The 72,089-nt window shown below is 45.8% G+C and overlaps 1 protein-coding gene and 2 long non-coding RNA genes across 4 annotated transcripts; all 3 read right to left on the bottom strand.

The window, feature by feature from the left end:
• Positions 1-35,711: 35,711 nt before the first annotated feature.
• LOC141577408 (uncharacterized) lies at positions 35,712-47,437 on the bottom strand. Its single transcript, XM_074361451.1, has 4 exons — positions 47,417-47,437; positions 42,369-42,852; positions 36,127-36,270; positions 35,712-36,022 (listed from the first exon to the last, which is right to left on the bottom strand). Exons 1-4 carry the CDS (start codon positions 47,435-47,437, stop codon positions 35,907-35,909), a joined length of 765 nt encoding a protein of 254 aa, XP_074217552.1. The 3' UTR covers positions 35,712-35,906.
• Positions 47,438-53,698: 6,261 nt separating this feature from the next.
• On the bottom strand, positions 53,699-57,166 carry LOC141577354 (uncharacterized). Its single transcript, XR_012506227.1, has 3 exons — positions 56,314-57,166; positions 55,552-55,661; positions 53,699-54,157 (listed from the first exon to the last, which is right to left on the bottom strand). It is a non-coding gene; the product is annotated as an uncharacterized LOC141577354 (long non-coding RNA).
• A 1,680-nt stretch (positions 57,167-58,846) lies between these two features.
• Positions 58,847-70,898, bottom strand: LOC141577353 (uncharacterized). Of its 2 annotated transcripts, none has more exons than XR_012506226.1 (5): positions 70,769-70,898; positions 62,344-62,430; positions 61,846-61,996; positions 60,671-60,794; positions 58,847-58,947 (listed from the first exon to the last, which is right to left on the bottom strand). It is a non-coding gene; the product is annotated as an uncharacterized LOC141577353 (long non-coding RNA). The 2 variants fall into 2 exon arrangements; XR_012506225.1 differs by lacking the exon at positions 70,769-70,898 and adding an exon at positions 64,970-65,095.
• Between the last annotated feature and the right edge of the window lie 1,191 nt (positions 70,899-72,089).

Below are 72,089 nucleotides of genomic sequence, written 5' to 3'. Positions count from 1 at the left end.
GGAGTAAAGACAGCCTCTTCAGCAAATGGTGTAGGGATAACTGGACAGCTGCATGTAAATGAATGAAGTTAGACTACTCCCTCACAGCATACACAAAAATAAATTCAAAATGGCTTAAAGACTTAAACATGTAGACAAGACACTATAAACCTCTTAGAAGAAAACATAGGCAAAATATCTGACATACATCTCAGCAATGTTCTCCTAGAGCAGTCTACTCAAGCAATAGAAATACAAGCAAAAATATACAAGTGGGATGTAATTAAACTTACAAGGTTTTGCACAGCAAAGGAAACAGTAAGCAAAACTAAAAGACAACCTATGGAATGGGAGAAAATAGTTGCAATAAATGAGACTGACAAGGGCTTAATTCCCAGAATATATAACACCTTTTACACTTGATAAGAAAGAAAAACAAACAATTCAATCCAAAAATGGGCAGAAGGCCTAAAGAAGCTTTTCTCCAATGAAGACATACAAATGGCCAATAGGCACATGAAAAAATGCTCAATATCATTATCAGAGAAATGCAAATCAAAACTGCAATCAAATATCACATCTCACCAGTCAGAATAGCCATCATTCAGAAGTTCACAAACAATAAATGCTGGAGAGGCTGTGGAGAATAGGGAACCCTCCTACACTGTGGTTGCAGTTTGGTGGAGCCATTGTGGAAAACAGTACAGAGGTTCCTCAAAAGACAAAACATTGACCTCCCATATGACCCAGCAATCCCACTCCTGGGCATATATCCAGAAGGAACCGTAATTCAAAAAGATACCTACACCCCAATATTCAGAGCAGCACTATTTACAATAGCAAGACATGGAAACAACCTAAATGTCCACTGACAGATGACTGGATAAAGAGGTTGTAGTATATTTGTACAATAGACTACTATTCAGCCATAAAAAAATAATAAAATAATGCCATTTGTAGAAACATGAATGGACGTGGAGAATGTCATTCTAAGTGAAGTAAGCCAGAAAGAGAAAGAAAAATACCATATGAGATCGCTCACATGTGGAATCTAAAAAAACAAACAAACAAAAAGATAAACTTATCTACAGAACAGAAACAGACACACAGACATAGAAACCAAACTATGGTTACCAGAGGGGAGAGGGTGTGGGAAGAAATAAATTGGTAGTTCAAGATTTGCAGATACTGAGTATGTATAGAGTAAACAGCAAGTTTATACTGTATAGCACAGGAGAATATATTTAATAACTTATAGTAACTTATGTTGAAAAAGAATATGAAAATGAATACATGTATGTTCCTATATAAATGAAATGTTGTGCTGTACACAAGAAACTGATGCAAAATTATAAACTGACGCAACATTATAAACTGACTAGAATTCAATGAAAATATTTTTAAATAGAGAAAAAACGAAAAAAAAAGAAAAAGGATATTATAAAACCAAAACAATAAAGTACTGACTGAGGCTACAACATGGATGAACCTTGAAAGTTTATACGAAAATAAGCCAGACACAAAAGGGCAAACAGTGCCCTTTTAGGTGAACTGTATCTAAGCCTTTATTGTACTATTCCAGTAAATTTTCTGGAAGTTTGAACTCTCAAAATCAAAATAAAATGTATTATTCATTAAAAACCTAAAATGATTCCTCACAGGAGGGCTTTAATTATTAAATGCAGAAATGCATGTAAAGCTCCTGGAACAACACTTTGCACGTCCACACACAGTCACTGCTGTCACTGCCACTCAGAGGGTGGTGCCAGCGCTGATGAGGGCTGCCTCCAATTGCTCCCCTGCAGACAGTAGTGAGGGCCTGGGCTCTGACAGGAAGGGTGACCGGGAACATGGGTTAGACAGAGCCACGCCCCAGACTTTGTATTACCCAACTTTCTTATACAAACTGCTCCATGTAACATAAACACGCTACAGGGATGTATCTTACGACACAGGGAATATAGCCAATGTTTTACAATAACTATAAATGGAGCATAACAATAAAAATTGTGCAACTATTGTACACCTGAAACTTATATCATATTGTAAATCAGCTATACTTTTATAAAATGTTAAAAAATAATTTTAAAATGTTATCACTTCAGTATTCAATTCGGTTTTTAAGTAACTAATAAACAGCTTAGAATGTATAAAACATTTAAGTGTGATAAGTTTGTTTACATATTTATTTACTTTCAGCCTCCTGCTAAAAGAGAAATTAAACAATTTTTAACACAGCTTAACAACCATAACAACAAAAAGACAAAAGTTAGAGTGAAAAGAAAATGGAGATTCAATACTTAAATGAAACCAGGGGGAAGTAAACTCATAAAAACGAATGCCATGAAGTCAGGGTAAGTGTTAAAGGCCGACTAGAAATTCAGCCGTAAGATTCTTGGCAGCTAAAGCAAAAAGTAAAAGATGATGGGGCGGGTGGTAGAGCTCAGTGGTAGAGCGTGTTCTTAGCGTGCACGGGGTCCCGGGTTCAACCGCCAGGGCCTCCTCTAACAGATAAATACACCTAATTACCTACCCCCCCAAAAGAGCCCCAATGAAAAGAAAAAGAGATATTTCTTTCCTAAGAAAACCTGATGTTAAATTTAGATTAAATACTTGAAAAAAAAAAGAAAGAAAAATAGAAAAAGATGAGTGACACAAGCGATAATGCCCGTGAGATAAATCTGCGGTGGCTGCTGGCACGTCCCCATGTCCCACGTGGGAAAATCTGAAACATCCTTCTCACCACTCAGAGTCATCCTCAGCCCACCCCACCCCTCTCCCTGTTAAATGCAGGAGCACAGGCAGGGCCCGGCCTTTGCTCTCTCTGTGTCAACACAGTGAGACAGGATGGAAGGGGCCAGAGCACAGCCATTCAATGCAGGCCACAGCAATTAACATCAAAATGGTGAAGGATTCAACCCCCAGTAGGCCTTGAGGCTCAGGATGAAGAGATTTTACTTCTAGCAGATCTTGAGCTTCATTATACACCCGTTGTAATAGTAACATGGTGAATAACACGCCCCAAGGCACCATGGCCATCCCAAGGCTAGCCACAAAAGGTCACAGTGTGGGAAATGGCCAACTCCCTGGGAATCCCAGCCCCTTGCCCTTAGGGTGCTCCTTCTAATTATTAGCATATAAAACAACCAAGCCCAAGAAAACCAGCAACACAGCGCCACCTCGCGGTCATCACTCTCTCTCCCTCTTCGGAGAAGGCCCACACTTTGTCTGTGGAGTGTGTAACTACTTTTAATATGAGCACCCAACCCCCACACCTCGTGGCATTTCTCCTGCCTTCCAATGTGTCTCTGTGAATAAATCTACCTTTACTCAACAGTGGCTTGCTCTTGAAATCTTTCCTGCATGAAGCCAAGGACCCACGTCTGGTGGGGCACATTCCAGGGGCTCAACCAAAGCCTGGGACACAGCCCTTCCCATGCCCCACTTATGTTTTCTTGTATCAACAGGACTGGAATGTGAAGGGAGTTCTGAGGCCCCAGCTAAGGGACAGAAGTAGCCCCCAGGACCAAAATGGCGGGCAGCCCCTCCCCCAGCAGGGGCCCTGAGGTCAGCCCGGTTCTCTGTGGTTCTCTGTTGTGCTGACTCCCCAGCCAGAGAGCGTTCTCCTAGGCCTGTCCCCACAAAACCCTTTTCTCCAAAATGCAAGCACATCATTTCACAGTCCTCTTATTCAACCAGGAAATTTTCAGCCCACTTTTTCCTTCCCTAGTAAAGAATCTATCTGTCCTCCCTCCCATCCCACCACTTCTTTCTTTCCGAGAACTCTGTACTCCCCATACACCATCCTGAACGCAGGTGCCTTGCTGGCTGGGACCGAGATGTTTCAGTCTCACACAGCCTGCATCCTTTCACTTTCCCCTTTCTACCTTAAAAAGCCTTTCCTGTGTCTCCCACCCCTCTGATTCTGAACTTCACAAAGTGCTGAGGTTGCATGCAGTCACTGTGTGCAAACCTCCCAGGTTTTGACTAGGTTTCCTTCACAAGATCTTCATTTAGGAGCTTCATCAAGAAGTTTAAAGAGTCTTTTCTTACATCGGAGTGGAGGAGCCTGCATAAAATTTAAATGGCCTTGAAGAGAGAGTTAACCAGGCACAGAGAGGTCATAGGTCTTAGTCAAAAGTGTCACGAGGCAAAATGTTCTTCGAAGGCTCAGAGTGGCTTCTGAACACGGAGTCGGGAGGGAGGAGGTGCCAGGCTGTGAGTGGGATGAGTGACACTGGGTACGCTACCCCAGCTGGGGAAGTATTGGATTTTGTTCTAGTTTTCCAAAGAATTTCTTACCACCTTTTCTCTTATTGTTACATACCATTTCCTACGGATTAAGAAAATCAATGTCAGTCATTTGGGCCACTTGGTAGAAGCTACACGATGCCATTCACAGGGCTGGGATGTAACAGCCACACCAGTCTAGGTTGAAAGACCAGTGGGGGTATTTCCAAGGTAATCACGGGCATGCAGCAAACTCCCCAGCTTCAATTACCTCATCTCAAAAGTGGGGCCAATAAAACTACCAAGCAAAGTGCGTGATGATTATGGCCGACATCTGTTTACTAGGTAAGTGCCCGTGACAGCTGACACTGGATTAAGAATGAATATGATCAACGAGGCACAGTCAGCCTGGTTACATGCACCCTGCCTTCATGCCTTGGTGCAGGAGCGGAGTTTGTTTAGCTGAAATGAACGCCCCCAGAGCAGCCCGGAAGGGAAAGCTCCCAGCTCTGCACGGCGAGGCGTGTTCCTTTCCTTCTCTGAGCTGATAACAGTTTACAGTCGTCTGTTTTTACATTTATCCCTTTAGTACCTGCCTCCCCTCCGGAGTTTTTGCTTAAGCAGAACAGGTCCAGGTTTGTGTTGCTGCCTGCCGGATATTCTGGGCTGGGAGACAGGCGACTCCACGTCTGGCTCTGGTGCTGAACGGAGAGGGCAGAAAGCCCAGGGGCCCATGCTGAACAGAGGCCCCTGCACCCAAAATTATGGTCTGACTTTGGGCAAATTACACCGTCTTCTTTACCCTAAGATTCCTCATCTGTTCATGAAAATAACTGCCCATGGCACGTAGAGTTTCAAGGATTAAAGGAAATCACCAAATTCACAACCTATTCAAGGGGCTACCAGTACGTCCTCAACAGGCACATGCTACCTTTACGGCTGTAACACACGCTAAGCGGGGCGGAAGGACACAGTGAACACTGCTAAGTGCCTGTTAAGTGTTTCATGTGTGTTATAATACTGTTTAAACTTACAACAAACCCAGGAAGAAACGAATATTATAATGCATATTTCACAGATTCACCAACAGTTTAATGGAGGTTACACTCTAGTCCAAGGTCCTTTGGTGAGGAAATGGCGATTTAAACCTGAATCTGAGCCCAGGCCTGGGCTACACCTCTCTCCAATCCACCTCACCACTTGCCTATGAAATCCACCTGTCCAATACACGTTTGCACAGGTCAGCTCTTAAATGCAAAGTGTGCCACCGTTTGTCAATGTTTGTTAATTACCATAAAGTGCTCTCAGAAACCGCTACAGAAAAGACAGGTTGACCCACATCCCTGCCAACAAAGAAGAGATATTCAGCCTTGCGTTCTCCTGTAATGTGCAGAAACCCTTCCCTACACCACCAAATTCAAATGTATGCTTCCTCCATGTTTATGTTTGCACACGGCTTATTAAAGTAGAAGGTACCTGCAGTAATTCCATCTCGTTTCCTTTGCAAGTTTCCAGATTATCCACAATCAGTCTGTGAATGAAAATACTACAATGTGAATTAAAATACTACAACCATGTCAGTAAACAAAGAATGCTGAAACCAAGTCATCAAGGCTGCCGCCACCCCCCAGTGCGGACAGACCTGAAGCCCAGCCTCTACAGCCACTCACAATGCTGCCCTCTGAACAGACTGAGAATAAGAAGACAGGATAATTGCCCTAGATAGCTAGGTGCTTGTCTAAAGAATGAATCCAGTGAGGTCAAATGATACATACAAAGGCACTAAATTCTTTAACTTGAGATGCCTGGATTTCTTTAGATAACAAGCAATCTTTTATTGTTCCAACTCCCTGGTCTTTGTTGTAAAGCTCCTATATAATCCTAGTTCCTCCCCTACTTCTTGGGAGCAGTCCCTCAGACAGATTTGAAGGCTGTCATCCCGCCTCGAGTCCTCCCGCCTAATAAAGTGTAAATCTAAACTTTCAGGCTACACATTTCTCTCAGTCTACAAGTCCCAGAATAGACACAACTCATCAATTCTGTAATGGAACACACTGGATCAGGAACCAAAAGCGTGTTCTAGTCCAGAAAAACTACGGGTCCCTCTTTCTTTCTGTCATTATACAATCCCACCAGAACTCATTAATTTGCTGTCTGCTCATCTGGCAACCAAACTCAGAGAAGAGTCAACTCAGCAGAGTGCTCTACTCGGGAGAACACCCCGCAGCAGCACTGCAGGCTACCTGCCCTCCCGCACGCTCTGCCGACCCCTAGTGTCCTCCGTGGAGACCAGGCCAACAGAGGTGTTCCCAACAGCTGCAAAGTCCCACAGATTAAATAAAAGCATTATATTTTCTACGATATGTTATATATATTACCATCTCTGAAAACAGCTTTGCCAGAAGCCCAAATTTTCCACATTAATCTGCATAGGCAATTCTGGCCCCCAAGGGAAAACAAGTCTTATGACGATGCTAAGGCCTCCAAAGTCCTCTCCAGGACCATCAACCAAACTGCCTGCAGGCCTGCAGCTGCAGGCGGCTAAATGTCTGTTTTTAAAGCAACCCCTTCCTGCCCTCGGGCGCTACAAAGTCCCTCTATGCCCTCCCATCTCAGGGTAAGAGCAGCCACTGCAGAAACTTGCAGGGCAGCACTGACAGGACTGGACACAGAGGATAAGAGCTAAACTAAGCCTTCTGATGACACGAGCTTGTCACTGTGTCATTTTACAGATGAAGGTATATATAGAGAGGTGGGGTAATCTTGCTCAAAGTCACACAGCTAATAAGTGGCAAAGTCTATAACTCAGCTCCACCCTCTGGCGTGACGCTCCAGCTGGGACACCCACAGGGTTCTCTCGTGCCTGCCTGACCAGTCCTTTACTGTCACTCATAACCCACCACAGTGTCTGACCCTAGCCTGACTTTTCAGCCTCTTCTCCCTCTAGTTTCTCAGGAACAAGGCTGCTCTGGCCACTGTGTGACTTCCGGCTCCCCAAACCCTCAGTGCTCAGGGTGGTCTTGCCTGTGCAACCAGCACCCTGCTCAGAGGCTCTTCCTCCCCTGCAGGAGGATGTTTCCACTCTCCGCAGGGACACCCCCTCAGGGAAGCGCTCTTCTCCCCCTCAGCACGGCAGGTGTCCCAGGCCACATCCCGAGCTGCCCAATTAGGACTGCCTGTGCCCAGGTCTGCTAGTCAGACCAGCAGCCTCAGAGCGAGGGATTATGCCCGGGTCTCCCTGCAAACCTACTGCCCGCCTCACAGCCCCCAGCCAGTAGGTCACCTGGAAGTCACAGCAAGTGCCCCACCCAATCCCGAAATCTCTTCATTTGCCAGCACCGCTGATGACTGGTCTCCAAAGTTTGGTCAGTTTCACACAAAACAGCAGCTTCCACTGAAGCTGAGGGTTTTCACTTCTGCTCCCCATCCTTAATGGAAACGTCAATGGAAACCAAAAGACCTTTTCTCAACCCTTTTCTGATGACACATTCCCATCCACAATACTCACATGCTCAAGAGCTTTGGGTCCACGTGATTTTGTTTCCCTTATGCTAAGTGGCTCAAAACACTGCAGGATTCTTTCTCTTTTGAGAGTATTTGTTTGTACTGAGTTTATTGACTTTAATCTCTTTTTGTCTCTCTCTTTAGTGTCCCTAGCAGTTGCCACTTCTTACTCCCTTCAGCAGCCTCCCTCCCATCATCTAGTCTAGGAAATCATCTGTGATGAGGGGCCCGGGGGCAGTAACAGAAGATGGAACAAAGGTACAGAGAGGCTACATAATTTGCCCGAGAAGATCAGCTTCAAGCCCCAAAACTGTGTGTCACGTCCCTCTGTTTAACACTTATGCTAAACTAGTTAACTTTTTATAGATTATGGTTATAAACAGATGAGGTATCAAAATACATAGAAGGACACACATCAACTCTAAGATGTTTATTAACTCCACTATTTTGTTTCTATTTATTTTATTTCTATTAAAAAATATTAGGAACCTCTGCAGTCAATATAACAAAATTTTAATGGGTGTTAAATCCAGAATATAGAGGCGTAAGTGTATCATTACTCATAAGTATTTGTATGCTCACAAGACAAAATGACTTGAACGTCTCTCTCCCCTCCCCCTACTCGCTACTGGCTCTCACCTGAGCTCCCAGACCACACATTTAACAGCCTTTCACTTTATCCACAGCTGAACTCATCAGGGTTCCCCCAAAGCTCCCTCTGCAGCTTTCCCTCCTCAGAGCACAGCAGGACCATCATTTACCTCATTAATCCACCCAGAAACCTGGGCCTTACTCCATCCTACCTTCACAGACATCATTCATCCTTTCCTTTTTACCATCTAAACATGCCTAAAATCTGTTCGTTTTTTCCCGGTGACTGTCCCACTGACTGTCCCACCGCTCAGGTAGAAGCCACCAACACTGCCCACCTGGACTCACGAGTCTCCCAAGTGGCCTTCCAGCTGCTCTCCCCTACTTGAGACAAATTAGATTTTGTCACTCCCGTTCTTTTATGACTCTTTTCAAACCTAGTGTTCTTAGAAGAAACTCCAAGTTCTTCACATGGTGAAGGTGTTTGCCATGAAACTGTCAGCTCAGGGAGGGCAGGACCCCCCTCCTCCTTGGCCCTCCTCTTTCCCTAAGCCCAGCCCTCTCCCTCGGCCCCGCCCTCTGGCACAGCGCTGGCTCAGGAGGACCTGCTGAGCTACACCAGCCTGTATTCTAACCCTGGTGTTCAATTCTTAGCAAATTGCTTCACTTATCCATACAAATCCAAGGTAGATTAGAAAGATTTTAGATGTTGAGCTAGACTATTGATCTGGGGATTTTGCACTAGCAACCTGCAAGTACATGTTCTAATGATTCTGTCTTCTTAAAACCACACCCAGATTTAAGTAGTATTTGTGGAATGTCTTCGGAGTAAAAGGGACTGTACTTTTACAGACTTTATGTTGTATAACATGAACAACCCGGACAGGGTCACAAATGGAACTGCCTCACAAGTGACAGAAGACAGGTGAGAGGCACAAAGCAACAGGTCGCAAAGACGGTAAGAGCAAATTTGTTTTGCCAACCCCCCCAAAAATGCCTGAAAGAACCAAAAATTCTGAATTTTGAAAGTAAAAGATTATCATATAGTGAAATAAAATAAATAATCCTCTTCATCAGGGTTTCAAGATCTGACTCCAGATTTTTTAGCAGGCCGTACTGAATCCTAGCACAGAAAAATCAGATGGACTAGTGGTGAGTAAGTTCCAGGAAAACTGCAGTAATTCCTCCACTTGTGTAAGGACATACACTCACCTGCCGAAGGTGAATGTAGACTGCATTCTGGAGAAATTCGGAAGCTTCCAGGCTCCGCTTCTGGATGCCGAGGACACGCACAGCTTGGAAGCATGCTTCTAACTCAGTCACCGGAATTCTTACACTGCAGGGGGAAAAGGAGGCCCTCAGTCGATAGCAGAGATGTTCCTGTCGTGTATCACAGGCCGTGCCTCAGGGACTCAGTGCCCTGCAGCAGCCCGGCCCCAGGCGAGGACCCACAGCGTGGCCCACCCAAGCAGGAGGTGCACTGTGCTTGAGAAAGCCCATCCCCGATGGGGGCAAGAGTGGCTGGTGGGGTTGAGTGAACATATAAATGCCCACAGAAATATGCCTGCATTCATTCAAGTGATACAAGCAACAGTAGCAGGCTATTTAACAAAATTTCAAATTTCAGTGGAAATTTTGCCATTCCTTTCCGCTTGTCCCCTGCACTCTGAAACAGGCTTAGGCTCTCTCACACCTGCAGCTCTGAAGCAATAGTTGTGAAGTCATTTTACTTTGCTGCAAGTGTCCTCGGTCCCCTTTTAACTGTGTCTGTCCTCTCTTAACACAGTCGGATATCTTCCTGGATCTCTACCTGAGTTCCTTTCTCCTCCTCCTCAGATCCTGAGATAAAGGACAAGTGAAGGCACATGACCAGAAAAGGCACTGTGGACTTGACTGAAATCCACAGTGACCCCCTAGGTGAGTGCTGCCCACCCCTTACATTCGATTTTCAAGGTTCTGCACAGGGTGACATCCAGCCCAGAGAGGTGGCCCAGGCCCATTGGAAGCTATGTGGTTGGGCACGGGGACAGGTGCAGGAGCTGGTTCCAAGGTCAGGCCCCTCCCCACCTCTGCTCCCCTCTCTCCCGAGGCCCCGCTGCCAAGCACTCAGGCTCCGTGATCTTATGTCCTTCTCTTCTACTCTACTCCAAACCCTTTTCCTTTTCCTTTTTTCCCTAATTATCCCCAGCTGGAGTGATTTTTCAATCGCAGTATCTGAAAAAATTTCCTGCAGCCGAAAATGAGGTCTCAAGAAGTCAAAGCACATATGCTACTTCCTGAAGAGTGCCGCTGGCTAGGGGGACCCTCACCAACACTCACGTGGCATCAGACATGTTTCAGGGTCGGCCACCCCCAACAAGAGTGTGCTGTGACCCCTATGCCCGCACAGCATCTCTGCTCACAAAAATATAGTTGGCCCACTTATCGGTTATTAAGAAGCAAAAATACAAAATTGCTCATGTTTCTTACTAAAATTATCTATGAAGCAGAAAAGGGAATTGTAATAGAAAAGAACAATTTTGACCCCATGTTAGGTCTGTTCCTTTGGCTTTAAACCTGTGCCCTGTTTTCTAGGCTCAGACTTCCTAGCTCTGCACCATTTGTAAAAGAAAGTTGCCTTTAGACTGAAATATCCAGGACAGCCTATTCTCCTGGCCGTGATCTTGAAGGATGCTAATTCATCTGCACTTATGTAGAGATGGCAAGTTGCAAAATAGAGAATAACCTTTGTTATTTTTTTTGGAGTTTTCACAGGGGCAACATGATTTGATCCGCATGGACAGCTGCAAGAACAGCGGATTCAAAGGACAAGCAATTCATACAGCAAGAAGTTTCCAACAACCAATCAAAACCCCGCCCCTTTTTAGTATAAAAGAAGACTCAATTCTGACTTGTGGAAGATGATTCTCCAGGACATCAGTCTGCCATCTTCTGGATCTGCCAGCTTTGCAAATAAAGTCACTATTCCTTGCTCCAACACCTCATCTCCCGGTTTATTGGCCTGTCATTTGGTGAGCAGAATGAGTTTGGACTCGGTAACAAAATGACTGCATTGGAGGTAGTATGTCTCCACTGTTTCCTCGTTTCCAATATGTAACATGCACATTACTTATGATCTAGTGCAAATAATTCATCAAAGACAACCACAAAAAGAAACTACTCACCCAGCTATCAACACTGAACACAAAACCTGTCAATTTTATATGCTGTTTAAGAACACAACCGAAAAACCTAACATAGGGAGTTGATTCCACGGAAATAAAATTATTTCTACTCCTTCAAAACTTTTTCTTTTCTTTTCTATTTTATTTTGTTTTGCTTATTGAAAAGAAAATAAAAGTCAGATAATTTTATTTCACGTATTTTTGTTATAGCTACATACTTTAAATACTACAGAGACTTAAATTGCAATAAAAAATTGTTCATATATTAGTATAAAGATATATACACAATCAATGGGGATTAGGAATGGAGTGGACATTTACTAAAAATCCACTGCAATCCAGTCTTTTACAAGCATATGCTGGAATATAAGCTCTATTATCCAGGGGTCCTCACCCACATTCTCACTGCTGAGTCCCTTAGTAATCAACTAATAAGGCACCAGCATAGAACCATGTGATCTGTATTTTAGGAATAAATGAAGGAATTGATTCATTCAATTCTAAAACAAAAACCCTAAAATAAATACTGAACTTATTTACAGACAAAGAAAATTGGTCCCTCACAAAGTAAAGTTACTTCCTCAAGGTCACAAAGCTAATAAATGGTAAAGGCAAGATTTGAACTAATCTGCCTGATTCTAAAAACTAAGGTGGAAATCCCATTAGATTGGGGAGGGTCCAGCTGGGCAGCCTATCACCCTATATTTGTTCAGATCTAGCCTTAGACAGCCTGAGACAGCACTCCATTCCTATGGAACTCGAGGGCAAACGATAACATTAAAGATTTTATATCCAGCAATTTCTTAAGTCTCATGTATATAAAGTGTCAGCAGGTCAGCAGAAAATCTCTGGGAACCATTAGTGGGTCCAGACCTTTTTGCTGATTAGAAACTCAATCTATCAGGACATAGTGACCTTCCCATGAGAGGCCACATGGACATAAACTAAAGGCAGCTGAACAATGAAAACTAGCAAGACCCTGGAACTCAAGCAAGAATTATCCCTGCCATCCCCCACCCAGTTGCCTCTTCATCCACGTGGACACGAAGACAGAAGACCCGGGTTCTTGTCCAAGTTACACTATCATGGATTCTCACCCATAAAAAGTTACAACTCTATGCTGTCATAAATCCTTTCCAACTCAAATATGATGGCACCAATATCTCAGCAGAATATCTATGTCTCCACTTCCCCTCTTCTAATAGGAGAATATTTCTATGGACACAAAGCAGAAATCCAATTTAAAAAACCATGCATGAAGCCAGGTGAATTTCTGCTTAAGAGACTTTCCTCTCACGCTCAGTGAATGAAAACTCAGAAAAAGTGGTCCTTCTCCTTCAGCAAACGGGAGGCATCCTGATTGTGTGTGTGTGTGTGTGTGTATAAATCAAATATAATCGTCTGGGATGTGTACAGATTTTTTTTAATGTCACTGTAATTTCATGGGGATGAGCCAACATTTAAAGTAATTTGAATCTAGTGTTCTCAGACAGTCTCAGTCTCTTTTGGTGGAGGAGGTGAAAGGGGAGAGTAAAGGAGGAAAGAGGTAAATGAAACAAAGAATTAAGAATACTGCTAGGGAAAGGCAAACGTTAATTTTGTTCCTCATTGCATCACAACAAATTAGGGACTGGCTTTCCCCCGATGTCTTATCGAGCACTGAGTTGCAGAAGAAGAGGCGACAACCCATTTCTCACTGAGATTGTGGCTGTACGTGGCATCTTATACACACAAATCATTTACACTGATCAAACACTCTAGCAGCAGGCCGTAATTCTCCTGTTTTGAGAGACAAGAAAACAGGAGTTCAAAGAGGATGTATAACTTGACAAAAGTCAGAGGACCAGTAAACTAAAGAGGATGAATTCAAACTCAGATCTGAATGCAGAGTCTGCTCTTCCCACTCCCAGGACTGGAAAATCCTTAACACACAGGCTCCCCAGCTCCCCTGCAGTGTTCCTGGCGCCAAGCATTTCCCATGGTAATGTTAGCCAGTTCTCACAGACACAGCGTTCTGTGCAGCCAATGACCTCCATCGGACCTTGATCATCTACCTGCCACGCCCAACAGGCTTCACCATACAGGCAGGAAAGCTGGCTTTCAAGTGCATACAAAGCCACCCCCGGTCTAACCTGGGCTCTTCTGCGGCTTCTCCAGCCTCAAGGCAGCCATGAAACTGCTCACAGTCTGTACATGAGCCACACTACCTCTCTCCATCTGTCTCCCCACCTATACTACTACTTAGCTATGACCATTTTGAGAATCTTGGAAACAAATTTTTAAAAACAGAAAAGAAAGGATTCTGGAACAAGTGCTTAATACTTACAATTTTAAATGACAAGTTACAAATTGAGTATTGACAAACCGAATCTTCCTTTCTAAATGTCAGTTTTAAGCATTTAAATATATAATAGCAAAAAATTCTCACAAAATTAACAAAAACATAAACAATAAACTGGAATAAATTCAAAAATAATGCCCATGTTCTAAATGGAGAAACTTCAGGACTATACTGAGTGTTAAAGTAAGAGGTATGAATGTAGAGACATAAACATATTGCATGGAGGAAAGCAGTTTTGTAAAGATGTAAGTTCTCCTAAGAATAATTCAAAACTTACTAAAAACTCCCATGAAAATTCCAATCTGATGTTTTTTAACTTGAACAAAATATTTTGGAACTCTTCAGGAATAATAAAGTCATAATACTAGACAAGAAAATTTGGGATGGAAGAAAAGAATCAAAAAAAATCAGACTGCCAGTGATTAAATAAATTTTTACAATATGTAAGATATGGTGCTGGAGTAAGGAAGGGAGATTGACAGAAAGGAACCATGAGTTCAAAAAGAGACTCTAGTGTATGTAAATATTTTGTACAGGTGGGATTTCAAATCAAAGAGAAAAGTATGAATTCAATAATTGTCCTGGGACAATCAGAATCACCTAGAAAGAATAAATTCTATTCCTGTCATAATGACCACAAGATAAATTGCACATAGTGATGTAAATATTAAAAAGTACTAATAACAGCAAATACAACCCTTTGCTCTTATTAACTCAACTTCTCCTCACTATAACAAGTACTATTACAATCACCACCTTAGAGATTAAAAAAACCTACAGAAGAGATTTATTCCATTATAAGGAAGTATTTCTAAGAATGTCAAAGATAAAACCCATAAGGAAGACATTTACTATCTTAAGAGTAGTTTGAGCCACAACAAGAATAAAAAACTTTCTGAACAAAATGAAAGGAAAGAAATGACAAGAAAAAGCTCTGTGATACATGTTGATGAAGTCACGAAGTAAATTTTCATAACATACAAAGAGCTGTCACAAAGCAACAAGAAGCTCCCTCACTTAAATGTTTGCAAAGGACAAAATGAATCATTCATTTTAAAAAATTCAAAAGGCTAATGAGTGAAAAAAGCTCAAAACTTCACTGGTCATCAAATGCAAACAAAAACAATGAAAAAGCACTTTTGCTTATCATATTGGCGAATATTTTTAAGATATTCTAGTTAGTGTCCATCTGTGTGAGAACAAATCATAAGCGACTTTTTCAGAGGATGACATATCAATGGATATGTAAACTCTGAAAAACGTACATACACACTGACTCAACTCCACTTCTAGGAATCGTTTCCTTTAGAAAAAAAACAATCAGTCCAAACAGATGTATCCATCAGGGCATTTACACAGCACTGTTTACAAAGGTGGGAAGAAAAACTGAAGTGAAATCATATCCAGCGATAGAGAATTGGTTACATAAGTAATTGCGCATTTTTTCATTCCCCAATGGAGAAGGAATTTCTAGAGTCACTTGAAAGGAGTCTGTGATGAATGTAAGTGTCACATCCAGGGACTAAATTTCCAGAAGCCTTAACTAAAGGAATATCCATACAAGATCACAGGAATGTCTGTACAAGAAGGATGCAAGTCAAACATTCTTTCTGACAGTGGAAAGTGGAGAAAACTTAACTGTCCACAATGAAGACAATGTTACGGTAATTCAAGGCGAGCTGTGGGCGCTGAGGGAGCCGGCGTTTCGCCGTGGTCCAGGGCCTTGTCCACAGCACTCTCCCACCAAATGTGTCCGTGGACAAGAGACGACACCCGCACATCAGGAGACCCCTCCAATCTATCTGAAAGGACCGGGTGAGTCTGGAGTGGGAGGACGTCTATGATATAACCCTGAGTGAATAAAGCGAGCTGCAGAAAAACATATAGTATGGTCTCATTTTTAAATAAATCATATATACACACACCTATACATTGATTTCTCATATGTGTATATATATGTATCTCATAGGCATAAAGGTCATGAAATATATATACCAAATTTTCCACAGCTTTTACTCTCAGGAAATAATGAGAAGGGAGTTAGGGGCCTTCCTGTACCACCACAGTTCTCTTTTCAGTATTTCAGTTAAGTATACTTGGAATTTAAAAGTTTATTTAAGTCCGAAGTAAAATGGACGATGCATTCCTTAAGACAGAATGCTACACTGGTCATTAAAAATCATGCCAGGGGAGATAGAATATTGTAGAAAAACATGTAATAAGCCGAATGGAAAATGGAGATCTCCGCACAGTAAACAGGGACAGAGTGCTCACTGGTTTTTATGACAGAGCTGATACACACTGACGAAAAGAACAGAAAATAAATGTTAAATTGTTAATTATTATCTCTGAGTAGCGGGACCAGGATAGACTATTTTGCCCCTTTTTTCAGACTTATTATATTAAATGCAAATTATTTTTCATCTGAAAAAAGCATTTTTAGGCGTGTAGTAACACGCATTGGGGAATAATACATGAATACTTACAGAAACAAGTAACTAGGAGACACCGCAGCAGCGCTACACAATGTAGAACGGGCGATCCTGATTAACATCGTGCAGTTACATAAGGACCCACAAAGTGAGAGCACCTGCTGTCATAGGGCGTAGCCCCCTTCTATTTGTCAGTTGTGTCTTCAGGGCTGAGGCAGTTCTGAGCACGGCCAGTGTCAGTGCTGGTGTCTGGATGGATGCTACTGGAGGTGAGGGCACCTGCAAGCGGAGAGGAAGAACAGAAACCATCCTCTGCCTTTTCTGTCTTGTTTCTTTGTTACTTTAAAAGAGAGGAATAAATAAGATAAACTGTGTATCTTCCCTACAGAAATTTCAGTAATGAAACCGTTTTTAAATTCTTCACAGCTTATATTCTGCCTATAACTGTCTTTTCAACAAAGCATCATATTTATTAAATGTGAATTGACTCAGTTAATTAACTCCCTGTTGAAACATTCTAGTAAAGAACATGAAATGCCGTATGTAAAAGAACCACACCTGCAGTGACTAGCACAGCTGTCTTGACGGCAGTGCATTCAGCCCGCACCATCCTGTGGTCCTGAGCTCCTGATGCTGGTAAGAGAGCACGCTGCCTCCTCAGATGGAGAGATACTGTGAAAGAGTTTGAACTCTACAGTACTGACAAAACATAACTGACAAATCCCAGGCTCCTTTGAGGCTGTCATTTTCTGTTTCTGGCCAACCCCCGTCAATGAGCAGAACCACCCCATTCCCGAGCCATGGGATTCATGTGGGAAGCAGTTTTGGAGAAATTTCCAGGTATAGAATGTAACAAACTATACATAGATCTCTGAAAAAAGAAAAGATGCAATATTCTGATTTTGGAAGAAACTCAAAATATTCTCCTAAGCCTTAGTAGCTGGAAAGGCTGGGCATCTCCTAAGCCACTTATTTATTTCGCAGCCAGTGAGCATCTCCCACAAACCCTGTTTCCCTGTGTCTGCTGGGAGCCTCAGGCACACTGTTGCTGTCAATCTTATAAGTCACAGGGCAGACGCGTGTCTCTCATGCCTGCAACCCTAACACAGGCTTGCCTCCTAGCCTCACTGTCTGAACTTGGCCCCAATTTCTCACCTGTTTATTTGGTATCTGTTCTTCTGTAAGCTGCCTGAAATGCTTTTTGGAACATGTCAGAAGATTCAGTGGGTAGATAAATGGACAGATGGACAGGTGAGAGATGGGCAGACAGACAGAGAGACTCCAAGAAAAGGGGAACAAAGAAAATTTCCTATGCAGAACCCTCTTCTAGTCAGGGAAGAAAACCACCACGGAGAAGTGTGAAGAGGCAGGTGGCTTAGGACTGTTTCCTGGATTCCATGAAAAGTCACACCAAGAGAGAGGGTAGAACTATAAATAATAAAAGAAAAAAGCATGCATGCTTGAAAAATATATCTACATTATGTACTTTCTAAAGAATAGATTCAAATCAGCACGGCCCAATAACACAATCCTTGGGTATTTACAGAAGTGAGAATCCCATCTCCAAACCACAAGGCATCCCTTCGGAGCACTAAGAGTCTACACGGGACGGTCATAAAGCTGTCACCGCAAAAGCGATGCTATCCTGCCCTTACGAGGAATGAGCAGCTGTGCTCGGGCTGCCCACGCGCCATTTACACCCCACAGCACCTCTAAGGGGGAGGGACGCCTAGCAAGCCCGTCTTTGCAGGACAGCAAACAAGTCCGGGAGAAGCTAAGCTGACCTAACATTTCTCCATCTCTCAGGACTGGTCACTCCAGAGCAGGACTCGAACTCGGACCCACGTGTGTAATCACGTTACAACCGTTCTTTGTGTGCTTTTTGTGTGTATAATACATTTGTTTCTGGCATGAAAGGATATTTAATAAATGATCGGTTGTCCTGTCTATCTCATTAGCTCACAATCAATGTTTATAGTGTTGAATTGTACTCTTTTTCCCTGGAGAAAGGAATGGAACGAGCGGGTGTTAGGATGAGGTGGGGCTCCATTCTTTATCTGGTACCTCATCTCATCCAAGTCCCCAACCAGGGAGAAGGAGCAAATGTTCTCTTCATCTTTTAAAGAGAGGGCTCCACTGATGGTGACTTAACTCCAAAACCAAGTCTGGGGAAAGGGCACATTCAGCAACCAGAGCAGTATCACCTGTAGGAAGGCGAAAACAGCTCACGGGAGGGCTCAGGGGGTCAGCCTGATTTAATTTCAATCGATAAAACAGTAACACACTCTAAAAATACTAGCATGCAATCGATTGGCTCTTTCTTGACATCTAGCAATTTTCCACAGCCCACATGTAAAATGATCGTGAACCAGTGAAAGGTAGTGTCTACAGACAAGAAAAATCAATGCCACAGGTAGACTGAAACCCAGGCTGGAGGAAAGGAAGAGAAAGGGCATAGTAAAGAATTGGGGAAAGGCTGGGGAAATAAAATCATCACAAGGACTCTCAAGCATCATCCAACAATCATACAATCATTCAAGAGAGAGAGAGAGTTACTGAGGTCCTATTTTGTGCAAGATTTTAGAGCGGGTGAAGCAAGAGCGCAGCGACCATTGTGGCAGCAAGTGGCGGGGCTCAAATACACTTCTGATTCTGGTACCTTGCACATTTGTCCTCAGTATAAAGGCAAAAAACAAAAAGTAAAATAAAACTCTGTAAACTCAAAGCATTGTTGAAAAAAAAATTAAAGAAGACCTAAATAACTGGACAGACACACCACGCATATTCCTGGATCAGAAGTCAGAGCTCTTGGAATGGCAGTGCTCCTCAAAGCGATCCGTATATTCAACATGGTCTCGATCACAATCCCAGCGGGCTCCTCTGCAGAAACTGACTAGCTGCTGCTACAATTCATATGGGAATTCAAGGGTCTCAGTAACCAAATCGTACTTGAAAAAGAAGAACAATTTAAGAGGACTTGTAATTCTCAATTTCAATCCTTACAACTGTATCTCCAGGTGAGATTAGAGGCCATTGTGAAGTTATTACTGTGTTTATCCTTATTTTCTAAATTCTCTACAATGAATATAAGTGTTACAATAAAAAGGATAAAAAGTAAGGTTTCTTTTAAAATATACACACCGATTCACTCATTGGGAAAAAATATTTTAACTATAAAGAGGTAAACAAATATCTAGTGAAAAAGGACTACTTAAAAACAAGAGTGTATTTACATTTTTCATTAATTGAAAACTGAAAAGCACAAACACATCAAGTTTCTAGGGAGACCGATGCAACAAATTAAGTTATTTTCAAAAATTCTAATTGAACAATGAAAACTCAAGAAAGGGAAAATTGTGATTGACATCCAAGTGCAAACACATGGAAAGCAAAGGCCTAGAAATCACAGTTCCTTTAACTCTGATACTAACACAATAGAAGAGGAAATTCCTCACTAAGGGGACAGTGGAATCCCATGCATAAGACAGCATACACAGTACAAACTGCACTAGAATCTGAGGTGATTTTCTTAGAAGAATTGCAAAGTTACAACATTGCTGAAAAACTATAAAAACACTGACAGACAGATTAAAACACACAGTCATATATATTATATAGAAACATATGAAGTCTACTCCCATGTTGCATAGAAACACAAACATATTTGTTCATTTATGGGCACTGAATATTTTATCCCAGCTAGAATATTTCAACTAAAACAAATAATCAATAATACACTCCTCTTGTCAAATCTACTTGATAAGTTACTCTGCTATGTAACCATAATTTGTCTAAGATAGATCTAAAATTAGTGAAAAAGATCTTTGTATGGTTTCTTGAACTCTTCTCAAATTTCTAAAATTAATTTTAAAATAGATCTGAGCAGTATTTCTATATTAACTTTTCCCCCGTGAAATGAACAACACAGTCTGTTGTCAAAATTCTGTCCTTAGAATGATTCACAAGCACCATATCCTAACAAAACTGCTGGACAGCAAGGCACTATCCAGACACTGTGACCAAACAAATGAAACACAAGGAAGACAGTGACCCTATTCTGGAGGGCTTACCGTATGTTTCAACACCAGGTATTTATTTGATTGGTTTGATTGGTTAGCAAAATAAAATCAATCAAGTACATTCTTCTTTAAGCATTCTGTAAGTCATGACTCTGTTGTTAGTGTCATGAGAAGGAAAGACTAAAGCAAGACTTCATTAGGTCAACTAGCAACAGCAATCACTGGGGAGTGAGTAATAAAGAAGTTAACTGATAGCAATGCTTCTGCCTACAAGAGACCTAAAATAAACCTACACTGATCTCTTTAAGGAAATGAGGAGATGAGGCCCCAATGAGAAAAACAAAAACTAACAAGAAATCAAAAAAGTAAATGCTTTTTCATTAACGGTTCCAGGAAGGAGTGGAGCATGGTGGTGAGGATCACAGATACTTGGGACAAACATGAGGGTCTGAATTCCAACAGCACTGTGTAGCTTTGACACTGATAAGTCAGTGAAATTTTCTGAATCTCAGTCTCCTATCCATAGACTGGGGACAACAACAGCACCCGTCTCCTAGAACGGTCCTAATAATTAAGTTATTTTATATATAAAAGGTTAAATAAAATACCTCAGATATTAAATATTACCACAAAAGCACAAGGAACAAAGAAAACAGAGATAAATTGGAGTTCATCAAAATTAAAAACTTTGCTTCAAATGACACCATACAGAAAGTGAAAAAACAACACACAGGAGAAAATTTTTTCAAATCATTTATCTGATAAGGAATTTGTATGTATAAAAAAAAAAAAAGGACCTCCTACAACTCAACAATAAAAAGGCAACTCAATTAAAAAATGAATAGAGGATCTGAAAAATATTTTTCAAGGAAAATATACAAATGGCCAATAAGCACAAAGAAACGATGTTCAATATCATTAGCTGTAAGGGAAATCAAGTCAAAACCACTAGGAGAAACCGCTTCACACTCACTACAATAGATTATAATCAATAAAAGAGTAACAAGCACTAATGAGGACACAGAAGATGCAGAGGTCGCAGCCGTTGCTGGTGAGGATGTAACACAGACTGGCCACTTTGGAAAAACGCCTGGCAGGTCCTTAGAGAGTTGAACATTTGGTTTCTGAATGACCAGGCAATTTTGCTTCCTGAGCACACACGTAAGAGAACTGAAAACAAATGTTCATATAAAAACTCCTACAGGAATATTCACGGCTCCATTACTCATCACAGCCAAAAAGCAGAAACAACACAAATGTCTATCACGTGATGAATGGGTAAACAGAGGGGCCCAGACATACAGAGGAATATTATTCAGCAATAGCAAGGCATAGAGTACTGACCCAGGCCACAACTTGGACAAATATCGAAAACGTTACTCAGTGTGAAAGAAGTCAGTCACAATAGATGGTTCCACTTACATGAAGTAACTAGATTTACATGAAATTTCCAGCACAGGCAAATCCACAGAGAGAGAAAAGTGGCTTTCTGAGGCTGTGGGAGGATGGGGAAGATGGGGATGTCTGCATATGCGTAAGGGGCTTCCTGTTGGGGGTATGAAAATTTTCTAAGATTGACTGGGATGAACAATTCTGGGCATAGAGTAAAAACTGCCGTACATTTTAATGGGTGAATTGTTATTAAAACTGGTAAGAAAAAAAGCACCTCCAGCCAGTTACCTTCCCATAGTAAATGCAAATTGCTAAATTTTATTACAGGAAGAAGAAACTGCCCTCAGCATGAAAGCAGGAGTTCAGCAAATGTGAGTTAACAGAAATTGGAAAAGAGCATTTAACTTGAAACAGTTGATGAGTGTACACAAATTATTAAGACATGACAAGGAAAATCAGTTTGACATCACGAAGAAGCATTCTGCTTCAAATGCAGATCAAGGATTCGGCAAGCCCACCTGCTACAAATGACCAGAGAAGTAACCTGGTTCTTTAAACAAGCGCCAGAGCCAAAAAGGAAATAATGGTGAGGAAAGCAGGCGGCCGAAAATCTGGAACAGTTTCCTACAAATACTTTCTCCACTGAAAATTCAAAAACAAAATTAAAGTGATGTGATGTTGTGTTGACCTCACGTGAATGGGCTTCCTCCGGTGCTCGACAGATTTGTAACCCCGAATGAGAGACTCAGGAGAATCATCATGGCTCCTGGGAGTCACCAAATGACTGCCCACCAGCTCGCTGACCACCATCACATCTGCCAGGGTTGAATTGCAGAGAAGAGACCAACTTCTGAAAGGCACAGGAAATATAGACAAGGGAAGAAAAGGCTGCAGTCAGTCCTGGGACAGAGGCCTTCTGAGCAGAGGCCAGAAGGCTGCAGGTGAACATGAGTGGCCCTGGGGCAGAAAGGGACCACAGGGGAGCAGACCTCAATTCTTTCCTCTCTCTCCCTCGGGTAGGAGAGATAAAGTCTGCATCCTTCTCACCTGGAACTGTGGATTCTGGCTGGCAAAAGTCTTACCAACATGGAATGAATTACTCAAGACTGTGGAAAAAGGAAAGAAAGCGAGAGGGATTAGGGAGCCAACTCCAAGAACCTCTCAAATGCTCCCATATTTATTGTGTATAATCAAAGGAAATAGTCTTTAACAGTTGTGTGATAGTAAGGAGGAACTTCGTGAAAGATGGGATGAGGCAGAGATTGTAGAATCCGCAATGAGTAAAAAGGCTTAGTTTACCTTTAGGGGAGACATGGGGAGAGGGGAACAAGATAAATTCTTTAGATATCTTCATTACAAAGCAGACCACCAGATCAGCCAGGTCCCTGTTTTGGGAATAATGTACTATCTAACAGCAAGCACGCCCAGCGTTTATAGCTGAGTGCCTGGGTCATTGCTGTGCAGAAATCTTCCACGCAGGTCCGCACAGGTAGAAGTGCCACAACGTGCTCAGAAATTATACCGTCATCACCCCTGGGCTCCCATGGACTGGTTTCAAATTAACCAAACTCATGAGAGACCGATGCAAGAAAACCAGAAATTTAATTTATTAATGTAACAGGAGATGTGAAACTACAAACCAGACTGAAATATCAGAGTTCAACCATGAGTACAGATTCTCCTCAACAGCCCAATCACAGGCAGGCAGTCACATGACAAGAGTGGACAGAAGCAGAGCAGGAAGGGTTTCTAGATTAACTCAATGGACTAAATTTCTGTTATACGAAAAGATCTGCTGCCCAGAAGACATTTAACGCCAATCACAGTGCACTGTCCGTGGACTGTGGCTGAGACAAGACTGTGAGCACCTGTGTATCTCTCCTTTCCGTGTCCTTTCTGGGCTAAGTGATGCACAGAGGTACAGAGATCCAGGGATGCAGATACCTCTAAACACCCAAAGCCCATCCCTGGGAGCCTGGAAACCAGACAGCCAGGGTTTAAATACCAGCTCTGTCACTTACTAGCTCTGTGACTTTGGCCAACTTACTTACTCTCTCCGTGCCTCAATTTCCACATTGTAAACCTGGGATAACTATCAAACCTTCCTTACTCACTTGTTGTGAAGATTGAAGGATTCATTTCTGTAAAACGCTCAGAAAAGAATGTAGCACATTTCTGGTGCTCAACAAATGTGAATTTAATAAGAAAGTGATTTACAAATCTCCCTTCTAATCATCTTCTGTGTTTCATGGCTAGTCTGAGTCCCAAAGGAAATCCTTATTTCCCCTCTTATAAACTCTTGGGGAGCACCCTTCTGTTGCATCCCACCACTTGTTTAAACTGAGGGAAGGGATGCCTCCTCCACAATCTGGTCCATGGAGAGTGTTTTTCCCTTCACACCCCTGACCTCTGGACAACGGCTAGCCCTCCTCACACTAACAGATTGAGGTGTGAGTCCGGATCGACAAGCAGGGCATATGAAACCTTTCCTTTCCCTCCAGTGTTGGCCACCATTGGGAAGCACCCGGGATGCTCAGCTCCATGGCAGGGCAGCCCTGTGCATGATGGGGCAGATCCTCTTAAGGGAAGGCTCACTGTGGCCCAGAGCTAACTGGGACTGCATGAGTCTCTAGTTCTGGGGCACAGTATCATGACACGCATTTTCCCACAGCCCTGAAGTTCATGGAGAACGTGGCTTCATCAGTAATACAGGAGACATTTATCGCCTGCCTGTTCTTCTGTGTCATCTCTCAGTTGGCTGCTGGAGAAAACATGTGTATAAGTATTGGGTCCCCTTAAGCCCCAATATATATGAAGTAACAAAAAATTCTGTGGCTTAACATTGGTTCAAGGCGACTGTGTAACTGTCCTGACCCTGCTGATGCTAAATTATGGGTATAGGAACTATGGAACCTCCTCAAATATCTTTCAGCATAAAACCAGCTTTTCTTATTTTCCTGTTTCTTAGTAACTGCCAAAGACTGTAAAATGATGGCTTCATACAAAACAGGAGCTAAACTTTATGAGCCCTTTGACATTCCCACTGTGCTAAACACTTTACATAATTTCTAATTCTCACAATTCTGCAAAGCAGATACGAGCGTCCCCATCTCACAGACGAGGGAATAACTCAGAGCAAACTGACTCAGGCTCACGTGGCTCAGTGGCAGCACGTGCACGCAAACCCAAGACAAAGAACTACACCCCTTCTTATATGTACAAAATCACCTCCCAACAATTGATACACAGCTGCTGGGTCAATACTCAGGGAACTCAGTACACTTTTCAGCTTTAAGGTGCTCCAGAGGCCGCTCTTAGCTGCTTTATAAAATTCCGGCTCACTGGTTGCTAACACTGGAAGAAAAGACCGATTTTGCCATTGTTTGCACAGCAAGTCTGAAATGTTCACAGCGAGATGACAGAATAAGTCTAAGACATAAGCAGAATAATTTTTCCAGGTAGACAGACATAATGGACATTGTGCTATTCTGAAGCACTAAGCAACGGAATCAAAACAAAATAACATTTGTTAAACCTTCTTTTGCAAAAGGAATATTAAGACTGTTAGAAGGTGCAACAGCACCACCTATGGCTAAAAACACCTTCCAGGTTGCTGGGAAAGATGCAACACAAAAATTGCCTGTTGGATCAGAAAGAAGAATCAGATAATTAAATCTTATGTAGCACATAGTGCACTTTGCTTCGGGGAAGGGAGGTGTATTCAGTATTTAATCTGACATTGCTAATACTCCTGAATATAAACAAAAGACACAGGCTCATGGAAACTTCTTAGTAGAGGAAAGAATCCAGTCCAGCCACTTCATTTTACAGGAGGGGAGACTGAGATCTGGGATCTGTCCTCCTGGCAATCAGCAGCAAATCTCTCCTAGGCCTCATGTCTTGCACTGTAGCAAAAACCAACAGATCTGTACTAGGCCTATATTCATAAAAGTCACGTCTGTATTTTTCCAACAGTAATTAATCTAGGTATCTTGCAAAATACTTCTCAAAGAGCCAGGAAAGCATACAAGTGTATTGAAATTCAAAAACATTTATTTGCACATTAAAACAGCATGAGCTTTATTCTATTAAAAAAAGTGACATGTCAAATCAATGTTTTGATATTTTAAAACCTATTAAGAGTGCAGAAAAATAAATCAAAATTTTCTTTAATCACAAAAGAGAGAAGCTTATTCCCTGAAAATGATCAATGTAGATTTTTCTAAACTTAATGGTTCTGGTCAGATTCCTACGAATTTAAATGTCTGAGTGGATGGTTACACGGCAACATGAATTCTGAGTTGTAACAACACACATTCTGTGTAAATAATATTCAAGGCCGTCTGCTTAAGGTGATTTAACTAGTCCCTGTCTCACTAGAATGATAAAGATTTCATTAAAACTTCATACTGCACACACACACACAAAACACTGAATCCTTGTTACTTTAAGCCATATTCATATATTCATAAATATGCATATTGAATATGCATCAGAAACAAGCCACCCTCTTTAGTATTCAGAGTTGATCCTTCTAAACTATCTGTCCTTGTGACAGCATATTTTTATAAGCAGCTCTTGGGTGCTTCATATACAAGGCGTCCACCTCTCACAGTCAAACAAGGTAAAGGGCATCACTCAAATTTCACAAATGAGGAAATGTACTTAAGCCATGAAAACAACTTACATATTCATCATCAGGAAAGAAAAGAGTAAAGATTTTACTTACAATATTCACTGACAAAACTTTCCTCCATACTAAGACTACATAGAACCAATTCAGTCTTTGTAAATTTTTCTGTCAATAAGCACCACTAGAGAAAAACAAGCAACATCATTAGAAATGGTTGGACTTTCAAAGCCCACTCCAATTTTGCACTATAATCATTTTTAATGTTTTGATTTTAGTGTTTACAGAGCACTAAAATAAAAAAATATAGTTTTTAACTCATTGCCTGAGAAAGCAACATTTGTGAAAATGTACAATTTTAATTTATGCCACTCTGTCTAACATTCTCACTGGTGTCTCTCCTTTGAAGGCTTCATGAAGCTGAGATCGCTAAAATCGTTCATTTATGGACTCACAGGAGTTCGGGAAACCACTCAACTTGGGGCTGATCAGAGGAGCCATTGAGAATGCATCCTGTGCAGCCTGGGTTCCAGCCCTGAGCCTGCCAGCGCCAGCTGCGTGAGATTTGGGACAAGCTGCCCCATCTCTCAACCGCTCAGCTGCAGAAAAGGAGACACTGATACCTACCCTTAAACACCTGCTATGAATTAAAACATGAGGAAAGCATTTTAGCCTTAGGTAAGTGTCCACTCAGAGCAAGCTTGGTCATTATGATGATGAGGATTACTTTTAATAAGTTAAGGCAGACCAAAAATTAGAAATCACCATAAAGGAGAAACATTTTATGTCAATGAGCATTTCCTTTTGAATGGATTGCAGAATGTTCCATTGATTTTTTTAATAAATCAAATTTTGTCCACTAATTATAGATTTACAGGTTCATGGACAAGTCTCCAGAAAAAGAATTAGAGGTCACTAACCTCTGCATACAAAGAAAGTAAAGTTTAAAAAAAATCAGGGGGGAGATTATACCTCAATTGAGAGAGTATGTGCTCAGCATGCATGCGGCCCTCAGTTCAGACACCAATAACTCCATTTAAAAACTTTTTTTTTCAGAAATGGAGAATTAACTCAAAAAGGTGGAGGAATGCAGAATTTTTTTTAGAGAATCAACTCAGATTTAAGATGGGGAAAAAAATATCCATTTCTCACAGGAAATCTTGAGAACTATGTAAACCGGATCTGAGTTGTCTAATCTTTTAACATTATTCATGAATTCATATTACCAAGTCTTAAAACTGCCTGATAACCCACAGGGGTGATCCTGATCATAACAGCTGCCAACACGGATCGAGCTCCGGCTACGAATGGTCTGTTCTGCCATCTCTGCCCCTGAGGCCTCACCAGGCTGGGAGCACTAAATTCGGTCATTCATGAGCATCACGTGTAAGTCCTCCCTTTCTACTTCTCACTCCCCCCTCACCAGACCCTCTGAGGGAAGCACTGTTATCATCTTCCCCAACCGAAGATAAGGCCACTGAGGCACAGAGACTAAACCTGCTCCAGGTCACATCGGCAATAAAGGACGTCTATAATTCTGCTGTTCTATTATTGAGAAAGGAATCTGACATATCAATTCAAGGGAGACTGTTAAATAATCAAGTCTGTCAGGTCTTCACCTCAAAGAGCAGATACTATAGATTCCTGACGTAGGATGAGGCTGCCGCCACATACTGACTCAGCTTGAAATTAATATCCAAGATGAAGCAGCGGATACATGTAAATATTCACGACTGTCAACTCCGCTCTCGGGTCTGGGCCCTTCACTGCCTGAACGGGGGTGAAATCCCCACCCGTGTCAGGGAGGGAAGCGCAGTTCTTCCGGGACTCACCCAGGATTCATGGGCTGTTTCCCCCCCACAGGCTGTCCTCAACTATTAAAAAGCTCTCAAGAATTTTACACCATGCAAAACTAAAAGACGTTTCTGCAGATGGAGCACTTTCTCAGGCTTAAACCTTTTTTGCCTACACTCAGCAAGTGGGAAAATAACACATGACTCTGCAAAGTCTCTGACCCTCACCACTCACAGGAGTAGAATGGCCTCAGCACAAGATGACTCTTCACGGATGAGAACAAAATAAACCCGCCCCCAACCACAGGCACTCCCAGAGACAGCGCTCAGCAGTCTTCTGCACACTCACGGTTGTGCAGCCCTCACCACCATCTATTTCCAGAACACTTCATCATCCCATAAGAACACCCCTGCCACTAGCAATCACTTCCCAACCCCCCTCCACCCAACCCCTTGCAACCATCACCTGCCCTCTGCCTCTGCATGTGCCTATTCTGGGCATTTCAGATCACTGAATTCAACAATATGTGGCCGTTTGTGTCTGGTTCCTTTCACTAAACGTGCTGTTATCAAGGCTCGTCCAGGTTGAAGTGGTATCAGCATCTCTCTTTTTTTTTTTGAAAGTGTTAAAGTTTATTAGAAGGTGGTAAGTACTATCAAAAAGAGTAGAGAGGAGCATAAGTGATTGGGTTTCAAAGGGAAAAGGGCTGGTTGAGCAGTCAGTGTGGACTTCCCAGAGCAGGTGGCCTTTTTCATATTCCCCTTTATTTATTTTTTCTTTTTTATTCACTTTTACGTCTGAATAATGTTCCACTACATGGAGATACTACATTCTGTTCATCCATTCAGCAGCTATGTATGGACGAGCTCCAGACGAATGAGTGTAAGAGGTGACTAGGCAGGGATGGCATTTAAGCAAAGGGCAAGATGTGCTTTCAAAAAAAAAAAAGCCAACAAACAGAGGCACAAGGAAATTCAGCGCGTTTCTGAGAAAGTGCATGCTTGCTTCACGATGACTGCCGCGCAGGGCTGGGGGGGGGAGTGACAGGAGACACAATGAGGGAGTCACCTGAGAATATTCCCCATGCAAGCAGCTCAGACAATTCTCCTCCCTCATCCTGTATTTTAGAGCCATTTTTGATAGGTTTTCTATTTCAAGTAACAGTACTTAGTTACACATCTGATCATCTGCATCAGATCACCTTACCTCTAAGACACAGAAAGTCATTCACTGACTGGAGCAGCTCCAAGACATAAAGGTGATGGACCAGGGAGTCTTGCAGCATCCCGGCCTGCAGGCACAAACCCCCACATGTTCCATGGTGATGTCCAGAAAGTAAAATGCATGGAAATATCTCACTGCTTGTGCACGATATCTGCCCCCAAATTGCCCCAAAATCATGCTGGCAAAGCACTACTGAGCCCTCTCACTCCAAAAAAAAAAAAAAAGAGAGAGAGAGAACAGAAAAGAATAAAGCTCAGAAGGCAAATTTAGGGTCTTCCATTGAAAACCAGCCACCATCACTGCCAGTAACTCAGCTGGAATTGTCCTGACTTCAAAAACCACTGCGCAGTTACATTGCAAACGTGATAGACATATATGTATTCCACGTAGATGATATTACAGTAGGATTTTTCTTTTCGAAATTTCCAGTTGCAACATTAACACAAGAAAGATTATGTTTCAGCTTTAAAAAAATCAATTATTTTCCACTTTCTTAATTTTGAACCTATTATTATTTTATAAAGGGTGCTATGCTGCAAATTATAAACCAACTATTTGGCTTCTGCCAACAAGACCTTTATGACTTCACTATTTCAGAGCAAGATTTAATGATGCTTTGAGAAGTGGGTCCTGGGGCGCTCACTAACAGCTCTTTAAATACTGACAAGGATGTGCTATTTAAGTAATGCAAAGGCTCTAACTCTACATTAACTCAGAAACCAAAGAAACTACACCAAAGCCTTACTTTATCAATTTTAAATTTTGCTATTCTTTTGAATATTAAATTTCTTAAAAGATAAGATTTTTTTTGAGAAACACAGCAGCTGTATTAAATTTCCTCTCACCAAGAAAGCAATCTTTATCAAGAAAAAATACCCCTATGGAAATCCAAAAGACGGGACGTTTCTAGCTAAGTGAACATGCAGATCTCAACACAAGACTAAATCCTATCAGATCTCTCTCGAACGAGCTCAAAAATATCCTGTGCTACCCTGAAACTTAGCTATTCTCTTCCAAATGTTGGCTGAGCTAAGATCATCACACAATGCAGGGAAGAAGAGAAAAGTCCACCTGGTTGCATCCGTTTTCTTCCAGCCACAAGGTGCCGCTAGGGGGTCCCCGTTAATAAGCTCTCCTCATGAGGAAATCCGGCATTCACACTGCCCCTGCCGTCCCCAAGCAGCCCCGACGCCCCTCTCCCACTGGTGGCCGCCCAGCCTGTCAATGGTCTTCTAATGACCCTCCCAGTTGGTGGCACTCTCCCCCTCTTCCCTGCTTCACACACACACACACACACACACACACACACACACACACACACACACGGAGCCAGGACAGCCTTCCCAAAGCACAAATTTGATTACATCACCCCCACTTCAAACCCTTCAGAGGCTCCCTGGTAGAGTTCTAGCCCCACCCCCGACGCTGCTCGCCCACCTTCACCACAGTACCCAGGTCCACAATGACCTCAGGCGCCCCCTGAACTGCTGCTACTCCCCACTTGCCTCCAGGCGCATTTTGACGGTTTGTCAAGGGAGCCTTCCTTCCCTCGAACCTCTACACTTTGGGTTAGGTGCCCCTGCTGTGTTCCCAGAACATTCTACGCTAAGACAACTTCTGACAATGCTAAACTCTCAAGAAGCAATACATTTTGCTTACTACTGTGAGTCCACCCTCTCTCCCCTGGACACTCAGAATTGCATGTGTTATGAATAAATGAATGAAGGGGTGGGTCTCAAAGGGACGGGCAGAGCTGCTCTCGCCCACCCCGACCCCTTCTTTCTGTAGAACATCAGAAGCAAAACCAGGAGTACCTCTCCTGAGGGTCACTTTCTGCTGACACCCTTCACTGCCTCTTCTGTGTCAATTCTAGTAAAAAACCAAGCTCCTCCTAAGCCCTCCATCCCTAGGCCCACTCCAGTGTCCTCCCAAGCAGGGGCACCCTCCACCCTGGACCACACAGTGCACTCTCCCCGAGTCCCCACCCCACAAGCCTCCAGGCCTCTACCCGGGCTGCTCCTGCAACCTGAGTCACCCTCTTGATTCCTTCTCCTGGCTGACTCTTACTCTGTCCTCATAACTGAATGTAGAGCCCATTTCTTCAAGGAAGCCCTCTCTGATGAAGTCCTTTAGCTCTTGGCTGGGCTCCCTCTACAGCAGGACTGCTTGGCGACCAACTGGTGTTTGTCCACCTGCTCCTCTGAGACCATGAACTCTTGGAGGCCACGTGGGAAAAAGGAGTGAGACGATAAGGGGGGTGGGAAGAGCAAAAAGCAAAATCACAGCCCAAGTCCCAGATTCAAGGATTCTGTCTCAGAAGAAAAGAATAAAATGTTTAATACGTATGTCATTTGGCTATGATTTTTGTGGCTCATGGAAAGCAAGAGGTTGGTGTTCTAGTCTAAGATCCAAGTTACATGCAAAGAAATGTACATATTCATATCCAAAGGAAACCAGAGCTGCTCAACAACAGTTTGCAGTTAAAATCAAAGGAAATTTGATAAGGCAATCTCTCTCGCTCTCTCTCTCTTTGTTTTTTTTTTTTTGTATCATATAGTTGTAGAAGTATTTGTATAATTGAGTGATGGCAACAGCCTATGATTCTGCACTGGAGTGTTTGGGGCAGAGGAAGCCCAGATTACATGCACTGTGTAAATGCAATCACACCAACACACTGACAGGTGCCCTACTGGCTGAGCTGAAGTTCCAAAGCAGACAACATTACGATGCAAGACACCTCTCATTAGAAAGTAAGGAATGCAATGTTCTGTACTCAATTACTTACGTTATATGGGCCATTAAGCGATAGTGCATCTTGTCTAATGAAACCCCAAACTAAATAGTTAAAGTCGATTTTCTCCATCTGACCCTTATTTGCTAACTTTGGATATCAAACCCTCACTCCATACAGAAAGCTCAGACCTACGGTGCAGCAGGTTACATCCCGTGGAAGAAAGCCTATCAAGGGAGAACTGGAGAGTTTCCCTTCAGAAGCTGCTAAGTCTGGTTTTGCACCTGTACGTCATTTGCAACCACGTCATCGTCAAAAGAGTAAGACCTTACCTCTGTGGGGCGAAAAGCACTGCGGTGCTTCTGAACAATTAAAGAACACTGAGATTTGGGAAAGAGTCCTGAGGCACTTAAATCGTACTTTTTGTGAAAGGCTCCAATACTGACCCAATTCACCAATCCAGGTACAACATGGAGGTACCGGAATTAGTAGAGAGAACATGCCCTTGAAGTCTGACAAGGCCCTGCTTGAATCCTGCTACAGCATTTACTAGCCGCGAAATGGACCAATTCCTTAACCCCTCTGAGAAGGCTTCCCAATCTGCAAAAGGGGGCTGCCACCGCCCACCTGGGAGGCACGGATGTGAATGCAACACGCAAGTAGTGAGGCCGACTGCTACCTGACACGAGACCTGGCTAGTTTCCCTCCGCTGCCCTTCTCCCCCTTTAAACTTGCCCTGTTCCCCCTGGTAAGGGTCAAGCCCCGGACCAGACTGCCCGATTCTTCTGTGTATCCCCGGATACATGTCTTACCCTTAGGAGGCCAGAAAAAGAACTATCTCCTCCAACGTCACTATCAATGTTCTTAAGAGTCTGGGTTTTTTTAACTCTATTTTGCAGGGAGACAATTCCAGAACTGTCCAACCACCATTCTCCACTTTGGCTCTTTCTCACCTCAAATCTTCTGTCTGCTGGCCTTTTGTTCATGGGAAATAGAGTCCGCTAGGGTGGAGACTCATTAGGCCTCTGTCCCTCCCTCACAGGTGAGTGTGACTACATTCTCAACACTCCCCACTCCGACTCCATCTTCCGAGGAGGTTCCCCTCCTGGAACATGCAGCCTCTGCTTCATCCCCAGATGCGCACGCGTGGCCACAACCCTCCATTCAGATTTCTTCCTGGGTGGCCCTGCCCACCCCCAAGACCCTTAAGGATAAATGCCATTGCTCTGAAAATCCCAAACGCCACTGAGTGACACGCCAAAGCTGCATGGTCTGGGCTTTCCTCCAACCCAGGCACAGCCCTGACCCGCCTCAGCCTCAGTCTGCACCTCTCGAGATGAACTCATCCACCTGCACGGCTGTGAACACCAGCTAAGAATGACGACTCCCAACGTGTATCTCTAGTCCGGCTCCTTCACCTGAGCCCCAGGGCCATAGACCCGAGTGCCTCTTTGAAGTCCTAACTTGGATGACAAATGGAATCTTAAAAATGCCTCATGTCCACCATTTACTCTAGAGTTCGATTCCTGGCAGGTACCTCCCAGGCTCCCGATTTTAGTAACAGACCCAGAACCCACCTAGGTGTTTGAGGTCACATTCAATTTCCCCTGTTCCTCCCCCCGGCCCTGCCCTGGAATCAGTATTGTCATTTCTATTGCTAAGCCAATCTCAAGTCTGGTTCTGCAAGGACCACGGATGGAACCCCACAAGCTGACAGCAAGGTGCAGTGCGTCACAGTCCTCCGAAGAGAGCTCCCTGGAGGGGGAGGCATCTCCTGCCTCTGGTCACCTCAGAAGGCACTGGATTCTCACAAAGGAGGCCCAGGAGAAGGGACTCAAGGTTCTCCTGTGGTCTGAACTTTGAAGGGCCCGAGGTTTGGGGGAGTTCCTAGTTAGCAGACACACCTGCCAGTGAGCAGATGAGGATGGGGGAACCCAGGCAAGGCTGTTCTCACTCCGACCCCTGGGCTCTCGGGAGCCACGGGAAAGGCCTGTGAAGGGCACAGCCCAGCCTTCACAGATCCCAGCCTGCATTTGCCAACCCAGAGAGCCTAGACTCCTACTTGCGATTCTTGTGTTCTGTTCCCCCCCAGAATGTGATGGGCTCTTTCAGAATGTCTGGTCTGTCTCAAGCGAGACCAAGTCAGTGAAGGATGAAGTGTCCACAATTGGACCAGGGCATGAAAGGTAAAACAAGGTCTCATGGCCAGCATGACAGTGGTGGCCAAACCCTTCCCCCGGGTGAGATGAACCAGGGTGTGGGTGAGAATGCAAGGTCACTTCACAGCTGACTAGGGTGTTGGAGACTCACTACCGCAAACTAACGACACGGCCGTCAGTGGTGGACGTCAGCTGCAACAGACACGGAGTCAGCTATTTACTGCCATAATGGGTTAATAGTAAAGGCTGGTGCAGGGAGGACTGCATGGCTGCTGAGGCAAACCACAGACCCGGCTCTGAATGCCCACCGGCTGGAGCAGAGAGGAAGCTACAGTCCCCTTTAGCGGTCCCTGTGTCCACCAGATCCAAGTGAGCCAGCTACTTAGGAGAAGGCCATGTTGTTCTGATACTCAGAAAAACCAGCCTCGTAAAGGGAAAATAAGAGTGGCATGGAGTTTAGACCCGCTCCTGCCTCTCTATGAAGGCAAAGTAAATTAAATGGCACCGGGAAGGTGAATGAAAAAACAAAAAACAAAAAACCGGTGACTGCTTCTTCCAACAGCATCCCCTGCAGCTGCTCACCCCCGAGACTGCCACTTTCTCACCAGTGACCGCCGGCCAGGAAGCTCCGTCACGCACGTCACACAACGACAGCCCTGAACCGCGTGCCAAGCACGTTTGTCTAAAAGCCAGAATCAAGGAAGATGCTGCAGATTTTGACATTCCAAGTTTAAATACTCCTTGAAAAAAAATCCCTCAGCAGCCGCCTAAATCAATTCACATCTCACTTCTTCAAAACAATCAAATTTAATAAGGGCGCATTTGTCACCAAACATAAGGAGGACCAAACTGTTCCCCAAAGCAAGGATTTTAACAGGTATCAAACACCAGTGGGTGATGTGCTAACAAAGCAAAAATTCCAAAAATCTAGAAAATAAAAAGATGACTAGGATAATATATGGATCAAGGCAACTGTTAAGGTTTTTGCTTTTTAAAGCGATGGGGACAGCACGGAGGACAATCTCGCTATTTCCAATGCAGGGTGTGCACAGTCCACTTTTCAGACGCAACAACATGCTCACAGGGCGGTACAAGATAGAAAGGGAAATAGAAAAAGGAAAAGAGGAACAGCGAAAATTAGAAACACATGAGAACAAAAATAACTGAGAGCAATTACAAAAATTTAGGTGAGTTTGGTGAGGACAGGGACGAGGGGACGGTGAGACCCACCCTCACCTATTGTTCCAGGGAAGGCAGGGGCCTGAGGCGAGCGGCGCTGCCGGGGGACCCCAACGAGGTCAGCGCCCCAAACCTAAACTTCACCTAGATGCGTGTAAACAGCTTTTGAGCTACAAAATGTGGTCGCATTTCAAGCTGGACAATTTTACTCACTCCCACCAAGAGTAACAGGAGAGAATTAGGCTCTGTTCCTGCACCAAAGCATTGTTTAAAAAATTAATGACTGTGTAATAGTAAAAGAAACAATGGAGTAAAAGTGACTGGAGGAGAACTTACTTGACCCGAGCTCACTGGCCGCGTTATCTCACTGACGTTCAGAGGCTGGCTGAGCCCTTACGGTACCAAAACAGACAGACCCACCAGGAGGGAGGTTTAATGCGCTGCTGTATTTTGATGCCGGGAGCCATGCCTGGTACACGAGGTTCTGGGTAAACAATGGTGACAGTGTCAACCACTATGGGCTAAGCACACATCCAGCTACTCCGCCAAATCCCAAGGACAGACTTCAAAAGGCAAAAACAAGCTGGTATTCTCTGGTGGGTCTGCAGACTCAGAGCCAAGCAGTTGCTGAGCAAACATGTCACCAGTGCCTCCTGTGACAAAAGAGGAGGCACTGGTCAGGGGGCTGGGGCAGGGCTCCAGGCTTCCACTGCTCACCCACCATTATGTCCAGGGGGAGATATTGGTCCCTACTTACGTTGCACCGATGTACCGACATTGACTGACGCCTGGGGACTCAGCAGGAGGTGACAGGTGACGGGAATGGAGCCAGCCTGGGAGTGGCACGGTGCTGGCATCTGTGTCCTCAGCTTTGCCCAGGCCACTACATCTGCCAGCTCATCTACAAGAAGCAGAAGGGGAGAAAGCCGTGTAGATCACGGGGCCCTGTGTGGACAAGTACAGGTCATGGAGACGACAAGCCTCGCCCCTTCCTTAAGATATAGATGTATGTCCGGGGAGGAAGTGAAAATTCATCCAGAGCCCGCCAGGCACCACAAGCAGGTGGGACTCGTGTCCCCTGTGCCTGTCACTCAGAGGACTGGTCTGGACTATCTTTTTATCAATTCTCTGGCATCTTCTCCTCCAACTTACCAACAACCAGAAAGTAGAATCTGATTTTAGACTCACAGAGAATCGCAGAAACCCTCCTCCACATCAGGCCCGGCAGCTCGTGCCAGGCCCTCCGACCGTCACCTGTGGGACCGCCATGAGCCCTCTCAATACTCAAGGCCCGAGGCCGTAGGTCGGGGTGGCACAGATTCCCACACTCTCCCCAGCAAAGGGGGACCACCTCTCGGCAAAGGCATCTCACCTTCTTCTTCCCGAGGGACATCTCGATAGATACACAGGGAAACAGAGCAGAATGTGGGGGGGTAGGCAGCCCAGAAGAGCTCGTCTGCACTTCCAAGGCAAAGTGGGTCCGTTGACCTTATCACAGGGATAAAGTGAGGACGAATCTTTCCCTGCTGTGCCCCATGCTCCGTGACACGCCTTTCCCTGCGTAAGGAGCTCATTTGGAAGCCCCTGGCAGTGTTTCTGTTGTCCTAAATTGGCATGGTGGTTGTCAGGCAGGGAGAGAGCTCCTGAGCCGTGCAGGTGCTGGACCTGGGAGGCAGGAGACACTGGCTCCACCCCCAGCTCAACCAGCACCTCATTCTGCGTCTCAGGATTCAGCATGACATCTATAAGCAAAGGGATGAGACTGTCCCAGGACATGCTGTCCAACAGGAATGAAATGACAGCCATGTAAAGAAAGTTTCCCAGTTGCCACATTTAAAAATGTCACCCCCCCCAAAAAAACCCTAGAAACTGATTTAAAAACATATCTTACTTATTGTACAGTATGTAAAATACTATCATTTTGACATGTAATCAATAAAGAAAGAAACAAGATAGTTTACATTCTTTTTACTAGACAAGTCTCAGCGTCTGATGTGCATTTGACCTAGAGCACATCTCAGCTCAGAGCAGCCTCCTCCCCAGCTCTCCTAGCATCAGTGGCTTTGGCTACTCTATTGGACAGCAACTCCAGGGGTCACACCAGGGGAATTGGCTGAAAAGCGGGAGTAAGTGTCCATAATAACCCTAAAAGTATCTCTCTGAAACAAAGGCGGATTCACTTTTAAACGTCTGAAAACAGGCGGGTTTCACCTCCTTCACGCCTTGGCTACAAGACAGCCCTCCTCCTTGCTGATCCCTTTCTGGATGTAGGGAAGCAACCCTTCACACAGCCAGGGTGTCCGTGCATCCAGGTAGACTTTCCTGCTCTCTGTGTCCAATCCCACAAAGTCCTCCTTCTCAAACAGGATGTAGAGCAGGAGGATCTTGTCCCCAGTCTTGTCGGATGCACAGTCCAGCCACTTGGACTTGAGCATGATGAAGTGAGACTCAGTGAAGTCCTCGATCCTCTTCTCCACCACCCTGCAGTCCTCGTAAATTGAAGGCCACGTTGGTGCGCGGCTGCTCGGCAACCTCCCCATGCAGCACAAAGACAAAGAGCCGAGAGTCATAGAGCGTGGTGCCATACAGCTCCTCTGCACGTGGAGCTTCTCGAAGGTCTTGGCCAAGAGGCAGTCGGTAATGGTGACAAGGCCCACGACCTTGCGGTGGGTCTCGAAGTCTCTCCACCCATTCTCGGGCGCATAGTGGTGACTTTAGTGGATACAGAGTGCCCACTGCGAGCCGCAAGGGATGATCTGCCTCACCAAGGAGATTCGCTTATAGATGCAAAAGAAATTCTCCTCTGAGATGATCCCCACGGGTTGGACCACCACGGGGAGAGTCTGGTGGTCCTAAGCACACTGCACGTAGTCAGGGATGTTCATGTTGCAGGCCCTGACGAGAGGGAAGAGGAGACCGAGGTACATACTGTGCTGCAGGCTGCGGGCCTCACTGGGTTGCGGTGACCTGGTGTGTACCAGTCAGAAGGCAGGGGGAGCCCAAACAAAGCCGGGGGTACAGTTTGTCCTCAGCATCTGCACATGGCTACCGCAGGTCGGATCACATTACGCAGCTTTTGGTCTAGGCTTCCGACCTCTGCAGAAAGGGTCATTTCTTGTTTTCTGTTTCCAAGCACCTAGCCAGGCCCTGATGCAAAGTCAGTGCTCAAAACTGCTGAATAAAGGAATGAATAAAGGAACTGCTTCCACACCCCTCCGCAGGATATAATGCAAAGAAACACAGTAGGATCAAAAGACCTGGATTTCAACTCCAATTTATTTGAACTCCTAAGCTGCAGAATACTTGATAAGAAAACTTGCTTTGGGGAGGAGGGTTCAGTTCAGTGGTAGAGCACATGCTTAGCATGTATGAGGTCCTGGGTTGAATCCTCAGTACCTCATTTTAAAAAAAATGAAACAAATAAATAAACCTATTTACCCCCCTCAAAAAATATTTTTTGAATTCCAAATTCAAGAAAAAAAAAACACCTTGCAATTGACACAACATTGTAAACATGAGTATACTTCAATTAAAAAAAAATCCTTGCCTTACAAGAATATATCTGGATTATGGAAGTTTACAAATGTAAAATGCCTAGGGTCCCACCTGCATAAGAAGAAGGAACTGTACAAATTTACTATCCCTCATTTATGAGCTATATTTCCTTTGGGGGGTTTATAACCTCTCAGAGCTAATTTTCTCAGATTAAAAAAAAGAAGGAAACATTACCGGATTCTCCATACTGCTGAAGAATCAGATAAATCTATGATAGCATCTGACCCACAGGGTTTACTCAATAAATGCTTGTTGAATGAATGAATAATCAAGCAATGTGAATGCTGCTCCCTGCCACAGAGAATCATGATGATACTGCCAGGAAATCCCAAGCCCAAGTTTCACCATACTCTACACTAACCATGGGTGACCTGGGCAGGCCTGTGTGCTCCTCTAAACCCCAGTTTAATCATGAATAGAAATGAGGGCAATAACACAAACCTCAAAGGGTTAGTGTGTCATTACTGAATTGTATACCAACTTTGCAAGATGGAACCTTTAAAGAAATTTGGGCAAAAAGTCCGTAGGCCCTCTCCATATTATCTCTTACAACTACATGGGAATCTACATTATATCTCAAAATTAAAAAGTCTAATTTATTAAAGAGGCTATTGAGGTTAAATGAGCTCATTGTCTCAAATAAGGAACACACAGTACCAATCGGTCAATGCCCAGCCCATGAGATACACTCAGTAAACATTCCCACTGAGCCCACTGGTCCCTCCAACTTCAGAGCACGATGATGTGTCCTCATGGCCAGAGGCCCCTGCACCTGAAGCTAACAAAGCTAATGGTCCCCACTTTCAAGAGCCCCTGCCACCACCGTAGGCCTAATTTTGTACTTGTAAATTTTTTCTTTTTATTAAATAGAAAAACGTAATTGCATAGCCTTCAGGTCACCAAAACCTGACCACAGAGATCATGATGGCAGCCCTTCTTCATGAAACAATAAAATGAAAAGCCATTTCCACAAGATCTCTGTGTAAATCTACTAGGGAACCTCATCCTGGACTGAGAGGAAGAGGCCTGGGGAGGAGGGGGCCATCTGCGGCACACAGACCCATGGGCCACCTGTCCCACGATGGACTTTAGACCCAACCCTCACCCTCAAGGAACTTCAAAATAGACACAGACAGAGAGCTGTGGACAAGATTTTATTTTTTTTAAAAAAATCCCTGATTCTCCCGCAGGTTTTGTTTCTACCGAGAAACAAATATCTTATGTGTATAATGTTTCACAAAAGAGTTAAATTGTTATCACCCCAACTTGACGCATTAAGAAACTGAGGGAGAGAAGTTTATCACATTGTGCAAGATTAGAGAGAGGCAAAAAAAAAAAAAAAAAGATTAGAGAGAGGCCACGTCGGACACTGTATATAAGCCCAAGCCCCTGTTCCAGTGCTCACACTAGAAAGTGGGATATACTGCCCCTTTCCTGCCCTCTCCGTGCAGTAAATGTCTGAAGAGTCTTTTCTGTGCCACCTGGAATCACAATCACTTCAATTTTCCACAAAGAGCTATGTCACTCCTTGGAGGATGTGTCAAAATGTATATGTTGAATGGGAGGAGAGATTTGTATTTTCTGTTTCTCAAAGGAAACATGGCTTAAAAGAAACTGAAAAGCACTTTTCTAGTCTAAGTCTTCATTGTGCAGAGAAGGAAACGGAGGCTCAGAAGAGATGAGGAAAGGGCCTTATTAACAAATATTGCCTCAGCGCAGCACCAAGCCAGCCTTGTGCTCTGCTGGGGGAGGATCTGGAAGGCCCAGGAGAATGAGTCTTAGAAAACGGAAAGAGAAGAAGCATACAAGGCCCCGTCTCTACACCACCATACCATGAAGTTCCACCAAATTACACAGTATGGGTGCAGCCAATATTAAGGTGGGCTAAACCGGTTATAGAAACCTGGAAGTCTCAACCATAGTGGAAATTCCAACATTTACTATGTTTTTTTTCCCAGTTCAAGCATCAGCTCAGTGGGTGCTCTGTACCAGGCACTACACGAGGCCTGGAGTTCTCCCAAATACACAACTCTTATATCACGTGTGCAAAACACAAACAGGCGCACCAGAAGGAAAATGCCCACAGATAAGTTGGAATTACTGAAACTGAAAGCAGCCTACCAGCATATATTACTAGGAAAATCGATGCTGCTAGAAATAAACTCATGGACATAGAAAGCAAACTGTGGTTAGCAGGCAGGAAAAGGGGGGTTAACAGATACACATTAATAAATATAAAATAAATGACAAGGACCTACTATATAGCACAGGGAACTATATTCAATTTCTTGTAATGAGTTGTACTAAAAACAATCTAAAACATATGTAGATACATATGCATATGTTTATAACTGAATCTCTGCTGTACATCTGAAACTGACATTCTAAATTGACTACACTTCAATAAAAAATAATTTTAAAAAATAAGTAAAAATAAAAGCAACGCCATTTAGAAAAAATAAAAGAATACTCTGATCCCCTTAGCTGTAGGTGCTGGAGAATTCTGGTTACAAACACCAAGTCCACTGGATCACTCCAGCACTGGCTGTCACTATTTCTGACCATCAGAGAGTCACTTGGCTTCAGTGAGTTTATTTTCTCTTCTGTGAAAGGCTTCAGTTGCAACTAACGATGTATCTCATCATTCACAAACCCAACAATTAATGAGGACTTCCCATGGGCCAGGCTCTGGAAATATGAAAATATAGGGTCCGAGATATATTCATGGCTAGAAGAAATTTATGCCATAAAGACATTAATTCTTCTTGCTTTGATAGACAGATTCAATACAATTCTGTTTAGTTTTCCTACCAGATTTTTTATGGGTAACAAGATAATTTATGGTCAGGAACAGCCAAGAAACTTCTTTAGAACCAGCACTGGGAAGGTGTGGATAGGTCATTAATTTCCACTGGTCTTTCTGAAGTGATGAAAACGTTCTGGAATATTAATGGTTGCACCACTGTGAATATGCTAAAGCTGCTGAATTGTAGCATTTATGTGGGTGGACTTCATGGTGTGTGAACAATATCACAATAAAGATGTTAAATGAAAAAATATTTCTTGACAATTATTTTTCCCTCTATACAACTAGTCTGCCCCACAATTTAAGAAGAACAAAAAAACCAAAACAAACCAAATTTTGCCAGGAGCTCTTTTGGACTGCAATGTCCCTGAGTCTACAAAGCCTCTGGTGGTGCTGTTCCTGTTAACACACCCTAGCTGGATTGGGCTAGTTAGGGACTGTAACTATTTTTTTAACATCGACGGTCACACGTTTCACCCTGGGAGAGGGAAGGATGGAGGATGTCACAGCCTCATGCCTTCAGCTGATTTTTAACTGAACCAAGCCTTGCTTTCAACACTGTAATCCCTCTCACTATAAAAACAGTGACATCATCAAGCACCGCCATCATAACACGTGAAAGGGTTCAAGGTACTTACCTGGGGCAGAAACACTGAGGGAGGAGACGGAAGCTCGCTCAGCACTGACGCTCCATTTTCCCGACTCCACCAGGAGAAGCTGGGGTTTACAGCCGGAGGCACTCAGCCGGGGGAGCAGCGCAGACGCCACTGAGCTGGTCCCCAGGGGGCGGGAAAGGGAGAGGAGGGCAGCCCCGGGGTCGCGGGGCAGGGAAAGCGGGGGTGGGTACGCGGGCTGTAGCCCCGCTCGGAGGCCAGCCCCAGCCCCAGCCGCCCGCCCCCGTCCGGGTCCGCAGACCCCGCCCGCCCGGGACACAGCCCGCCCAGGGGCGGGGACGGGCCGGCGGCCGAGGAGAGGCAGCCCGGGAGGAGAGGACTCGCGGGTGGGAGAAGGGAAAGGGACGCCAGCCACGGACACAGGGGAGCCCGGCTGGGGCGAGAGGCGGCAGGTGCACACCTGACCCTGGACAGCTGTGGACGGGGCGCCGGGGCAGGAGCAAATGTCCTACCGGGCGAAAGAGCTGAGCAGCCTTTGGGGCCGATCCCCGGCTCGGAGCTGGAGCTTCCAACCCTCATTCCAGCTGGCAAAGACTGCGCATGCGCAGGAGGGCCAGCGATCCTCTCCGAGTTCTGTGAGAGAAGGTGGGGAAGCAAGGGACGGAGAAGATGGGAGGAGGACGGGAGAAGGGGAAAAGTGGAGGAAGAGACATGGACAGGAGGAACAGAGAGAAGGCAGGGATCTGGAGGGTGGAGGACAGTAGCAGAGATGGAGAGAAATAGTTTTAACTCTGGGGGCATCCTGAAGGAGGCAACAGTCCTGCCTCTGCACACTTCTCTAACCCTTTAAGGCCCGCAGCTCATATTTTACCTCCCTGGTCCAGCCCTCCACCCAAGGCCTCTGCAGAACCCCTATGGGGATCACACCCGTTGCTCCCAAGTGGAGCTGGGCTTCTCTTGCTCTGGGAACCAAGCACCCGCAGGTGTTGTCGCTCAGAACTACCTTGGAAAGAGTACATATTCCCCTTTTACATGCTGGGACACAGGCAGGCAAGATGTCTGCCTTACCTCCACTGTCCCAGGTGTTGTGTTGGCGGGGAGCGGGAGGTACAAGGTCAGATCCCAAAAGGAGCATACTGCCTGAGTTTTGGTGCTTAGTCCCCATCCTTCCTGGGTAAACCACTCCCCACCCTCGGGGAACCATCAAGGGCACACAGTATGTCCCTGGGTGTGGGATAGCTGCCCTCAATTCCAGTGCCCAGCTTGCTAGGAAGATAGGAGTGTTACTGAGTCCAAATTCATTCTCCTTAGTGCAGGACAGGCCAGTAAGTTGGGAGACCAGGTGTTGGGGCATGGAGTAGCAACTTTCTGTAGACCTAGATGGCAAACTAATGTCCTGGAAAACCATCTCCCCAAGTCAGAATTCAGGCTCCTTTCCTACGTGCTTGGTTGTTGCAATCTTCTTGGTGTAGGAATTCTTTGTTGTTAGAATCCTTTGTTCTTGCAGCTATCTGCCTGGGTCAGATCCCTGTAAACCTCAAACAAAACAAACGTTATTTTCTATTATGTAACTTGTTATCTTTATATGAATGGAAAAGTGTTAAATATCCTTAAAGGTCAGAGCATTCAAAATAGGCTCTCCTGTATATTTTAGGCTCTAGGCAACATTGTTTTACAAGCAAAATGAAGCCTAGGAGACAGAGCACAGGGTTACAGTCAAAGGAAAAGATCTAATATGGAGTCAGATTTGTTCTTTTCTATTACCAGGGCAGAAGACACGAGGTTTTAAATCCCTTTAAGTTAAAAATAAGTAATACTTTAAAGGAATTTACATACATAGGTCGGAATGTGCATAGCATATCTGCAAAACAAACAAAGGATTGTAAACAGTGGCATCTCCAGGGAGGGCTGAAAGAAGAGAGGATGAGGGAAAACTTCTTTCACTTGTGTATTTTTGTGCTCTGTTTGAAATTTTTTAACCACATGCATGTATTTCTTTTTCAGTTAAAAAAAATGTGTAATGGAGCAAAGGAGTAGCAAGCTCAGCAAATACAGCAGCCATGGAATCACTGAGCCATCAATTTTGATTTTAGCCAGGAAGCATTTATTGACTCTCTCCTATGTGCCCAGTGCTGTTTTAAAACTTCTTTTATTTTTTTTTTTATAAAATAATAAAGTGCTATTCCTCACCCCTGCCCATGGCTGGTGGAAAACCTACTGAGTTTTTATTGAGTTGTTTTCCAAGAAGTAGAGATCAGTTATAAACAGAACACATCTTCAGGGCAAAACAGGCGGAGTGGTTTTCCAGCAGGCTAGATAGCTATGAAGGGTTTTCAACAGAGGCACACAGAGGCTGAGAGAGAAAGCCTCCAGGACCCTACGAAAAGCTGCCCAAACTGCCTTCTCCATGGCACTACTGAAATAGGAAAGAAAAAATCTGACTCCATACTAGATCTGTTCCTTTGACTTTAACCCTGTGCCCTGTTTCCTAGGCTTAGTCTTGTTGGTTCTGCACCTTTTGTAAAACAATGTTGCCTAGAGCCTGAAATATACAGGAGAACCTGTTTTCAAGGCTCTGACTTTGAAGGATATTAACACTTTTCTATTCACATAAAGATAACAAGTTACAGAATAGAAAATAACATTTGTTTGTTGGAGGTTTACACGGATGTGACCCAGGTGAAGAGCTGCAAGAACAAAGGATTCTAACAACAAAGAATTCATACACCAAGTTTGCAACAACCAAGCATTCCCACTTCCCATTTTTAATAAAAGAAGAGCCTGAAATCTGACTTGGGGTGATGGTTCCTCAGGACATTATTCTACCATTTCTCAGCTGGCTTTCCAAATTAAAGTCGCTATTTCTTGCCCCAAAACCTGGTCTCCTGATTTATTGGCCTGTAATGCACGAGCAGAACAAGCCTGGACTCGGAAACACAGACATTGAAAGTACCCATTTGGTATATTAAATGACCTGCTTCTACTCATCTTCCTGACGTTTTATTCTCTTGAACACTCCTGCTATGTTTATGAAAAACCTGTCATGTGGACACATTTCCACCTCTAGCCACTACCCTTCCAGGTAAGAACTGATGCCAAGAAGGCAATGGAAGTTGCTAGAAGGTATTACCTGGACAAAATAGAGCAGAAGTGGGTTCTGGCTGATGTTCAGGAGCAGGCTGGAACACCTGACAAGATGTTATAAGTACGGATAGACAGCTGGGCACCAAAGGAGAAGCTTCTAAACTTCCATGAGGGACTTGTTGGATAGGAAGGAAAAGTCCCAGACTATAGCTAGGATCCCACCACGAGCTTCCTGGGTGAGTCTGGGCAAGTAATTTAAAATCTCTAGGCCCGTGCTGTCCAACATGGGAGCCACCAGCAACATGCAGGATTATGAAGTTATTCTGTAGCCAGACAGAATTATAAAAAGACATTTTATTGCAAAGGCCCAGCAGGTATAATACTTAAAAACGTTATTGGTTATCTTGACCTAACGAGTTATTTTTGTATGTGTAGGTTTCTGTGGTTTGTAAGGCCTGTGACTAATGATTCCGTTACAGTGATGTATTTTGAAATTATAAGTTACTAGACACAGTATCCTTATATCACAGTTGAAAAAACTGATCCACATAAGCAAGGTGATCTGACTTATTAGTTATGAGCAGGGGCTCTTGGGCCAGCCTGCCTGAGTATAAATTCTCACTCTGCCTCCAGGGGGTTCTGTGTGAATCTTGGACAAATTATTGTTGTTTTTGTTGTCGTTGTTATTATTTGTGCCTCTTTTTCCTTACCTTTTAAGTAGCGAGGAATATGTGGACTCTATCTCCTACTGTGTTGGCAGGATTAAATGAGTAAACGTCTGTGCTGCCCACTTCCCTGGGTTTCAGCATTCTCCAGGCAATCAGTGCCAAACTCAGAGGCATTCTCCACTGTCTTCGTCAGTCTGGGATGCTGTAACAAATTACCGCGTGTCGGGTGGCTTAAACAAACAGCATATTCCTTATGGTTTGGAGGCTGAGACTTTCAAGGTCAATGTATCCTTGAGAGGATTGCCAGCTCGAAGATGGCTGTCTTCCCAATATCTTTATATCCCAAAGAGCAGAGAGAAGCAAGCACTCTGGGGGCTTGTATAAGAACACTAATCCCATTCATGAGGGCTCTACTCTCATGACCTCATTTTATCCTACAAATCACCTCCCAAAGGCCCCGCCTCGCAATACCATCACCCTGGGAGATGGGGTTTCGACATACGGATTTTGAGGGGATGCAAACATTCAGTCCACACATCGGCTAAGTCTCCCCAACATGCAGTCATCAAACCTGTAGCTAATTTCAAAGTAATATTTATATCTCTCTGCCCATTTCCATTCCTACATCCACTATCACTGAAGCCCTGTTACATTTTATTCCTTATTTTTCTTGTGGAGATTTAATTGATTCCTCTAACTCCAATGCTCCCCTCGCTCCAGTCTGCTTAACAGCCCTGCCAGGTAAGTCTTCCTTAAAACACCTTCCCATTTCACCTGGTTGTTTTTTAGGTGTAAATGTCAGAATCCTCTCCACACCCCATCCTATACCTTTAATCCGTTACACTACGGCTCACTATGTTATTTTCCTTTTACCAATGTAAGAAATTTCCATAAGCTTAAGAGCTTAAACCAGCACAGATTTATCAGCTTATGGCTGTGGAGGTCAGAGATCCAACACAGTTCTCACTGTGCTAAATTCAAGGTAGCAGCAGGTTTCCTTCCTTCTAGAGGGTCTAGAAGAGAATGTTTCCTTGTTGTTGTTTTTTTTTTTTTTTTTCAGTTTCCAGAGGTCACCCACCTTCCTTAGCTTGTGCCCAACGACTTCCTCCATTTTCATGGTCAGCAGCCTTTCTGAACATTGCTCTATGGCTACACCTCCCTCTGATTTTAAACTCAGCTGGGAAATGTCCTCCATTTTAAGGACCCCTGTGAATACATTCGGCCCACATGGACAATCCAGGCTACTCACCCTATTGTCTCATCTCAGGATCCCCTTGTCCCATCCAATTCAGGCATTATGGATGTGGCTGCGACACTCACCTGTGTAACATTTCCTCTCATGAGCATTTTATGGTTCAAGGCACTTATGAATGACTTTTTGTTTTTCTTCCTTAGCCTTTCTGCATTCAGTATGTCTGGTGGATTATATGAATCCTTTTTATTTGTTCCCCTGCACTAATCTTTAATAATGTATCATGGGTTTAAAACGCTAACTGATAGACAATTTAGAAGACAGAAATCTTCTAAGATTTTTGTCCTAAAATATCTGTCATGCATTTTGCCATGTACAGTAACATGTCACAGGTGGCTACCCTGTGGCCGGGGAGGGACATGATTCTGCCATCACACTCCCCTCATTTTCAATGTGCTGATGTGCTGATCACCTATCCAAGGCTCTATGCTCCCCGCTTCACTCACTTCCTCCTCCTTTCCATTGACTACCCTGTTCCCATCACTTCCTTCATTCAGCACATCAGGATTTCATGACCACATTCTTCTCTAAATGGAAAGGGTATCTTGAATCTAATGTCTGACAACTCTTCTTACTGTATATGCACACACTGACCTTCACATAACCCCGTCCGGCTCTTTATTTTCCTAGAATCTCCCAGAGGAATCAGTTCCATGATGATGGTGATGATGATGATGATACTGACAATGATGACAGGGACCTCTCAAGGATTCTGATAAAGAGGGAATCAATAAAGGGAGGGAATCATTGCAAAATTGCCCCAGAGACAGGCTTAAATGTAAATAACTTCTATAGTGTTTAATGAAATTGACTAATATATAACTATTTTTAAAACTTTATATCACTGAATTTAAAATTTTAACGGGAATTCTCATTCACCAGTAACCAAGATTCAACTCTAGGACCAAAGTCTAAGGATTTTGATCTTCTAACAAATTGTCCACTAGCCTTTTAAACACGTGATCCTTTTAAAAACTTAGTGCTGGGCTGAAAATAAGCAGGATTCATATAATCTCACCAGACACAGTGAATGTGGAAAGACTAAGGAAGAAAAACAAAAAGCCATTCATAACGTCTTGAACTTCACGTTGCTCACAGGAGAAAATGTTAGCCAAGGTGAGTGTCACATCAACATGACGCCTGAGTGGGATGGGGAAGCTGATCTTCCTCATCAGACATTTATGCTGATTTGTTAGATGACAACACAGTTTCCTCATTGGATTTGCTTCTAACAAGTATGGAAGAATTTACGTTCTACCAAAAGGAGTCTAAACATTTTCCCCTGCTGTCAGGTCTCTGGACTGAATGTCCCCACAAGAAGGACATGAATATCCTTCATAGGGAATTCTTCCTGAGAAGCAACAGGATTTTCGAGGGCAGAACTTCAGGCCCCCCATGGAGGGCTGGAGGAGGGCTAGAGGGGGCACTGGAAAAACAGCAGGAGTGAGTTCAGATACTACCGCTCAGGTCGCCAAAGACAGCATTGCTATCTCTGAGGATATGACATTCTCCCAAAAGTTCCATGAGTGAAGGTACCTGTGAACACTAAGCAGGTTGTTAAGAAACAGCAGCACATAATTTGCGTCACAACTCAATTACAGTATGTTTTGATATTTGGAAAATAATTAGCCCATTGTCCTTTGAAACTGCAGCAGTAGCAATAGAAATAAAAAAGGCTGAGCCGTCTTGGAGACAACAATCAATAAACAATTCTAAATCTGCAGGATTCCTTGACGATATGCAAGCAATGAGCTAGATGTGTCTTGCAGATAGCTCTTACTGCAGGGCGCTGTCCTGCAAAGCATAGAACTAGTTTTCTCAGCAGACAGAGGGAACCAAGTCAAGATTCCAAATCTTCAGAGATTTACTATATGGCAGGAAAGATCACAAGTACATCCAGCCAAATATGAATAAATGTAATCAAATATTATCAAATGTGATTGGAGCACAGATGAAACAGAAATTCCTTTCACCTGGGATCTAGAGAGACTTCTTCAAAAAATGTGGCTTTGGAGATGGCCAAAGACATGGGTGGAATTTTGGCAGAACAGGATGTAAGGAATTTTAAAACTGATTCTAAATTTCATATAAAAATTCAAAGGATCCCAAATATCCAAAACAATTTTGAACAAGAAAAACACAGTTGGAAGACTTGCACTATCTGATTTTCAGCTTTTTTTTTTTTTTTAAACTACAGTAATCAGAAAGTATGGTGTTGGTGTAAAACAGGAAAATAGAATAATGGAGCAGAATAGAATGTTCAGAACTAAACCAACACTTATATAGACAATTGATTCTCAAAAAGGATGCAGTGGAGAAAGGATCTTTTCAACAAGTGGTGCTGGAAGAATTAGAGAGTGATATGCAAAAAAAAAATGAACTTTGATCCACACCTCACAAAATATACAAAAATTAACTCACAATGGATCATAGATCTTAATAGGAAATCTAAAACTACAAAACAGCTAGGAGAAAAAGCATAGGCTTAATCTTTATAACCTTGGGTTTGGCAAATATTTCTTTGCTATGACACCAAAAGTATAATCTATTTTAAAAAGAAACTGATAGAGTGAACTTTATCAAAATGAAGACTCTTAAAATTTGTTCTAAACACTGCTAAACAAATGAAAAGACAAGCCATAGACAGAAGCTATTTGCAGATCATATATCTGATAAAGGTCTCTCTTTGTATCTGATCCAGAATAAAGAGGTCTCAAAACTCAATAATAATGCAAACACCTGAATGAATGAATGAGACCAGAAAACACACTTCAGTAAAGATATCCAGATGGATAATAAGCATATGAAAAGATGCTGATTAAAGATGCCATTAGTCATTAGAGAAATGCTTTCAAAAACCACAGTGAGATACTAGTACACATACATACAAGAATGAATACGATTAGAAAGACCGACCTTACAAAGTGCTGGTAAGGAAGTAGAGCAAGCAGAGCTGATACACACCACAAGGAATTTACAATAGTACAACCATTTTGAAACAGTCTTTTACAGTTTCTTTAAAAAAGGTAAATACCTATCTACCATATAACCCAGATATTCCTCATCTGGTGCTTTAGAAAAGAAAAGCATATGTCCTTATAAAGACTTGTAACCAAATATTCACTGCAATTTTATTTATAATAGCTCAAGTTGTAAATAACCCATGCATCCATCAAGAAGTAAATGGAGAAACAAATGATGGTCTATCCAAACACTGCTCACAACAAACTATTCAGTAAAAACTCAGCACAAAACAATACTCTGCTATAAGACAAAAAAGCTATTAATACAGCAACACAGATGACTCTCAAAATAATTACACTGAATGAAAGAAGTCAGACAACATAGAGTAGATACTGCATGAATCCATTCATACAACGATGTTGAAAATGCAGACCAATATGTTGTGATGGAAAGCAGATCAATGGTTTCCAGGGGAAGAGATTGGGAGGGAGGGAGGGACAACAAATGGCAGGAGAGAAGCTTTGTGGGTGATGGGTATGTTCACTCTCTTGAATGTGGTCATGGTTTCTTGGGGATATACTTATGTCAAAACTTATTAGCTGTACACTTTATACGTGTGAAAATTACTTTGCCAAGTATACCTCAAAGCTGTTTTAAGAAAAAAGGCACTTCAGTCCTGATCCACTTCAGCGCCTGATTGGAGTGACATGATCAGTCCCTCACCCTGTTTGCCTAACAGGAAGGTAGAAAACCTCTCACGGAAAATAACATATGGATTTTTCATTTGCAATGTCTGCCTTGTAATAAAGAATTTCAAGACATGCAACATGTCAAGACTATATAACAGATAATATGAGAATAAGAAACATTAGACAAAGGATGCAAACCCCCAGGTGATGTAGGCATCAGAGTTACCAATAAAGGCTATGAAATACTTTTAATATATTCAAGAAAATAAGGAAATTATGGGAGAATAGATAACAGGGTAAAGACTTTCACCAGAGAAATATACTGGAATGTATTTTTAAGAGAAATCAAACAGATACTCTAGAACTGAAGCTTTCAGCTCTGGAAACAGGTAAACAGAGCTAATTAGGATCCCTTTTAAGTAAAACTTTCAGTAATACCGGGTAAAATACAACAACAAATGTAACACAGAGCTAACTATGGAAAGAGAAGTTCCCAGGTGACAATACAAAGAGGACACTTAAAGCCCAGAGTGGTAATCTTGTGAGCTGATGCCACCACACCCTGGAGGGAAGGGGTTTTAATCTGCACATAGAGATACAATGTCCATTTAGGAAAAACGGTCCATACCAGATGTAGAAGACTCTTCCTTTATATCTATATAGGCAGATACAGAGATGTAAAGTGGCAGCAGAGGTCACAGTGACACAGGGCCCTGGGCCAAGGAGTGTGAACACCTCTGCAAGCTGGGAAAGGTAGGAGGACGAATCCCTCCCTAGAGCCTCGGTGTGGAACATAGCCTTGGCCACACGTTGGTTTTAGCCCACTGACAATGACTTTGCACTTCTGCACAATAGAACAGTGAGACGATGAATGTGTATTGCTTTAAGCCACTGAGTCTGTGGTCCTTTGTTACAACAGCAAAAGGAAAGAAACTCAGGAACCAACATGAACATGAACCCCAAGCTGCCTGCTGTGCTGGCAGGAAGTTCTTTGTCTCTGATCCTGAGGGAGACTCCTGTCTTCTGGCAGCATCCACAAACTACCTCATGCTAACTTGACAGCTTGCAGATGGTTAAATCTTAACCCTGCACAGTTCTTGATATTTAGTTAATAAAAATGATGGTGTCATCATGGGTATTTTTCCATCTTTTAAATACCCTTCAGTCTTCTAATAAAGCTACCTCTAATTGAGAGACAGTGTAAATAGTTTTCAATCTTCATAATAAATAACTGTGGTTTTATTTGGTTATTTAAATTATGAATAATAATATTCACATTAGTAAAAGTTATTAAAATCAACATTGTTTAATGAAAATATCATTTCTTTTTGCATGAACATGTATTAACTACAATAAATGTTCCATGCTTTGTTCTACGATTTACTGTTAGAGCCTTAAAGAATAATATTTTCCTCAAAAGATATTATGGCAAAGGGATTTCTTTTGGTGGAACAGTTCCTACATCAAATCTGGTGCATGGCTCAGGCCACTGGGAACCTAGAGTTGATAGAAATTAGGAGGCATTATAAACACAAAATGATTTTTAAAGAATTAAACAACTGGATGTGTGAAACAAAGAATCCGAGAATATTCTAGTGAAATAAATGTATTTTTCAGCTTAAGCAAGACACTGGGTGAATAAATCTAAAATGAAAAAAACACCCAGAGATCAGCAGTGAGTCATGCATGCAGTGTGACTGATCAAAACCAAGTTGTTTCCAAACCAGTGTGCAGGCTTGATGCCTTCATGAATCAAGTCTGTGTGGCACCAGGCCATCTCGAATACATGTTGATGAGGTATTTATAAGCCCTTCACCATCCCAGCACAAAGCCCACACATGAGCCACAAGACCATCACCTACACATCTGCAAAAGACACAGCATGGTGAATAGCACTTTTCTTGTTCAGTAGCCGGTGGCAGGGCACTGTGAGCAGACAGAGATACAGGGACACAGAGACACAGAGGCACTTCCCCTCACTCAGCTGATAACCTTCCGTGCATTCCTGGGGACAGGATTGTCATAAAATGCACCATGGATTGATCCTCCTCCTAGGAAAGGAACGGTAGGTCTGTCCTCAGGTTGGAGCAAGGGTGGCCGGAGGATCTCAGAAGAGCTGTTTCAGCACAACAAATAGAATTTTCGGCCACCGTGACCACGAGAGACAGGTCTCCTGCCATCCCGGTAGGCACTTGGGCTCCTGACAAAAGCTGGGCTCAGTAAAGGCTTGAGTAGAAGGCACAGACCTGAGGGATGCCCCAGCAAGAGACAGGAGGTAGGGCCTGGTTTATACTGCTCTGGGTGTATCCCAGCCTCATCCGAATACGAAATCAGAAATTTGCAAAACAGCAGAGCTGGGATGGATCATCTACTCCAGACTCCTCACATTACAGTTTAAAGGGTGGCAGCCCTGGGAGGCAAAACAACGTGCTAAAGGCAGAACGTGGAAGAGGCAGCGCGAGATAAAATGCACCGTGCCAACCCCTGTTCAAGGATGCTGACACTGAGTGTGGGGCCAAGGTTTCCAACGAGGAGAATGAGACAGTGTAAATACTTTGTTCCCCCCAAAACCCCAAATATTTTTTAATGGCACAAAACTCACCTTAACTAGCTCTCTTCTGAGGGCGCTCTCTTCTGCTTCTTCGTCTTTCTGTCTGTCTCCATTTCTCTCTCTCAGAGAAAAACACATACAATTTTGTGAAACGGGACTTCCTGCCATACAAAGACAAAATTCATATCTTCAAAAAGACACCTGACAAAGCACGTTTCTCAACTCAAGTCTTTGTGTGGGGTCTGGGCAACTGGCTTATTTTCTAGAACATTCGGTGGTTCGAAAATCAGATCATCTTCCCCAAAGGAAGAGTTCTGGTCCGTGTTGATGAAGTTGGGGATGTCACATTTCATGGGCAAGTTCGGCTCCTCCTCTGGCCATCCGCTGCATCTGATGGCTTCCTGGAGCCGAACATCACTGTCAAGGGCTATGGTGGGGATACTAGCTTTGGCCTTGTCGAAGTGGCCCACTTCATTGACGTAGCAGTGAAAGATGGACCTAGATTCGTCATTGACCTGCCAGAGAACATCTGGGGCACCAGCGGTCTCCCAAAGTCTGACACAAATCTGTTCAGTCTGAATCTGTTCTCGGGAGACTCTGCATTGCTATAAAGAAAACCAAAATAAAATATCGCTCACACTCTAGCTCGGTGACCTGAAGAATCATAGTTTTTGCCATCTACTGAGAGCAAACCCCTGCAGAGAGCATGCTGACAAGCACTGGAAGTGAAAGACATCACTTCTGAACACATACAATTACACCCAAGGTAAAAGTCTCAAGTGAGGACCCTTGGACAATCCTGAAAAGACATCGCTCCCTGAGAATCCTCAATATTGGTGTCTCGCACACCAGTGTTTCTCAGTGGGACAATCAGATCATCTTCATCAGATTTAGTTAAAGTGCTTCTTAAAATGCAGAATTCTGGTGTGCACACCCTCAGAGTCTCAGAGGTAAGGACGGGTAGTCTGTATTTTCATAGCCACCAAGATCACTAAACATGCTCAGGTTTAGCACAGCGGTCTACATCGGGTCACCTGAGCATCGACAATGCTGTCTCATGTGGTGGGGTGGCCATGTGTGTCAGGGTGCTGTCCTACCCACGTGACTCCCCTGATTCTCAAAACTCACAGTGCAGCCCCATTGGGCAAGAAATACCACCATTTCACAATGCATACTCAAGGAGCCCGACTGACAGATACAATCAGTGATAGGAGAGGGGACAAAACTCAGCTTCCTGATACCTTCTTTCACTTACTGTGGGACAAATGATCAATTCAATGGTAATAAATTAGTGAATGAGTGAATAAGATGACTCGTTAGTCCCACGAATGCCTGGAAGAGCGAGCCTGGGCACACTGAGAACCGTAACAGCCCATCTACTTAATTGCCATCCTCCCCAGATCTATGTAAAGGTTACTACCACGCAGGCAGTGTCTCCTGAAGGGCAAGAATCATGTCTGAACACACTCTCAAATCCAGAACAGAACCTGACAACAATTAGGCTCTGGAGTCTGTGTTTAGCGAGTGTGGAATCTCAGTGATTTCAGCTCTTAGACCTTGCCTTCCCATCCCACCCCTCATGATATGGCCCCTAAGACTAGTTCTTTCAGGGCTGGGGCCACGGAAACCATTTACAGGACTGGAAGAATCTGATCATATAAACCATCCCCCAGATTATCATCAAATGTCACCTGCATTTCAGGGATCAGTAATTCCAGAAGCTTTGCAGTTCAGGCAGGTGAGGGATTTTTATATCAGCTCTGTCTTCTACTGTGACTGCCTGGGTGACATCCGACAAGGAATTCTCAAAAGCCTGAGCTTTTCCTTTCAGGAATAATCTAATTAACAAATCTCGCTGACCACTCAACCAATGTGATGTGAAGATCAATGATTTACACAGGAGTACAACATTCACTAGGTCGTGGATTTAGAATCAGAGAAAAATCATTTGAGAAAGATTGACAGAATTTAGCTTTAATGCAAATTTAAGTATTCTTACCTTTCAGTAAATCATCTTCCCCTACTTATCACTTCACCCAAGTTTAAAAGATATTTGAGAACAGGGATGAGTGTGCCAGCAATCTGTGACCCAATAACCTAAAATGTCACCTAGGAAAAAGAGGGGAGTAACACATTTTTAAAAAGCATGGTGAGGATGGCGGGGCCATCCCCCAACTCCAGACTAAGAAGCTCTAAGTAATAGATTTCCTGCCTGCCTGGGGCATCAGCTGATGTGAAAACCCACCCAGAAACCTCACTGTCCAGCAACTCTTCCGTAACACAGGCTACACTTCCTCAGAATTAAGAATTGGGTCAAGTAACCCCTTTGCTGAAGAATAAAGACAAAGGAGAACAAGAGGTTTCTGCCCCTCCCCAGGGGAGAGCCCAGACCTTGGGCTGCATGCACTGCGCCCACCTCCCAGGAGAAGAATTAACTGGAGAAGGGCGTTCTGCGAAACTGGGGCAGCAAAGTTTGAGATGGGAACAAATTGACCAGCTGGCCAGGGACAGCCCCCTTCGTCGCTGCCTTGGCAGCTGCCTCCGCCCCCTCAGCACATCCTGCCCACCTCCAGTGGCTAAGCTGTCAGGGAAACTGTGCTTTGGGACCTGGGGCAAAAGAGGCTGCCCCCAGGCCAAGCTGCGGAAGAGATGGGAGCTAAACCACCAGCTCCCAAGCGGCAGGCTCCATACCCCAGCCAACACCCCGCCGCCCCCTCACCCTACTGCAACCCCGGGGCAATATGACCCGGAGAAACGTGACCTGGGAACGAGGGTCGGCCACGTCATGCCTCCAGAGAGATGGGAGCTTATCCTTCACCTCGCCAGGGGCAGCCACTCTCTCCTCTCCAACACCTGATCTCACCGCGCCCACCTCCCAGGAGCAACCTGACCGGGTGTGGGGTGTCAGGCGAATCTTGCGCGGGAGAGGCCATCCCCAGGCCAGGTCAGTGGAGAGGAGAAGAAGTGGCCCCATTAGGACAGGCAGCCGGACCTCGCAGCTGCCTCTGCCCTTCGACCGCATCGCGCCCTTCTCCCAGGGGCAAGCTGACCTGGAGACGGGCATCCGGCTTCTTGGGCAGCAGAGGATGCCCCCAGGATTGGCAGCGTGGAAGAGGAGAGCAAATTGACAGGCTCAGCGCTGCAGGTCTTCTACCCCCGCCGTCGCCACCCCCGCACCTTAAAGGCACCGCCCAGGGCACCCCTCCCCCAGCAGGTTGAATGGGACAGGTGTGTCTGGTGATCTGGGGGAGGAGAGGCCACTCCCACACCAGGCAATCGGGGAGACGGGAGCCAATCCACCAGCTCCCCAAGGCAGCCACCTACCCCTGAAGCAGCCACCTCTCTTGCCCCCTGACCTCACGGTGGCCTCCTCTAGGGAGCAGGCTGACCTGGAGATGGACGTCCGGCGAACTTGGGACAACAGAGACAGCCCTCAGGGCAAACCATGGGGGGAAATGGGAGCAAATGGACCGGCTCCATGGGAAAACCTGCCGCTGCTGCCACCACCCCCAACGTACCACGCCCGCCTCCCGGGGTCAGGCCGACTAGGATACACGTGTCCCGTAACCCAGGGCAACAGAGACCGCCCCTAGGACAAGCCGCGGGGAAGATGGGAGCAAATGGCCCGCTCCCCCGCTGCAGGCCCCCGACCCCCGCCACCCGTGTACCCTGACTACCCTGCCTCCCGCCCCCAGCAGGCAAAGTGGGACAGGGGTGTCCGGGGACCTGGCGCAGCAGAGGCCGCCTGCAGGCCACGCGGCACAGACATGGGAGCTAATACACAAGCTCCCCCGGGGCAGCCTCCCTATCCCCGCAGCCACCACCTTACCAGCCCCCTGACTGCACCGCACCCATCTCCCAGGTGCAACCTCACCTGGAGTCGGACCGCAGGCAAATCTCTGGCGGCAGAGGTCGCCCTCAGGCCAGGCCGCGCGGGACAGAAGAAATGGAGCAGCTCCCTGGAACGGACCCCCTCCCCCTGCAGCCGCCGCCGCCGCCTCCCAGGGGCAAGCTCACCTGGAGACCGGCGTCCCGCCTCTACGGCAGCAGAAGCTGCCACTGGCTCCGCCGCGGGGGAGAGCTGAGCGAACTGACCGGCTTCCGCGCGGCAGCCCCCCTAACCCCGTGGGCCCCGCACATTAATGGCACCGTCCCCACTCAGCAAGCTGAGCGGGACAGGCGTGTACGGTGACCAGGGGCAGCAGAGGCCGCTCCCAGGCCCGGCAGCCGGGAGAAGGCAGCTATTCCAACAGTTCGCCAGAGGCAGCCGCGCTCCGCCCCCCTGTCGCTGCCGCTGCCCCCTGACCTAACCGCCCCACCTCCCAGGAGCAAGCTTACCTGGAGTCCAACATCTGGCGAATCTCCAGCGGCCAAGGCCCCCCTAGGCCAGGCTCCAGGGAAGAGAAGAAATCGACCGGCTTGCCCGGGCAGCCTCCCACGCACCGCCGCCTCCGCCGCCCCAAACGATTGGACTAGCCTCCCGGGGTCAGGCTGACTGCGAGGATGTGCACTTGCCTTCTAATCCTGGCCACGTGCCTGAGCACCTCCCTGCATCCCTACACTCCCCGCACCTCTGCACCCCTGCCACTATCTGCACTTCTGCACTGCCTGCACTTCTGCACCCCTGCACCCCCGCATCCCCTGAACTGCCTGCGCCCTCCACAGCCCCTGCACCCCTGTCACCAGTTACACTTTTGCACTGCCTACACTCCTGCACCTCTGCATGTCCCACACACCACCTCTTGGGCCTGTGGCAGAGTCTCTGCTGTTAGACCAATGCACAGGAACTCACATCTTTGCCAGTATATGATGCATCAGTGGACGTCTGGGGTTGGCTGCAGGAAGGTACATGTTCCCGGTCACTAGCCTGGGCCACTAGGGTGATCTCTCTGAGGTCACCAAGGGCGGGCTCAGAGATGCTGTTTTCCGGGAAGAGAGGAGTTGAAACAGGTCTTGAGGGCAGAGCTGTGCTCAACAGGCCGTCCACGCTTCATGTTTTACACAGGGCTTCGGAGAAGTGAAATGGATCCAGCCAAGTAAGACCGGCCTGCTGTACGCCCACCTCAGTCCTGGGCTCTGAGTCAGACCGACTGGCTCCCACACTCACGGCCCAGTTTTGGTACCTGAATGGTCCCTTTGAGGCATCCCATCAGTTCTCAGGAAGAAGTCTGGCTGCTTCCACCCCATGGCCCTCCCTCCTGTGCTGGCCTCAGGAAGTTTCCTTATTTGGGGAAGAAGGCAGCCCACCCCCTACCCCACCCCTCACCATGCTCTCACCCAGGCTGCAGCTCTCGCTGCCCATCAGAGTCTGGAAAGCCATCCCTCTTCAGTTATGTCCCTTCTGAGATGGACTTGCTTCCACTCAATTCTAGGCGAGGATGCACCATGGAATGCACTGGGTAAGAGAACCAAAATAAATAATTTCTTCTGTGAGGTTTTCTGTTTATCTACTGGGATGGGCTGTGTGTAGTTTGCTACAGCTATTGGTATGAGAGGCTAAAACAGCCTGTGTGTCCTTGTTTTCATCTCCCCACTGTCTTTGGGTTTTCCCTTGACACTCCTGAGACATTTACTTCTTTTAGTTTTATTCCTGTTATTACACAGGGGCCCTACTGACATGGAGGTAAGGTGTTGGGGGAGCAGGACAGAGCAGGGCATCTGTAGTCCTGTGATTAGTTCTCATTGAGCCTATGCCCTGAGCTGTGACCTCCACAAGTGTGTCTCTTTCCCCCCACCCCAATTTGGGTGAGACAGAAGGGATTTCCCTTCTCCCAGGTTGGTTAGGCTCTGGTAAAATAATTTCTCATTAAAAAAACAAACAAACAAAAAACAACTTCCCCAAATGAAACAGAATGTTTTGGGTATATTTCAATAGAGTTATTTTCTCCTTTCCAGGCAGGAAGCATGAGGAGTTATCCTCTGAGGCCTTCATTCTGAGAACAGGACACGGTCCTGGAGGTAAAATGCATGAAAAAGAGCAGGGGGCCCCTCTGACTGGCCCCCTGGAGTTGTCACACTCGGACTTCCCCACGCTGAGATTTCCACTGGCCTCAGGGACCTGTTAAATCTGCCTGCCCTGGGGGTTGTTACAAAAGCGGGTTCTGCCCTGGGAGCTGTGACTCGCCAAGCCTGCCTGGCTGCCTCTCTGTGTTGGGAGCAGATTTTCCCCTCATTTTTCTGGGATCTAAGAAGTACAGTGGGATTGCAGCTCCCTCAGCTCTGGTGTTGTTTTCAGGACAGAAGGAGAAATTTCTGAGCTCCACACGAGCTGGAACAAAGGCTGGAATCCTCCCCTCCTCTGCCTCCGTGCAATAAGTTTCTGTGGTTCTAGCCGAGTTTCTGAAGATGTGGATTTAAACACACACATCCCAGCCCCTACAGGAGCACACAGTCCCATAAATCCCCCCAGTTTCCACTGGTAACTACTGAGCTGATGGGGACACGGGTTTCGGGTCCACAGAGGCCTGACTGCACTACTTGCTCCGTGGCCTATTAACGTGGTTGCTCTGGGTCTTGTCTGAAGTGGCTTGCTTACCGCACCTGGTACATGGGAAACACAAAATAAGTTCTAGAAACTTCACTTTTTCTCCCTCCAGGGCCTTCAAACATAGAAAGTATTAAGTGAACTCAGACGGCCTAGTCACCGCAATGAGGTCCGTCCAGCCTGGCTCTCCTGAGTGATGGGCACTGACTTGCACCTTAACTCGGAATAGTAGGGGAACCGCCTTCTTCTAACTGGGCCTCTCCCCACACCGGGCACGCCCTCAGCTGAGACGGTGTCAACTCCCCCATTGAGGTGTGTGCTGGTGGCTTCAGTGTGACCTGGCCCTGCCGGGATATGAACCTGCAGTGAGTGAGGTGGAGGGTCGGGTGGAGAGGGGTCCCTTCTGGGGTGGCAGGGGGCCCGGTAGCACCCAGCCCGGCCTGGTGCCTGGGGCTCCCTAACACCTCCTACAGCTCCTGGGTTGGCTCCGGTCCTGGCCAATCCATACACCCTCCCAGCATCTTCTCATTAAGTCCCTTTTTGCTTTTATCAGCGAGAGGTGGCTTCTGTTGCTTGTTCAGTGAAACAGTACATAGGGAAACCAGACTATTTCTAACATCAGTAAAATACCAACCTCAGTTATCTCGCCGGGCAGACCGTGCAGCACAAAGGCCTGCACAGGGCTGTGCGAACGGCTTACGTGAAGGGTCCTCATCATCTGTCTTCAGAGATGCAGAAGCTGGTGGTTCAGGTAAAACCTCAGGGAGGGATTGAGGAATCCAAAGCTGGTTGGTTTCAAAGGCTAACTGGTCAGACCAGACCCCTGAGCTGTGGTCAGAAGCCTAGCTCAACATCACTCAGACTCAGCACCATAAGTGCCAGGTGGGGGTGGTGGTGTTCCCTTTGCAGGCTCTCATTGGGGATTCACTGTAGTCCCTTAAATGCAGCAGAGATTCCAGCCCCCTTAGCCCCCACTCTGCGTGTTCCATGACACAAATCCCGGGAGTGTTTAATTTTCATCTTTGTTTAGGAGGATGAAGGAGGGGCAAGAGGAGACATAAATTCATACTGACTGACACAAGGTCACAGCCAGTACCTCCTCCTTGGAGAGATATGTGCTCCCAAAGTGGTGGCTGGGGGGCTGGGCGGAGACCCTCCACTGGTCCCAGAGGGACTCCCTCATCTGGCCACAACTGATGGGTTGGACAACAGATCCAGAGGGAGACAGAGCATCTTTCCTGGGAATTTGGAACTGACACACAGAAATCAAGTTCACTCATCTGGGGATTGGCGAGGGGCGGTGGTTGGAAGTCAAATGAAACCAGAGCATGAGAGAAAGTTAGAAGTGAAAGAGAGAGAGACAGAGAGACTGAGCTTGTGAGAGCAAATAGTCAGAAAGAAGGAAAACAATCAGGGGACAGAGGAATTCCAGCTCTTGACTGTCTAGTCTGTCCTAGCCCATCAACGACCCCGCGGGATGGTTAATAAAATTCCAGTTTTGCAGATAAGGATAAAGGCTGAAAGAGGTGGGGGCTGGGTTTGGGTGCACAGTTAATTCAAGTGCCGCTGGACCCCTCATTTCCCATTGCCTGAAGGCACTGTAATCCTCACTGGGACCCCTGCGGTCCCCTGACAGCCCAGCACCCTGATCAAATGGCCCCTGCGGGAGTGGGAACCCCTCTGAGCGTGAAGAGTTCCCTGAACCGAGATGCCATGCATCAGCAGGCTCCTGCACACCCCAGGTTAACATCTCCCCAGCTGTGCAGTCTCCCGACCCACTTCCCTCCCTGCCAGGCACCCCTTCCTTACCACCGAGTGTACTGCAGGAATTCAGACACAGGGATGCCCAAAGCAACACGAGCCCACCGGCTATACAAACAGCAGACTCCCAGCCCCACCTGGGTTCCGAGGGGACAGTAGGCGTCCTCAGCTTCCATGTGTCTAAGACAATCTTCTTCAGCTGGAGGTTATAGAGAAAAATAAAAGGTCCAAAACATAGTTCAGTGAGGAATTCCTCCAAGGACCTGACTCCAGAGACTACAACCAGGGGTCCCTACCCCCCGGACTTGGGGTGAAGGTGGATTATTGATCAGCACAACCTCCGGTGGCCCAGCTCCTCAACTTGGCTGCCCAGAGTGGGCTGGGGGAATGGGTAAAGCCAGGGCACTCAGGAAGAGCACAGAGGACCTGATCTCCCCTCTCCGCACTTGTAAACCCTTCCTCAAATCTCAAGGCATCTGACAGAGAGCAGCCACCACAATAAGGAGATGCTCCCATTTCTTCACTCACTCCAGTCTGTTCACTTACGTGCTGAGCATCCACTGGGTCCCAGGACATGACACATAGGATGGCCGATGGGACAGGCTTGGTCCTTCCCCCTGGACCCTGTTCAATCTGATGGAAGAATGATCACTCATAAAGAGTTTTTCAAAATTATACAGAGACCAAAGACAAACTGCAGAGTGAACCAAATTTAAAAATATATATGAAGATCCCCCAGTCTCCCCGCCTAAGGTTAATAGCATAAAGCAAAAAGATGTTGCCTTTGATCACCAAGGAAGTTGTCACCCCCTCTCAGGTGGAAAGGACAGTTATTCTTTGAGCAGGACACAGAAGTGCTCCATCGGATTGGACCAGGGCATCTACAGTCATTCAGCAAATGTGTATAAGCTCCTACTACGTACGGGAATCTCCTAACTAGACCAATTCACAAGGTTCTCGGGCTTTATCAGTCAACAAAATAGACATGACTCCCCATCACTGGGGGCTCAGAGTTTTAGTAGAGGAAACAGGCAGCATGTTGGGGGTAGTAAGAGCTTGGAAAAATTAAAAAAAAAAAAAGAGTGATATGAGCAAACTCCGGTGATGGCGGTGGGGTGGGAGGCAGGCAGGAGGGAATAAGGCAATCCTGGCAGATCTCACGGAGTAATGAACTTGAAGCAGAATAGATCCGGAGGAAGAAGGAAGAGCCGGAGTCAGAGGCCCCCTGAGTGAGGGGGAGAGTGTGGGCAGAGAGGCAGAGCACGCCGGGTCCTGAGGCCTTTGTGATGACTTTGGCTCCTAATGAAATGATGACCCGTTTAGTGAGTTTTGAGGGGAGGGGTGATATAGTCCAACTTAAGCTTTTGTGTTTGTGTTTTTTTGTGGGAGGTAATTTATTTATTTTAATGAAGGTGCTGGGGATTGAACCCAGGATCTCTTTTTTTTTTTAACATTTTTTATTGATTTATAATCATTTTTGAACCCAGGATCTCTTGCATGCTAAGCATGCGCCCTACCACTGAACTAAACCCACCCCATCAATGTATGTTTTGCAGGCTCCCTCTGACTCTGTGTGGATGAGAGATTGTAGGAAAGCAAAGATGGAAACAGGAGGCTATTGGTGTCCAGGAAGGGCTGAAGGTGGCTCTTAGGAGGGCGGGGAGCAGGGAGCAGGTGGTTAATGAAGACAGAATACCCAGAATTTTCTAACAAGCTGGATTTGCTGTCTGTGTGTGTAAGAGAAAGACAGAAAGAACATTGTTCCAACATCTGGACCTGGACAATGGGAGGGATGTCCTCTCCATCCACAAGGGATGGGACAAGGTGGGGCTGAGCAGGTGGAAAGGGGCTGGTATCAGCTCAGTTCTTCAATGTCATGGTTAAGGTGTGTATTACATATTGCCACAGAAATGCCTAATAGGTAGAGGAGTCTGTTTTCTTTTTCTTTTTAACATTTAAAAAATATAATTTAAATGTATTAATTGTATTATGTGAATGATTTGGGAAGTTTGTTTCATGCCAAGGTATATGTTATATATAGCCAAATGGAAAATATATCAGAAAGGGGAGAAATGAGGGCTTTCACATAAACTGACTGTCCATAACGTAGGTAAAATTTCAATAAAACCAGTGTTCAGTGAAAAAACCTCATCTTGGTGTTACATAAAAATAAATGAAAAAGGACTATGTTAATGTATCATTATTTCATGTTACATAATAGCCCCAAACAAACACACTGTTTAACTATGAGGCTTGTAGAAATGCTATTCGCTTTTTCCACATAAATACAGAAATGCAGAAAGGTTCTAAGTTAGAATAAGCATCTTAGTGGAAATAATACAGATTTGAGCATTTTACATGATATATATATTTACTGATACAAAATTTGGAAAAGTAATTACATAGTAGAACATATGTATGAATGTGAAAGCAAGATTAATGAAAGAAAAAGAATGTGAGTCTCAGGGATAAAGGTCCAGATGGAAAGGGCAAATCAGGGAGTTTTGGAGAAATCGAGAAATTGATGGCATGCCACTTTCCAAGGCTGGGTTGCTTCCACCAAAGGAATAGCAGAGAGAGAGATGAGAGGCCCAGGAGCCAACCCTGGGGCACACCCACAGTGTATGTTTGGGAAAAAGAGGAGACATTGGCAAAGGACCAGCCAGTAGACCAAAAGCAGAAAACAGACTGAGCGATGGGCTGGAGTTTAAGTGAAGCAGGAACACGGGGGAGGAGGGATGGAAGAGCTGGGTCAAATGCTGCCGAGGGTCTACTCATGATGAGGACTGAAAATTGACCACTATATTTAGCAACGTGTGGTCACTGATGGCCTTGACAGAGCAGTTTCCATAGAGCGAGGGATCAGGGGAAGAGCCAGAGTGGGTGTAAAAGGGGATGGCTCAAGAGAAGATGCAGACAGTGAGTTTAAACAACTCCTTAAATATTTGCTGCAAAGACACAGGGTGGCAATTGGTGGGGGTGAATTAGGGTCAAGGAGTGCTGTTTGTTTCTTTTAAGAAGATGGACGTTTATATACTGATGGGAGCCAACTAGCAGGAGAACAAAATAGATGAGGTAGTGAAAGAGAGGATGGTTTTGGGAGTGACAACCCAGAGAAGATGGGAGGGATGGGGCCCTGGGGACTTTTCGAGGAATTGGCTTTCGATGTTACCTGTAATAAGAGGTGGGGCACCGAGAGTGAGGTCACAGACAACACTAGGTGAGCGGATGTGCTGGGAGTTGCTTGTGAAACTTCTCTTCTGTTGGCTTGTTTGCTTGTTCAAAGTAGAAAAGTAACCTTATCAGCTGAGGGATGAGGAGGAAGAAAGAGTTACTGGAGCCATGAGAAGAAGATAAGAAAGAGCCTTCCAGGGAGAATGGGACAGTGAAAAGAGCAGGGGGAGATGGGGGAGTGCGCTCCCAGAAAGTTACATTTTCTCTTTGACGTCCCCAAATGTGTGATGTGTGATTACCCTTCCTGCTGTCTACGAAATAAAAATTAAGTATGGTTCAGAGGAAATGCTATTTCATTCTAAGAGGCTACCTGTTTCTCAGGAATGGCCATCTTAAACTGCAAATATTACAAAAAATGTTGAAAAGATGAACCTGTGTACCTAAAATCCCCTATTTTCTATTAATCTGGTTACTATTTAATTCCCCTATCAATAACTCATAACCAATACTGCCATGATGGAGGTACACTGATGCTTAAAAGGAAATGAGATCTGTATCCTTTTCCTAAATTCCATGGCTTCCTTAATATACAGTTCCCCTTGGAATTTAGGAATGTCTGGTATAAGAAGTGAGAAACAGTTTGAGAAAATCCCGGCTCAGAATTACACAGCACAACCGCATCTCAGAAGTATATACAGCCGTAAAGAATTTTAGAAGCAAAACTCCGTAACTACTCTTAAAGACTTTTGCAAACCTGGGCCTGCCCAGATGTTTCCAAACTGGAAAGGGACTCCAATCACTTGCCTGGTACCGGACCAGAGGCTGACCAGCCTTTTCTGTAAAAGCGAGAGAGTAAATATTTTCAGTTTTGCAGATCATTTTGTTGTAACCATGCAGGTCTGCAATAAGAAAGCTAAGAGCACTGGGAGACAGGAAACAAATGGGCATGCCCACACCCTCCCTTCCACTCAGGGCAGCTTCTCTGTGGTGGGCAGTTTTGCCACAATAACTTGTTTCTTTGTTTCCATTGGTTTCTTTTTTTCCACCTTACTGCTCAAGCTCAGAAATTCAGGTGGTCCTGGTCCTTCAGCATCCATGCAGAGAGAAGGCTGAGTGGGGTTGGGAACCCCACCTGATGGAGAAGAGAGATTGCTGGGAGGGACACTACGGCGGCCACCATGACACGAGACAATCACACCTTCTGGGGTGAAAGGGAATGAAGACAAGGGAGGGACAGAGCAGTGGGACCCCTAGGTCGCCTGCCAGGCTTTCTCTCCCTCCACAGCCACCCTGGGTGCCTGGGGGGTGTTGGGATTCAGCTACGGTGATTAGGCTGAAGGGACTCAATATAAAGGACCATCCAGCTCCTCACTAGGTTCCAAACGCAGCCCCTCAAAGTCCACCCTCTGAGTTTCTGGAACTCAGCTGGAAGAATAAATGAGCAGGCCAGATCCAGAGCCCAAGCCAAACACGACGGTAGTCACGTGGGGTTGTAACCCCATGCTCAGTGGTAGGGGACGCCTTGCAAATCTGCAGAAATCCCTGTTCCACCTCATTCCTGGGGGAAACCCCAGATCTCCTTCTGCTCTGTCTGTTCTTCTCTTGATGCTATTGTCCTGGATGGATGCAGAGTCTTTGAACCTGGCCCTCCAAACGTACATAAGCAGCCTGTTCGATAAAACAAATTATGCACTTTTTCACATTTGCCAGTTTTTTGATTCCAGAAATTTTGCGGGACTCATTCTCACAGTCTCCTGTGCCCCCACCACTTGGTGGCCCTCTGCTCATGGAAACACCATTTCCCACAACTGCACCCTGCCTCCCAGCTGGTCAGAGGGGAAAGTCCCACAAAGACACAGGTGTTTGTGAGGATCCTGTCCCCAAGCAGAAAGCCTACTCCTGGAGCCACGGACAGGGATCTGGCCTCCTGAGCCGCTCAGCTCTAATTCAAAGCCTAAACTGGGGGCCCCGAATATTGCTGAATGACTTTCTGAGTCACCTGGACTGGAGGGGCCTGATTTTTCTTTCCAGGAATGGATGTAGTGCAGCCTCCATTTTCAGGGCTGATATTGACGATGGATCTAGTTCCCCCCACTGCACCGCAGGAAGGAGAGGCCCTTCCATCCCACAGCTTGGAAACCCAGCCCAGGTAAGTTCTGAAGCAGTGTATTGCTGCCAGGTCCAGTATCCCTGCAGAGTGGCCTCTGTCCCTGAATGAGCCCCTTACCTGGGCCTTTTCTGCCCCGACACAACCACACCCCAGTCTGTGCCAGAGATCTGGGGCTCTGTGTGTCCAGGGCACACAGTTGGGACCTGAGCCAGGTGTCCACTGGGCCTCAAGGGGGAGAGGTCTGCCTCTGCATCAGGGGAAGGTGATCTCTCATGGCTGGCAGGACGCTCTCAATATGGACCTCCAGGCGCCCAGGGAGCAGTTTCCCTGCAGGTGTTAGAAGCCATCATCAGGAGGGCAGGCCCCTCTTTGTGCAGACCATCCCGCAGTGCTGGGCCCACGTGCTGACCACAGAAACCTACATGTCCCCAGGTTACCCCAGGCAACCTCACAAATTCGTCACTTGGTGACCTGGGTACCACGGGATCATTGGCCATCCCATGAGGGTGGTCCTTGAAGGCATGGACTCCAGGTGCTCCCGTTAAGAAATCCCCCTGGGTTTCTGTGGTCACAGAGCCCACACCAGAAGATTCTAGTCCTGCAGTGACCACCACAGCAGTCACCTCCCCTGTGCATGTCCAGGAACAAATGACAGCAATTTATTGCCAGGAATCGTGATGAACAAGGGGGTGGGATTCCATACTAGTTTTAGGATCCTGGTAACTCACTCTGCACCCCAAAAAGCATCCATGAGAAATGTGTTTATTGGGATATCTGTGCCCCTAGAAGAGCTGTTCCTCAGGGCTCCTGGGACCCTCCAGCCCCTCTCAAGGTTCTCAGAGCTTGGGTCTAAATTTCTATCTCCCTCCTTTGGTGTACAGCCACCTGTGTCTCGTGATCACAGGTCACTTTATTGCATGACTTGGCATGTTCTTAGTTCTCGTCCTCCACCCCTGCACTAGACTCCCACGATGTTCCCACTGACCCTTGGCTCCCTGGGTGGGTCAGGGGGCCCTAAGTCTGCACCCTTCACTCTCCTCCTCTACCCCCAACTCTGAGGCCACCCCTAGGTGGACTGGAAGGTGTTTGTAAATGAGTCTTACACAAGGACATGACTGGACAAAGCAGGGCTCCACCCCCGGAAAGCACACCTGCTCCCTTCTCTGATGAGGACCCCACAGCCCCACATTGCCTCCAGGAGTCTACTCAGCACACAGTTCCCCAGTTCTGGGCAAGGCGTCTCCCTGGAATCCTTGCTTCCAGGCAGAGTCTCTCTGTCCTTCTGAGTTTAGAGTTGTTCCCATGTTCCTGAGCACCAAGGTGCCCAGCACAGACCCTTCACTGACCTGGAGAGACAAGGAAGATATGTGGCCACAGGTATCACAGGACACACCTGCTGGGACCCCAGGCCAAAGGGCCATCCTTCTGCCTTCTCAGGTGTGGATCCCGTGGTACCTTTTTGCAGGGGGCCCAAATGGGGAGTGGGGCCCAAAGCAGTTCATGGGGCTCTCTGGGCAGGGAAGACTTGGGCCAGGCAGCCTTGCCTGGTTTCCCTCCTGGGGCACTCTGAAAACTCCTGCTCCTCTGGCTGTGGCTGGAGGCCCCCAAACTTCAGGGCGGGGCCCTTTCTCTCAGCCTCCACTGCCTCCAAAGCCACGCTGGAGCTGGCATGGGGAAAGAGCTTTCTTGCCCTCTTGTGGCCAAGCTGCCAGAGGTGGATGCTGCGGGGAACTGGAAAGAGTTAGCAGTTGCTCAGATGTGAGTGGTTAGGCAATTTGACACCCTGTCAACTAGCCTTAAACATTGGAAAGAGGGCTTTCCCGGGAAAGCTGGAAGTTACTTTCAGTAATTTGTTTAAAGATTTCTTTTTTTTTCCCTTAAGGACTCATAAAACCTCTCCCAGGTCATTCCTGGTATGGACCATTATCCAGGGATCAATCGGGAAATGCAGGAGGAGAGGGGTGGGGGTAGGGGAGAGGGTAGGGGAGATCAGAGCCCACAGAGAGGAGATGCCCCTCCTAGGAGCCACAAACTGGGCAGTGGCTGCTGGCATCCAGCTCTCCTGTTCTCAGGCCCATTTCATCTGTGGGGTGTTTCCAAAAGAAACAATGGTGGAAGGGCCATGGAGGACCCCTAGACCTCCCAGAATAGACAGGGGGAGCAGAGTCACCATGCTGGCCCAGAGCTTGGAGACAGACCTGCAGTGGAGACCACAGGTCTTCTGAGAAGCCAGTTTTGAAATAAAGGCAGTATGCGCTGGAATACCCATTTCGAGCAATTGCTTCATCATAGACATGTAATTTACATAGTTCTTCTCACCACGAAACTGTTCCCAACACGCTACATGAATGACGGCTTCAACACACATTCATTTCTGAGATGTGAACAAGTGTAGAGCCGCTCTTTCGTCCAGCATAATGGGCATGGTTACACCTAGGAAAGCTTACCAAGATTTCTCAGCAACAGCCAATTTCGAAATAAAGGCAGTGTGCGCAGGAAAAGCCGGTTGGAGTGAGGGCTTCCCCATACACATGTAAGTTTTATAGTTCCCCTCACCATGAAAAGCTGTTCCCAACATGCTACATGCATGAAGGTTTTGACACACATTCAGTTCTAAGAAGTTAGCATGTGGAGAGCCGCTCTTTCATTCAGCATAAAAGGCCTGGTTACACCCAGGAAGATTTACTCAGATGTCTCAGCTGGTTCCTTCACCCAGATTCAAAATAAAGGCCGTTTTTGCTGGGAAAGCCTGTTGGAGCGTGTTCAGAGCTGTTTCGGGCTCTGTCCCAGCTGGAGGGTGCAAACCCCAACCTCCAGAATGAGGGACCAGGACCCCACCGGCCAGGTGGTGTTGCCTTTGCTGGGGAACAGTGATCTTTGGGTTAGATATTTTGCAGCTCTCTCTAAAACCTGTTTTGACTTAAGTTTGCATCCTAGTCACCAGTTTCAGGGCAACAGAAAAAGCATATCCTACATCCCTTTGCACTGAAATCTTCCCAAAAGAGCAAATATTTGCCCATGAAAATACCAGCTGCTCTTCTAAGGCCCCCTAAATACCCAGCAGTGTGGCCGGTGCACTCTTGATCAGGAACAGGATGAGAGGGACCAGCGGTCTTCCAGCAGGCTTGGCCTGATGTGGCAGCTGCGCTGTGGGTCCGTGGTGGGAGGGCCATGCAGGGAATCCTGTTTGAGGGGCCTCTGTGCACGTCTGCATTATGCTCTGAGGTTTCATACAAAGCTCCAGGCATCCTAACTGGTCAGATACAGCCCCCACCCTCGGGCTGGAACCACCAGGACCTCAGTACCTGTAACAGGGACGGTGCCCGGTGTGGGGAGAGGTCATGGGACACTCCGGGGGCAGGGGTAGTGGTGCTGGGGAAGGCAGGGGGTGCAGTGAATGGTGGAGGGAGCAGGGTCCCTTGCTTGGGGGTGAGAGTTCTTGGGGAGACCACAGAGCATGGCACACACAATCCCCACCCCATACCCCAAATTCCTAGCCCCGCCAACACAGGGGCTTTTCTGAACACTCTCACCGTGGCTAGCCTGTAAGACTGCACCTAACCCGGCATCTGGCACCCCTGCCCTATCTCCCCTCTTAGGACAGATCCCGTCTCCTTGGAAACTGCCCAGCAGCGTGAATTCAAGGCCGGCAGCGGGCCTGGAGGATCTGCACTTCAGGTGCCCTACCTGGCCAGCCGTTTGTGCCTTGGCTCAGTCCTCTATCTTGCCCAACGGCAGCCTGGGTCCACGTCCGGTGCAAGGGGAGGCCGCGGAGCCCAGGCTGAGCCACACACACGGACAGGTGAGGGTGCCCCCGCCCCGCTGCCCCACCGCCCCGCAGCCCCGCCCACTGGTGGCAGCACCGCCTCAGCATCCGGCCGGCGCCAGCTGCAGGTGAGGACGTCTGCTCGGCACCGCCCGCCCCGGCCCCGCCCAGCTGCCCCATAAGCCTCCCCCCAGCCCCCGTCCTGGCCGAGCCTTGGCTCCCATTGGCTCCGCAATTTCTGCCCTCTCACGTCTAGCCTCAGGAGGACACAGACGCAAGCGCTAGAGGAGGGCCCCGCGGCGTTGCCATGGCTATATGCGCCGCGCTCTGCGCGGGCCGGTGTGAGCTTCTGGGGCGGGCAGCGGGCTCCGGAAGTGTGCAGCTACCCGGGACCATGGCGGTGCTTGCTGCTGGGGCTGGCGGCTTGCTCGCCTGGGCGACTAGTTCTTGCCTGGTCAGTCGGAGGCCGACATCCTGTCTGGGGCGGCGTCCCACAGACGGTAAACGTACGGCCGCGCCGTTGGCGGGGCCAGTGGACATGGACCGGGGTGGGATCCGGGTTGGTGTGGCTGCCGGGGAGGCGCTGTGGTGCCAGGGAGCGGGTTGGGGCGGGGAGGACAGGGCTGGGGCACAGCCTCGGGCTTTCCTCCCCCTCGGGCACTGGGGCTGGGACCGCGAGTCCGGGTAGCCCTGCTTGGCCGCGGCCTCCCAGAACCCCCGGGAAGGGCAGGCGGAGGACCTGACTTTTATGAAGCGGGGCCTTATCCGGGTTTTGAAGAGCCCCAGAATCAGATGTTTGAATGGGGTGGTTTATCAGCCTTGTTTATCTGCAGGGAAATTTCAGTTCCATCCAGATGTTGGCTCCTTCGGTAAAACTCAGGAATAAGACAAGGGTCATTGTCGATTAGCAGTTATCTAGGGCTTGACTCAAAATAGACTGTGCGGGGTGTAGGGATGGTAGATGGGCCTTCCCTCTCAAAGTTGGCAGTCTTCTGGGATTAGAGGCCCCAGTTGAGGATTACATCTTCATCTGCGGTAATGGAGGTTGTGGGAACATTAACACAGAGAAGGGAGGAGTGTGGCTGCGATAACTCATTAAAGAAGCCAGGACCCTTGCCTGGCTCTTGTGTAGGAGAGTCTCGCCTAGGGTAGGGCAGCAGTTATCAAAGTGTGTCTGAGGCCCCTGAGATGCAAGACTATTTTCATAGAAACGCCGGTATGTCACCTGCCTTTTGCACACTC

The sequence above is a fragment of the Camelus bactrianus genome, chromosome 4 (assembly GCF_048773025.1).
Source record: "Camelus bactrianus isolate YW-2024 breed Bactrian camel chromosome 4, ASM4877302v1, whole genome shotgun sequence".
Lineage (NCBI taxonomy): Eukaryota > Metazoa > Chordata > Mammalia > Artiodactyla > Camelidae > Camelus > Camelus bactrianus.
This window is presented reverse-complemented; position numbering and strand designations above follow the sequence as displayed.

Excerpts from the sequence above, each read along its gene's own strand:
- LOC141577408 (XM_074361451.1), bottom strand. The coding sequence starts at position 47,437 with ATGAGAGGAAATGTTACACAG. Across the intron at positions 42,853-47,416 it reads TGAGAGGAAATGTTACACAG|GACATTTGCTCCTGCCCCGG; the intron begins GTGAGTGTCGCA and ends TTCGCCCGGTAG. Across the intron at positions 36,023-36,126 it reads TGTCGGTACATCGGTGCAAC|GAGGCACTGGTGACATGTTT; the intron begins GTAAGTAGGGAC and ends CTTTTGTCACAG.